The sequence below is a fragment of the Leptonychotes weddellii genome, chromosome 8 (assembly GCF_054177405.1).
Source record: "Leptonychotes weddellii isolate Sample4059 chromosome 8, ASM5417740v2, whole genome shotgun sequence".
Lineage (NCBI taxonomy): Eukaryota > Metazoa > Chordata > Mammalia > Carnivora > Phocidae > Leptonychotes > Leptonychotes weddellii.
Window position 1 is genome coordinate 46,184,928 of NC_138376.1, and position 72,089 is coordinate 46,257,016.

Genomic DNA, 72,089 nt, shown 5'->3' on the forward strand with positions numbered 1-72,089 from the left:
AAGCTTTTCCCTGACCGACCTATCACAGCAAATTTTGTTGTTCTTGGTTGGAAAGTTTCAGCATAAATAACACCTTCTCTAATATCCTACCTTTTATCATCTGAGAAAATGGAAGACCCTCTGAATTCTATTTTGTCTGGAAATGTTTCACAGCCTATAATTATAGTTACTCTTCCATTACCCTTATCCTATTTGTTCCACAGAGTTTCTATAAGATAGTTTCTCATTTTCTAATGACTTATGGATTATGGACATGGAGAGAATAAATGATAACTTAAGTACAGTACTTCAGGCCAAAGTCTCAGACATCCTCCAAAACATTTAGAACTTTTCCTGGAAACTTAGCAGAAGCGATACATTAAGACAGTGCTATGGAATGATTATGACCCTTCAAAATTCATATGTTGAAGCAATAACCTTTGGGGGGTCTTTGGGAGGTAATTAGGTTTAGAATAGGCCATGAGAATGGAACCCTCATGATGAGGTTAGTGCCTTTAAAAGGAAAGGAGGACAGCCCTCTCTCTCTAGACGGGAATGCACCAAAAAAGGCCATGTGTGTACACACACAATGAGATGGCGGCCATCTACAAGGCAGGAAGAGAGCCTAAGCCAAGAACCAAATCTTCTGGCACCTTGATTTTGGACTTCTCGGCCTGCAGAACTGTGCAAAACAAAAATGTCTGTTGTTTGAGTCACCAGGTCTGTAGTATTTGTTACAGCAGCCTGAACTAAGACAATAAGACATTAAAAAATAAAAGTAGCAGATGAAATAACTAAAGAGAAATACCAAAAGCTTCCTCCATCTGCATCCCCCTCTGACTCTGTTAATAATGGACCTTGTCAAAACAAGGATTTTCCTGCTTATGGGAAGGGAGGTGAACAAATAAGCCTTCTAGATAAGACACTGGACCGTTTACATGGGGATTGTTCATACTAAATGTGAGAAAATATTTACTCCTTTGAATCTAGATGTTACTCTGATTCCCCACAAGATTCTGATGGGGCTTGTAAGTTCTATAAAATCTCCTCCTAATGTGCAAGCTAGTCCAAGAGCTCAAAAAATGTATTTTTAATTTAGTGTGTGGCTTAAAGAAAATAAGAGATGGAGTAGAAAAAGAATACTGTAGCTAGCTTGTGAAGGATACAAGACCTGGGCAAATAAAGACGTGGATAAATGGAAGTTCAGATGAAATGAGTACCAAGAACAAAAGCAGGCACAATGGTGCAAAAACACAAAGTGAAAATAAAAATTGTGAAGAGTTCGGTTTAGCTGGGCAATGGGGTCTTTGAAGGGGAGTGCAGATGGTGGATAAAGGCTAAGGAATATAAATATTGTTCTATAAGCAGCTGTGAGTCACTAATGTTTTTTGTTTGGGGGTGTGAAAATATCTGAACTATATTTCAAAAAGACTCATCTGTGTGTAAGAAGGATTAAATATCCATATTATTAGTGGAAAAGTAAAGAGTAAGGAAAAGATATTCTGTGTATAATGTCAACACATAAACACACGAAACTTTTTATAAGATGACATACACTTATTTTGTCATTGAAGAACGAAAATAGGGGACATAAGGCTGGACTTGTGCATAGGTTACCTAAATTACTCCCCTCGTCAAGAATGACTAGGTGTATGCCACCCTGTGAGACCTCAAATGTTAATAGGATTTTCGATTATTCATTATTCTATCTGAAAAGTTCTCTGGAGAACCCACCCACTGAGAAGACCTGAATCCCCCAGCCTGGAAGAATCTGTCTTTTTGTTAATTATATGAATCCAATCCTCAGAGATATTACTCTTTTGCGTGAATAATGAAAAACACGTTAAGCTCCCATAACAATGCTATTCGGATATCAGAAGTGGGCCTCTTAGCATACCCTAATGCATAACTACTCTGATCCAGCCACTCTGGTGGTCTCTCAGAAATGGGGTGAGCCACTGGAGAATAAACCACACACTTAAGCTAATTATTCTATAGTTCTGATCAAATACAAATTACTCTTAATAAACTATTCCCCATCAACATTATGATGTTATACAATGTTATAATGTCCTTTGTTCGAGAAGTCTATTTGAAGTCTTCCTTTCTTTCCTTGTCTTTGAAATCATTAATTTCTTAAGTTTGCTTTGTGGTGTCTCTTGAAACTTGAAGCTCTCACTCCATAACTTTAAGCTATTATGTGAATTCTACCTCCTCCATTCGTTCTTCCACCGGAGTTATTCCCTCGAGAAGCTATGTCGATGGTTCTCACATCCCTATACCACTGGGCCTTGGAAGTCTCCTTTATCTGTTCATTTGTTCATGCATTCCTGGGTCTATGGTAGTTATCAGTGGTTCTATTAAAATAGGTTACAGTACTATATTTTTTATAAAGGGATAATGATATTATGACTCACTCGTAGGTCTTAGGGACATTTTGTGTGGGGTTCATACTAAGAAAAAAAGGAACTTCTGCAATGGTAAAAACATGCCTTCCTTGTTCTCTCACTCTCTGAAATGAAGCTATGAGGATAGTACATGTGATGATTTCCTATTGCCAGATCAGGAGATATTTTAAGTCTTCTTGCCATTTATAATCATTGGCTTTACCAATGAAGCCAAAGAAACGTAGCCAGCCTCCTGCTCATATTTGCATAGTCTATATTTCCTATAAATATAGACTATTGAGAGGCTTGAATATATTAGAACTGATACATCAGATCAAATGGACAGCCTATTTAATAAATATCAGACTCAAATTCACTTATTATGTTTTCCCGTAATTTAAGAAACTTACAGGTTTTTGAGAAGAAAAAAGAAAACTCAATGTGATGAAGCCAAAATTGATCTTTTAAGCTATTTTTGCATATCTAGGATAGAAAAATAATAATTCCATGGATGATGATTGTACTACTGGTGATAATTGCAAATGTCCTTGGATAGATACGTTCTTGATTAAATAGAAGTCACTAATGATCTTAAAATGAAATGTTTCAAAATACAATTGCATTTTTGAGACGGCCTACATTTTTAAAAGCAACATAATAAGTAAGACTCAAATAAAAAACAACCTTGAAATTTTTTTGTTTTTCTTAATAGACGGCAATTAAGTTTTATGATTGTTCCAGGCTTGATATGCTTCTGCTTAATTATCCTTCTCTCCTTGTCATCCTCTCTACATGTGTTACTGCTGAGAAAAAAAAATTTTGTAGATGTGATAAAAGTAATCTCTTTGTGATAAAAGTGCCTCTTACTTTCTTCCACAAAAAGATTGTACTAGACACATCACATATGTTATTTCACAATAATCCCACAAAAAAATATGTTCTTCTTATGTCCGTTTCATACCTGAAAACACAGATCTCTCGAGTTTACACAATGGTGTGGGAGCCCCAGGATGCAAACCCAGCCCTTTTGCATCACTGGAGACTCATTTGATTGATTTATACTTCACTCAAGAGAAGTTTATCAATAAATAGGATTAAAATGGCACAAAGATTTTCTCCTCCTTTTCTATATTCCCTCCTATTCTTCTTCCCACTTGGAAGGTGTTTCCAGCATAACTTTCACTTCTCTGGAAACTCTGGAAACTCTCCCCCTCCTCAGCTGTGCAGAGTACTGTCTGCGGAGGTTCCTATGGAACTTCAAGGACATAAGCCAGTAGAAATTATTCCGTAATTGTCAGAACAGATAGGCAATTCTCAAGTAGCTGCTGCATAAAATATCACTGAGGAGTATTATCTTTCTTTTTTTTTTAAGATTTTATTTATTTGAGAGAGAGAGAAAGAGAGAGAGAGATCACAGAGGGAGAGAGAGAAGCAGACCCCCAGCTGAGCGGAGAGCCCAAGGTGCAGGGCTCGATCCCAGGACCCCAGGATCATGACCTGAGCCAAAGGCAGATGCTTAACTGACTGAGCCATCCAGATGCCCCACCAAGGTATTTTCTTAAAAGCAGATTTTTGGGGACCCGCCCTCAAGTAATTCTGTTTAGTTGAGCAAGATGAGGCCAGGAATCTGTGTCTTTAACAGCTTCCCAAGGCAATTCTCATTCACAGGCAGGTTTGAGAATTATTGGTTAAATCGAAAGCAGAATTGATAGTCAATAAGTCCTTAAGGCCAAGATTAAGAACAACTCAGCTGCACATTAGAATCACCTTGGGAGGTTTTTTTTTTTAAATCCTGATGCTCAGGCCCGTCCCAGAACAATCGCAGCAGGATGTTTCGGGTGGGACCTAAAGCATCAGTGTTTTTCAAAGCTCCCCAGGTAACTGCAAGGTGCAGCCGAGGAGAGAACCACTGCTTTAAGGGGTGGAAATAATCAGTCAGAGTTGTTTGGTTTTGTTTCCCCCCAGTTCACATCTCTCTCTCTCTGTGCCTTCTTCCTCTCTCTGGGCTGCAGTCATAGAGTTGTCACCCTGAATGTGATGACACGTGAATATCTGTCGGCAGCTCGGGTCTAGCTCCAACAGGGAGCCGAGAACTGGGTCTACAGCTGCTAAGTAACCTGCCTTCCACTGGATCAGAATACTTAAGTATCCAAAACTGAAATGTCAAAGAGAAATGTATCTTAATTTCACTCATTTGCCCAACAGATAAAAGCTAAATGTAAACATTCCCTTTCACTCATTTGAAAAGAATATGGGTGATTTTCTAACTTGCTCACATGCATCCACGCACAAACTCTGAAACACACACTCACACGCTTACTCACGTAATCTCCACTGCAAACTCTTTTTTTTACATTTTTTTTATTTTATTATGTTATGTTAATCACCATACATTACATCATTAGTTTTTGATGTAGTGTTCCATGATTCATTGTTTGCATATAACACCCAGTGCTCCACGCAGAACGTGCCCTCTTTAATACCCATCACCAGGCTAACCCATCCCCCCATCCCCCTCCCCTCTAGAACCCTCAGTTTGTTTCTCAGAGTCCATAGTCTGTCATGGTTCGTCTCCCCCTCCGATTTCCCCCCCTTCATGTTTCCTTTCCTACTATCTTCTTTTTTTTTTAACATATAATGTATTATTTGTTTCAGAGGTAGAGGTCTGTGTTTCATCAGTCTTATACAAACTCTTGCTTAAAACTCTGCCCCCTTGTGTATTTCAGGACTTCGATGGGACAAAAGGAAGGTAAAAATATTAGGAGCTCTGGGCTGGACTGGACACAAAAAAGATGAAATTAAAATCTCAAAGGTCATTGAAGGTTAGAACCAGTATGTTTACATAGTATTTCTCTGCTACTCCAATTCCCAAAGGATATTGTCAGTAAAAGCTTTAAGTTGAGTGGGGGAGAGGGGGAATAATTCAGATTCCTGAGAGAAAATAGGAAGCCAGCAGCTGACAGTGACATAGCCATGAGCACCCAGGGTCAGGCAGTCAAAAGCTAATGAGATGATAAAAGACTGGAGGACTATGAGTCATCAACACCTGCTGGGATTTTTTTCTGGAACAGGTTTGAATATACTTTTTATCTAAAATCTACCACTACTCTTTTTTTTTCTTAATGTGTTTGAATCTAGTCCAAGAGTCTCTAAATCACCTGCAAGGTTGGGAAGCTTTCCTCAGTTTCTGTCAAAAGAACGTAAAACAGGATAGCAAAAGTCTGACTGGTGATTGGGAAGTAGAGAAAAATTGGAAATTACCTCCAGTTTATGTCTAAGTCAGTTTAAATCAGGGGATGGGCCCAAACTCAAGCAGGACAAGCTCACAGTTTTATGAGCCAATTCAAAATGAGTTTTAAAACAAATTTAGAACCCAAAAGGCAATTTAATTCAAAATTCCTCTAGGCAGAAAACCAATGGGGCTTTAAAACATGACAAAATGCAAATAAAAGGGCAGATTCAAGGGTAAAAATATTTTACAAGTTCCAGTGACAGCACAAAAATTCTATTTAAATATGGAATAATAGGAAGATGACATTGCACAGCATTAAAAAAAAAAGCACTAGACTGGAAATTAACAGATCCTGATATAATTTTGGTTCTGTCAGTAACTAACAGCCCTGGGCAAGTCATATAAAATTTTCTGGGCTTTAGGTTCTTCATCCTTAAAAGAAATGTGAGGAATAATTGGTATCTTTCACATTCCTAAAATGTTTGGTTCTGTATCTACTTGGAAGCCTCACACTTTGGATTGTCTGAAAGGTCTACCTCATTTGATTATCTCATAAGTGAAAATCACATTAAAATCAAATTTGATACTTAAAATTCTTTCCTCCTAAATAGACTAAAATCCAATCTGAACTCACCCTACTTAAATTTAGTCTATAGAAAATTAATAGTATTGTACTAAAAAGGCAAGAAGTTTTCAGAACTGAGAAAATATTTCCAGATTGGTAAAATATTTTCTCTAGAAATTCTTTTTCTTCAATCCCTAAAATGTTCTAATTAAAAGATACCACGGAATCAAGTAACTATTTCTCTCTGGCAAGAAGGCATAAAATTTTTAGTAATTACTGAATGGGACTTTTCAATCAATGTTTGACAAGTGTCCCATTATCTTCCATTTTACAACTGAACAACTTCCTCATTCTCTCTGAGTCCTTTTTCTCATCATTATCTTACCTGTCTCACCAACAGAAAGATTTTTTAGTCCTTGGTTTCTTCATGAGTTTGTGGTTCAGAAAATTGTCTTGCCACTTCCAGTAGGTTTTGCTCCTTTTGTCCAAGTGGCCTCATTATTTGACATCATAGAAGCTCCTATCTTTATTCTTGCGAAACTCATTAACTTGCCTCATTATCTTGAGGCAAGTCTTGGAAATAAGACTTTATTCTTATCAGAAATGTTATGCCTATGGCTAATGTAATGGCAACTATCCAGTTTTAAAATAAATAAAGATACTTGATTTACCATGCAATTCATAGAAGCTAAAAGGTGAATCCTATTGTGAATCTCCATTGATTTAGAGTAAAGCACAGGGAAGCTTACCATATAATTCTGTTGTAAAATGCTATTGATTTGCTCTATGATATATAGAAGCTCATGGTGTGGCTTTATTGAGAGACTCTTATTCACTGTGCAGTAGCATGAAACCAACTGAGTCACTTGATAGTGAAACCCTCTGATTTAATAGGGATCCCAGAGGATTTTATTGTGTCACTCTAGGGTAACAAAACTTGAAATTTCATTAATTCATTGTGAATGTCTCAGTAGAAGCCCTCTGTAGCCTGAGATATGGCTCTAACCAACCATGAACAGTAGCAAGCACAGAGTTCTGTATGGAATTCATGAAAAAACAACCTCAAGAGAACAGTTTCTGGCATAAGATATGTGTTGCTAATCTTCCTGTTAGTAAGAAAGGTGAAAGATTTTATCCTCACAAAAAAAAGTGTTAATACCAAAGTTCATAGTATCAATTTGAAAGGAGAAATAACAATGTGATCATTCATTTTAAGATTAGCTTTATCTTATAAATACTTTGAGATTGCTTGTGAATATCTTAATTTGTTCATGTTTTTTTCTATTTAGAAAAGTCTGTTAATCACTATTTGAACTACGTAGAAACTAAATGAGGTAGCACAAAACAAAATAGATTATTATTCTGCGGATGATTTTTTAAAGTCTTCAGGAAAAAAGTCTTACAAGATTTTCAAATTTGAAAATTATATAGAAAAAAGATAAAATGTATAAAATTATATGTTTCTTGGTCTCAATGCTGTCGTCAATTCATAGTATTTAATTTCTAAATTTAATTATAGGTATTCCTCATTGGATGGGAGAACAATTTTTTGTTTAAAAGATTATAAATCTATTACTCTTTAACATAAGCTTGTTTTCTTTGAAATCTAATAAAATGAGCTCTTTCAGAAGAAACCCCAGTGTCAAACATCATCTTTTTGTGTATGTTAAGTTTTTGTCCTTTATATAAATTATTCAAATCTGCCTTTCTCTTAACGCAGCATATTTCTTCTTTGACCTAACATGAAAATTATACTTGGTAGTAAGCAAATGAATGAATAACCTTGCATTTCAGTCCTTTGTATTGTTCAAGAAATACAGGGTGATTTAGTATGCTAGAAAGATTCCTTTCAACTTCACAGGCAGATGAAAATCCATGCTGCATGGGATTTCTTCCAGAAAGTTCCATTTGCAAAAGTCGTCTTCTTCTTACATGTGTGTAAAATATAACCATGAAGGATAATGTTTGAAGGAACGCTTGAATCTGACATACTATTATATTTTCTGTCAGTCAGACTACCTCTGAAGTGTGTTACAAGTAATAAAGTAAATTTTTAAAAACATACACTAAGAAAAGAAAGAAAAAGAAAGAAAGAAAGAAAGGAAAGGAAAAGAGTAAAGAAAGAAGAGAAGAGAAGAGAAAGCACTCCCTTATCCTGTCCAAGAATTATTTGCAATGGGAAAGAGGAAAACAAACACAGAGGCCAGAAGACATCAGGGTTAAAGCCTAAAAACTGGTCCCTATATTTGCTTCCTTTATACAACCCCACCATAAATGTCTCCAAGAGAACTCCTTTTTTTAAACCGTAGCCCCCAGCTGGGGAGGTCTCAAACCATAGGGACAGGGTAAAAGGAAATCCATATTTTCTCTTGTCACAAAAAATAAATAATACTATGATTTGTTTGCAAATATTTACTGAATGTTTAACAAACATCAGGCACTATTTCAGGGGCTTTCCATGCATTAACTAATTTAATCCTCACATTGACTTTTGAGGTTTTATTTTGAGCCTCCTCTAACAGATGCAGAAACTGAGCACAGAAAGTTTACAAAATCTTCACAAGGATACAGAGTTAATGAGAGATAGAGCTGGAACTCAAGCCCAGAGTCTAATTCCAGAGACTGCACCATGGAAGACTCTGCACTAGGCTGCCCCAGTAGGCATAATGACTGCACTTTCCAAATTGCACATTTGTGTGTTTTTATGTGGAGGCTTAGATCTATTGTGGATAAATACATTTCTTTCTCTCTCATTCCTGTGTGTGTGTGTGTGTGTGTGTGTGTGTGTGAATCTGATATGAATAATGCATTTCAGAAATTTCAGAATCTTTTACGGGAATGTGGACAAATGCAACATGTACAATGTGTTTCCTATTGTGAGTGTATATCCTGACCTAGCTGTTTCTGTCCTATGAAAAAAATGTGCTTATTATTACAGAGAATTAAGAGGCATTAAGAGAATTAAGAGGCATTGCATAACCCCAACTAGTACCAAACAAATACCATGTGACTTCTTGATCATGCAAGAATTTGGCTCCTGGGAATATCAGATAGCTTAATAAGGTTAAATGTCCTGCCAAACCCAGTAAGTTGGGAGCCATTCAATCAGAGACTATTCTTTATTTTGTAGAGTCTCTCTCCTTCCTTAAAGGAGGAAGTGATGAACTGAAGTGAGATCTTTCACATGTCAAGAAGCTTTTCACTGTCTTAGCTGCAAACATGATTAATAGTCCTCACATTGGCCCTAATAGCACAGCAGATAACGTACTTTTTTGAAGCGTGTAAAAGCCTTTTTTGAGTATTAAGAAGATATCCTAGGTGTGAGAACAGCTGTTTGGCTCTGTAGTGGTTTGGAATAGCAAATGTTAGCCCCAGGAGCACAAGGAACTAGAAGCAGGGAAGTCGCTTCTCAAAAGCAGCAGAGACTTTGTGTATTTTCCCCTTAGATTTGGGGCTTATGGAAATCTCTGTGAACTCCTGGACAGGTCTTGATCTTGAAGGTCAGTGCTTTTCAAATCTAAGCACGCAGAGGAATCCCCTAGAGTGCTTGTGAAAATACACGTTCCCGGGCCTGAGAGTTTGCATTTCTAAAAAGTTCGGAGGTGAGATGATGTTTCTGCCATTGCAAGGATCCCTTTGAGCAGCTCTGAGCAGCACTGTTTTAGGGCATCCTTATAACTAATGTGATTCTCAAAGCTGCCTCACTTTCTCACTATTTTTTCTCCCCTTCTCTCATACCAGTGAGGCAGAGAAACAGATCTGGGAACCACAGGACATGCAGAAAAAATTACTGTGCCCTGACCAAAATACCAAAACAAACTATAAGGCCACCATGCAGCATGGGGCTTCTTTGACTGGCACATGAGTATGAAAAACGAGTATCCCTGAAGTGAGAGAATCATTCTATTCCACTGTCTCCATGAGCTCCAACTGTGGCAAGCGACCTTGCCAATTGAATCCTTAGGGTGTTGTTTCGTACTAGAAAGAGAAGCCAAGACGATTTGAAGTAGACTGCATGTGGGGTCCAATTCAGATGCTCTCTGCAGATTTCAGTCAAGACATTTCTTTATTCTCTACTCAGCTTTCAGTTTCTGTTCATCTAACTTATAGCAAAGTTTTCAGTAACTGTTGGATGATTAAGTCATACAATCATTCAGTGTCACATTTTTAAAGGAATAGGCAAAGAAGCTTAGCACAATACATTTATGATGCTTCTTAGCAATGTGATCTGACTTTATAGTCTTTTTTTTTTTTTTCTTAAGTAGGCACCACACCCAGTGTGGAGCCCAATGCACATGGGCTTGAACTCACAACCCTGAGATCCAGACTTGAGTGGAAACCAAGTGTGAGACACTTAACCAACTGAGCCACCCAGGCACTCCTGTAGTCTTTTTAAGTTAAAAAGGGGGACAGGAGGAGGAATTATTGTAATACACCTGCTGCTATGGATAAGGAGGATATCCTTATTTTATCACTGGAGGAAACATGGTTCAAAGAAATTAGGTTACTTGCCCAAAATCACATGCCAAAAACAGAGAGCAATGGCGGACCAGCTGCAAACCAATGTGTGGGATAGGGTGAAGCCATAGCCAACGCTGCCCAGTGGACTGTGTAGGCCCTTCAGTGGATGGAGGACATGACAAACTCAGAGGACCCTTAGTGCCAGAAAAAGGTGAAGCAACACTAACATGGACAGATGAGAGGTATTGGGGTGAGGGGGGAGCCCTGACTATGTGAGAAGAGGCCACATGTCTCACCAGGCCTCCTGGGCTTAAACTATGGATGGCAACAGTTGACCAGTAACCTGGCATGACAAGGGACTCTTCTAGTAGGAGGCCAGTGAAGACTGAAAGAATAGTAGAGGACTGATGTGTAGATTTTTACGCCAAAGATCATGAGTTAAGCACTGGATACTGAGTTTGAGATGTCGGGGGGCAGGGGACATACAAATGGAAGGGCACTTTGGGAAATCAATTTGGCAGTCATCTGCTTGTAGATGGCAAGTGAAGGGATGGGACTTACCATGGACACTCACTGGCTTTTCATGTCATCCCGCAAGGATTCCCCCTTCTCTGTGCCCCACCCCCACATTGTAATAGAGAAAGCCATTATGACTGTACACTGTCACTTCTCCCTTGCAAGCCACAATTAACTGCATGAGTGGGTACACTGGCCGAATGGAACCAGACAATTTGGAATCGGACCTGAAAAGTCCAGCTTCAGGCAGGTGCTTATTGAACATAAGAGATAAGAATTTGGTCTGTGGTCCCAGCAGCCATTCTCCATTGTACAGATAAAGAAACAGAGAGAGCCAGGCTACTACAAGAGAGAAAGCATAATGCTGGCATATAGAGAAACACAGGGATGAGAACAGAGACGTCCTGGTTTATCTGCAGTGCTTTGGTCCTTGATTAGACCCATTTCTGGGACCTTGCTGCATCCAAGTTCTTATGGCCCATAAGGCAAGGCATACTTCTACCACTACCAGAAAAAAAACCCAAAACTTCTCTTTTATTTAATCAAGTTCAATATGGTTCCCATTACTTCAAATCAAGAGTATTAATCAATAAAAAGTAAAACCAAAAATAATAAGATTTACAGGGACACATTTTAGAGAGGAGGGGACTTTTAAGAGAGAGGAGAAGGATCCTGAATAATAACCAACAATAAATATCAGACAGAAGACAGAAGTTCACAGGAGATTGAGAAGTGGGGAGAGAGAGAAGAAAACATAGAGCCTCTTACAAGTCAAGAGAAAACCATTTCAACAAAAAGGCAGAGGTCAGCTGTGTCAAATTCTACCTGCCAAGCAGTCTTGAAACATAAAGACGGAGACATGGCCAGAGGCTTTAACAAGAGGGAGGGAGGTCACTGCTGACCTTGGTGAGAGCAGTTGGAGCAGATTGGTATGGACCTGTCAAGAATAAATGACAACAGGAGGTAGAAAGAGCAAGGGTGGGGCGCCTGGGTGGCTCAGTCGGTTTAAGCATCTGCCTTCACTTTGGGTCATGATCCCAGAGTCCCAGGATCGAGCCCAGCATAGGGCTCCCTGCTCAGTGGGGAGTCTGCTTCTCCTTCTGCCCTTCACCCCACCTGCGCATGCTCGCTCTCTCTCTCTAATAAATTAACAAAATCTAAAAAAATAGGGCGCCTGGGTGGCTCAGTTGGTTAAGCGACTGCCTTCGGCTCAGGTCATGATCCTGGAGTCCCAGGATCGAGTCCCACATCGGGCTCCCTGCTCAGCAGGGAGTCTGCTTCTCCCTCTGACCCTCCTCCCTCTCCTGCTCTCTGTCTCTCATTCTCTCTCTCTCAAATAAATAAATAAAATCTTTAAAAAAAAAAATCTAAAAAAATTAAAAATTTAAAAAAAAGAAAGAGCAAGGTGTGTAACCTAATCAAAAATTTGATTTAAAATTGGAGAGTAGGAAGGGTACTTGGGATTAATAACAATTTTTCCCCCTTTTGGGATGTGTGTGCATGTATTATACACATGGGAAATGGGTCAATGTGTTTAAATTCTGATGGGAAAGAAACATCAAGAATGGGCCATACAGGAGATACAGCAGAGAAGGGGCAATTGGTAGCAGGAGGGCCTGAGAAGGCCAGAAGAGCAGGATCCTGAGAACATCTAAGAGATGCCTCTTGCATTAGGTGGCAAAGCAGAGGTGAAAGGCCGGTTCCCTGTCAGGGAATGAAGGAAAGGGAAGAACCCAACACAGCTGCTGTTTCTTCTCTCCTTCCTAACCACACTGTTTTCCTTCTTCAAGTCCTGGAGGCATGGAGCTTGATAACCCTGCCATCCTGGGGGTTGGGGGTGGTGCACGGGGTTGACAGGGGGCACGAGGTTGGAGTCAAGGACATACAGACAAGATACAAACAGCCTGGAGACATGGAGCCTGATAATCCTGCCATCCTGGGTGTTGGGGGGGGGGGGACAAGGTTGGAGTCAAGGACATACAGACAAGACACAAACAGCCTTTTGTATTACTTGATCAATGGCATTCTCCTCTATGCTGTTTTGTTCTCTTCTGCAACATCTATCTGTCCTCAATCCATAGACATTTATAAATATGTCTTATTCTCTCAGTGAAGTTGAAAATTCTTTGTGAAAGAGAAACATATGTTGTCCAGTTTTACATCTTCGTCTTCACTAATTCACGTGCAAATAGCTCTCAAAAACTTATTTAATAAGTAGAAATGCTGTTTAGGATCTAAGTCAGTAACAATCTAAAAATCTAGCCATCTTTTCTCACTTCTGACACTAAAGTTTAATTGTAAAAAGGTGAGTTGGCGTATATGTTTTCTAGTGATCTCAGAAAGAAAACTAGCACTTTGTGGAATTTATTTAATTTATAGATGTTTTAGAGGCTTTTATAGGCTGATTCATTGAAATGAACCTCCAAATGAGTAACAAATTATAGCTAGGTTTTTATCATTCCTTTCATAGCTTATTAAATATTAAACATTTCTTTTTTAGTCCTTTTCAGAACTATTTATTCCAAATCCATTGCAGAGTCATCCAGAATTTTAAAAACCTGGATTAATTTCAGGCATCACATAATGAAGCTAATGTTTCCATGGCTTCCTATTTCTAATGGCTCTTGAATCTACCCTTCAGTGTCAGTAATATTATATCCTTCCAATGTTCTTTTCTTCTCTCCCCTGGCCCCAATATTGAGCCTGTACTTAATATCTGTTAACCTGAAGATATTCAAATGCAAGTCATGTGATTGGAAATGCATTTCTGCTGTTAGTATTTCTAATACATTTTTCTCAATTTCCATTCATTTAAGATCTGGTTACTTTCATGTTTAATATTAGGTGTCGTGATGAATTCTGAGCCAGCGATCCTGAGTGTTTGGTGATACGCTGTCGCCCTCTAGCTTACTTTTGCAAAGTTCTCCACAATGTAACAATTTATTCAGCAAATCCCTTTTATATGTCCAATTGACAGATAATCCATTCGTTTTCAACGAATCATATGTTGGAAGTTCTCTTTATACAGCTATTAATTAAAGTTATACATTTCTTTCCTTTCCAGATAAGATTAAATTATCAGTTAATCAACTGATCAAATTATAAAAGAAAAAAAAGTCTTAAGAAAGAAAAAACTTTCTCATTGGGTGCCAGATTCTCAGTCAATTCTCTTTTCACCTTAATTTACACCTTTTCTCTTCAGGTAAGCTGACTGTTTTAAAAATCAATGTGCTTTCTTATCTTTTATTCCTTAAACAGCCAGAGAGAAGTATCAAATCTTCTATGCTCTCAGTGAATGCTGAACACTTGTCAAAGGGTATTTCTGAAGATGGAACAAAATAATTTCAGTTCAAATTCCAAAGACTGTCAGAAACTTCAACTGTGTGTTTTTTATGTTCAAAAAATTATAAAACTATTTAAGGCTTGAATTACTATTCTTGTCTGAGAAAAGTTCTGAAACGGATGCTGTTGTGACCTGATACTCCTTTGTGATGAGATCTTCTGATCTGGATAGAGGTATCTGCTTTTTATTACCTGAACAATTCCACAATTGGTTTGCTGGGATTTATTTGTCATTGAACATATTGACTAAACCTCAGTGCAATGACATTAAATTGAACCACATATTAACAAAAAGGGAAGGTATGTTTATTTAAGTATCTACCTGCACTTTGGTGCCCAAAAGCCTTAAAATTGAAATGATGTGCAGCTTAATTTTCGGTGTTGTTCTTGGCTGGAACTGTGTAGAGAATGACATTTGGGTATAGCGTAGAGACCGTGATGCTCCAAGGATGGAAACCTGGATCAGATTCTCGCTTCTGTCAACACTTAACTTCTGAGTCTTACCTCTCTTACACTTAACTAGTAAACTAAGGAAAATATCCATTTGCGTTTAGTAAAATATTTATTTGCCTTTATTACAATAATTAAAAAGTCATGATATGATTCTCTACTTCCTACACTTAAAATAATGACCCTACCATGCTCATGAAATTGTAGAAACCGTCAAATGAGGCAGTGAATGAGAGAGCACCAGCATTATGCATGCTCGGTACAAGGAGCCTAATAAAACTTTATTTAATCTAAATCTAATATAAACATTAAATTGTTCCTACTCTTCGAATTAAGGAGCAGTCTCTGCTTTTTATCCCTTTTCCCCTTATCAAAGTTTTCCCCTCACGTACTGGTTTTTTTTTTCTGTCTTTTTGCAAATTCTAGCTATTTTAAGCAGAAAATGAATTTATTAAGAGATATTAGGTAAGTCACAGAATCTAGGAGGGTCAGAAAATCAGGTTTAGAAGCTACGCTGACTTTTGCACAGAGACCCCAAGCCACTGTCACCGAGCAACTGTCCCACCAATGCCACCCCAGGATGCTACCACAGGGACTCTTGTCACAGCTGCCTCCTCAGATTTACCCAGAGTCCATGAGGGTTGAATGATTGCATTATGATTGGCAGGGTCTGCACCACGGCTGCAAGATGACCTGGAAAGTTGAGGTTCTAACTTCTACCTTGGACGACGACTGGAGACAAAAGGTGAGGAATTCTACAAACATAAGAAAGTTACTGAAGGATTCAATGTGGCCAAAAAGCATGATCACTCCGCTCTGCTCTCTGTTTTTTATGATCCCCATCAAGCTGATTAAATTGTTTACTCAAGAGTTCCTAGAAATAGATAAGCTGAAGAAGTTCATCTAATAGCAGAAATTTCAGGGCTAATAACAAACACAAATCATTGATTCTCTCAGCTGTCCCCATTTCTCCTTTTCACTCTCTCTGGGCATGAGAATATGTGTGACAGTATTATACTATACAAGCATAGAACTGTATTATGCCTACACTATATACAAATTGATTGATTGATTGGCTGATTGATTGATTTAACATATATTGAATTCCAAAACATCTGCAAGAAATGAGAAATATAAACACAAATAATAATAAGATCTGTGCCCTTCATTCTTGGAACTCACATCCTACTTGGAAATCCATCCTATAAACTGCCAACTATAGGCAACCTGAGAAACACTTTAACAGAAGATGTAGGGCATTGTGCACGTATGTAACAAGTGGAGACACTTGGAGTAGGAAACCTAAGATTAAAGGTACTGTCCAATAATACCTATATTACAAACATATTGGCAAATCTATTTTGTTAAACAGGAGACTGGAGATACGTCAATAAACTGTTGTACATTGCCGATAAGTTCAGACCTTACTGTGCACTTTCAATTTTTATTCATATTAAAGTTTTCAGATCTTTCATTGCCTTCAAATCATCATTTCAAGCTTCATTATTATTCAGACTCTGTAAAATGAAATTTTAGATCATAAAGTGTCCTTGAAAATAGAAACTTCTTACTATGATACTAATGTTTTAGTTTCTAGTCTTAAAGCATTATAGTTTTTAATTTACATTTCTTATGTATACTCATTTAATAACCAACTTTAAATTCAGTAATCACATTTTCCCCTAAGCTTTGATTAGAACAATTATAGTAAATGAAAATAAGAAAGTAATTTCTGTAAAGATATTCATAAAGCATCCTTTTCAAGCCATAAAGCAGCCTTCCAAATAGTTTTTTTCAGCATTAGGTCTACCAAAAAAAAAAAAAAAAAAAGATTCTGTTCTGCTGAAGATAAACAGATCCAAAATGCTTTCACTGTCTGCTCATCTTCTTTTTCTGGGTCTAGCCTGGTACGAAGGCTTAGCACACAAAATGTGCCCAATAAATGCTGTTGAGTGAGTATCTGGCCCTCTTGCTAAGACTAAAAAGGTAGAAGCATCAGCAGAAAGTCTCCTTAGAGGGGCACCTGGGTGGCTCAGTTGGTTAAGTGTCTGCCTTTGGCTCAGGTCATGATCCTGGGGTCCTGGGATCAAGCCCTGTGTCAGGCTTCCTGCTCAGCAGGGAGTTTGCATCTCCCTCACCCCCTCTCCCCCCCTCCCCCGGCCACTAGCCACTCTTGCTCTCTCGTTCTCTCTCTCTCAAATGAATAAATAAAAAATCTTCAAAAGAAAAAAAAAGCCCCCTCTGAAATAGAAAACTTGGGACAGATAAAAGAAATAGAAAAGAAACAGATAATTGAATTTTTTACACCTACCCCATTTTTCTTTAGCCCTAAACTTTACTCTTGTTTAGCCATGTTTACTTTGGGTTTACCTTACAAAGCAAGAATATACATCAGCATACACCTAAGGGAAATCTCTATGAAGATGGCCACACCAACTTACTGATTGGTAACACATGGCTGAATATTTTCTGTCAACTCACTGTGGTACAATTAACACTGAAGATATTATTCTTAGTTACATAATTCCCTCACACCGCCATCCTGAATATTAGGTTTTTTTAAGTTATGCTAATATGATGTAAGGGGGGGAGGCTACAAACAACTTGATTAGCAGAATTTTTATAACATCTTTTATCTATTGTGGAAAAGTCAAGCCAAAGCACTAGCCATGTTTCCTGAAGGCCCATGGACGACCAAGGTGTCTCTACAGCTCTGTTAGGGTGGGAGACAGTACAGTTGTTTTACATGTGTGGATCCCTCTAATTCAGATTCTCCTCTCAAAAAGCAGAAAGACTGAGGGGCACCTGGGTGGCTCAGTCAGTTAAGTGACTGACTCTTGATTTCGGCTCAGGTCATGATCTCAAGGTCCTAAGATCGAGCCCCGCATCATCGGGCTCCATACTCAGTGGGAGCCTGCTTAAGATTCTCTCTCTCCCGCTCCCTCTGCCCCTCCCTCCTGCTCAAGAGTGCATATTTGCTCCATCTCTCTCAAAAAGGAAAAAAAAGTGGAAAGATTGAGGAAGTGGTCTTTCACTGTTTATTCTATCTTTATTCTTTCATCCCCAAACTCCTCAAATATTTCCCCACACACATACATACACATACAACCAGACACATGCACTCACACACACACACACACACACACAGTCACACTCACAAGTAGGAAGATAAGTTTTGTCACAGTAACAAAGACAAAAATTACTGTGCCTTAAAGGAGATAGTTTATTTTGTTCCCTGGTAAAAATCTGAATGTAGGCAAATCTGCTTTGTGAAGCAGAGCTTCCTCCTTGTTACTCCGTCTTGCCTGGGCTCCGTTCCCAAGGGCATTACTCTAGCCACAACACCTGCAGGTTAGCCAACTGGAAGGGCAAAGGCAGAAGGATAGAGAAAGGGCAGGAAACAGAGTATCTGTCCTTTAAAGAAGTTTCCCAGAGCTCCATACAACACTTCTACTCACAGCCCTTTGGCCTGAATCTAATAACACAGCCACACTCAGCCACAGTGGGAACTCAGAAATGTGATTTTTATTTTCCATAGTCTGTTCCCAACTGACACATTTAGGTGTTATTCCTGAGAACAGAGGGAAAATGGATATTGCCAAATAACTAGCAAGCCGCCATGGGTTTGGGTCTTCCCAACTATCCTTCTCATGACAGAATGAGTGGGATTTCATCCTCACATGGTTCAGGGCAAATTCCTTTCCTTCTCCACCCACCCTGCACTCTCTTTTCCTCTACCTTTTAATCCACCAAGAACATTATTCTTATGTATCCAGACACACTTCTCCTGCTCAGAGGAGCAAAGAGGGGATCAATTAGTGAAGGCCAGACGACTTTTACTATTTAAGCTACTGGGTACTACGAATTTGAATAGGAGGATCTGAGCCAAATCTAATCCCCTGCCTTTGTGTTTGCTATCTAAATTGAGACCACTGTCAGTTTTAATTGAACATAAAATCTCCTGTTTGATCCTAAGGAGGAGAATACGGTTTTCGTTTGCTCGTCAGTGGATTTTGGATTTCTTCCCCAAAGAAGCTAAACTTTAGTGATAGTTACAACATTATCTCATTCAAATGAAGGTCTGGAACATTTAATATTTTCCAGGACATATCGACCTCTGTGGGCAGCAGAACCAGTCATTTAAATACAAATTTAAGGTGCAAACATACCCCTGGTTATGTAGACAGTTGTTCTCACACTTCACAAAGTACTACAGGTGTCTTTGAAATCGTAGCTTTGAAGAACAGAACAGAGCATGAAGAGCCCTCCCATCCCCAAGCACACACCCATTCCACCTGTGTTTTATATCTGAGATATGATATATGAGATATTGTTTAAAGAAAAATTTTCATGACTTTCAAATATTTGACCTCATTGTTCCCAGCCAAATTTTATTTCTTATGGATTTGTTTCTTGTGGACATAATGTCCTTGAAATTCCTAGGAGTTTCAGGAACTAGTAAAGAAGGGTACAAAGAAGGGATATAATGTGAAAGCTTCTGCTAACTTGTCATCATGACATATTTTTGAAAACTTATTTAACTTATTTAGAAAGATCACAATGATGCTGGCAAAATTTGCTCCACAAAGCAGAGCTTCCACCTTGTTACTCCATCTTGCGTGAGCTCCATTCCCAAGAGTGTTCCCCTAGCCACATTCCCGGCAGGTTAGCCCATGGGAAGGGTAATGGCAGAAGGATGGGGAAAGGGCAGGAAACAGAGTGTCTGTCCTCTATATGTCTAGATTAGTGAGATTGTATTAGTAAGCATTTTTGTCTCCCTGGCAGTCACAACATATGTGCATAATTGAAATTCTTTTTTTTTTTTTTAGTCATTTACACTTTGCTTTGTAATTCTTAAGGCTTTTTTTTTAGTGTGTGAATGTATCTGTTGCCTGAAATAACTGAATATTTCTATCTAGGTCAACATACACAGAGGAAATGATGACTGACTGACAAGACCTGGGAAATTTGCATATTACAGCTGCACCACAACTTTATTGTTTGTTTCTACTATCAGAATCCTCTCGGCAGTCCCACTTCATCTGTCAAATATTCCATGGGGACAAAGAAGAGTGAAAGCCTATGTAGTCCTTTTGTTGTTAATTATAAAAATCCAATCTTTTCTTCCTGGGAGATCAGCTACTTAAAAAAAAAACCACATCTCCAAAAGAATAGTTAAGGGTTCTAGTCTAAATAAAATATTCTAAGAATTTATTTCTCTCAGCATCTGTTTCTTCATTTTCCAACTCATATTTTTTCATGGCAACAAAATAGCGAATAAAAGTTTCCCCCAGGGCCTGCCTCAGACACTGATCTTCCTCCAGGGCCACAAGAGCATCTTCCAGTTTCAAAGGGATCTCGGAAGATTTGGCCTGATAGAAGTCTGTGCTGCCATCCGGACCGGCCAGGACACCATCACTGCTTTGAAGTCCATCCAAGCCTGCAGCAACGGTCGCCGCCAGCACCAGGTATGGATTTGCAGTCGCTGAGCCCAGTTTATTTTCTATCCGGGTGCCTTTCTCACCATGACACTTGATATTAAAAGCACAGCTGTTATCATTGTATCCCCACGTTGTAGGCACACTATCCTTGAGGTCTTTACTCTCCTTGGAATAACGCTTTCGGCAGCTAACAGCGGGAGCCATCAGGCAGCTGAGGGCAGCAGAGTGCTTCAAGAGCCCTGCCAACCATTTTTTCCCAGTGATCGTGAGCTCTTCAACTCCGGAATTGATGCAGAACATATTTTTCTTCCCCCCGACATCCCAGAGACTGTGAGACAAAATTCCTGAATTGCAGAATCCAGTCTCGATGAAAAAGCTGGCGATGTAATTATATTTCCTCGCAACTTCTTTGACACCTGTTCTGAGGGTGAATGCATTATCAGCCGCATTGATGCCAAATTCGGGCAAAAAACAGATTTCCATCTGACCGGGCCTGGTAGAGGAGGAAAAACTCTCGACATTGGCTCCAGTGTGATACAAGCCATCAACGAGTTCCTGTATGAAAGGCTGGTCATGATTATTTAGCAATGTTGAAGCAGGAAAAGAGATGGTCTTTGAATTGATAATTTCGGGCACAGCAAAAATGCAAAAATCATAGATGAAGGCAGAGAGCAGGGAAAAGCCAGAGTCCTGTAGCTGGCTCAGCTGGCTCTTGGCGATGTACCGTGGGGAAGTCAAAAGAGGCTCCCCAGTCACAGTGAATGTGTCGCATATCACTCTGGCAGTTCTTTCAGCCCACGGCAAGACCCGGAAGGTTGAGAGCTCAGGCATCAGGACGATGTCACTATTAAAACATGTTGCCCTTATGTGATCCACTTCCTCATCCTTAGGATTCGGTATCAGTTCAAGATAACCTCTGGGCATGCAAACGCCATGGATCACTTTTTCCTAAAGAAATTGAAGGACAGAGCAATCAGGTTTTGACACTTGAAAGCAAACGAAAGGGTGGAGTGGAGGGGGGGACACATTGCTAATGAGGGAAAAAGAAGTCTTTAACATATGTTGATTAACACTAGCTTAATATCAAATAAATTTTAAATATTTTATTTTTTAAGATATATTTATTTATTTGAGAGAGAGAGAGAGGCAGAGAGACTCTGGAGGGCAGGGCAGAGGGAGAGGGAGAGAGAGAATCCTCGAGCAGACTCCCTGCTGAGCATGGAGCCCTCACGCAGGCTTGATCCCACAGCCCTGAGATCATGACCTGAGCCAAAATCAAGAGTTGGCGGCTTACCGGACTGAGCCACCCAGGGGCCCCCAAATTTAAAATATTTTAAAATAAACCCCTGAGTTACTGTTATAAACGACTCTTAATATGTTTAGTCTTCAAGGCTTTATATGCTTTGGGGTCTGAAAATAGCAGTCATAAATAAAAGGTACAATGATAAAGAAAATGTCTTTATAGCAAATGACAAAAGTAAAGCCTTGTGAAATTACTTGAAATGATCATAACCTAGTCCTTTTTAAAGTACTTTTTATTTTATGGCATAGTTGCTAGTATCTCAGATAAGGTTTTATTTTAGCTTATTCTATTGTAATCCCTATAGTTAACTGAGAATCCTCAGCCCTTCCCAGAGACCTGACGGTGGTCAGGCCTAGGACACACAGGACAGTCATCCTAACGAGGAGCCTGGTCTGCTGACAGCTGCAATCCTCTCTGCATCCACTTTTACAACCCACTCAGAATGAATACATCATAGCCTCCCAGTCCCAGAAACTTTGCCTGTGAGTGTGGACCTATCTCTCCAAAGCTATAGTTCCAAAACGTGATATCGCCTTCAGGTCAGCCACCCACTGGGTGTCACCAAATCTGACTTCTAGGCCTAAGTCTTTCATTCGCCACTTGTGCAAAGTTAAGCAAATCACTGGACTAAGTGCATCGGCCTCCCAGTTTGTGAAACAAAAGTGTTAGACTAGAAGGTTGCTAAGGCACTTTCTAGTCATAGACCTCTTGGTGTCAGTGGACTTGGTCATTTATTTAACTTTTGCTATATGCCAGACAACAGGGACATGATGAGGTTATCAAGTTGAGCAGATACGTAAAACAGTTTCTAGAAATTGTGTCATAGCAATATAACAAGGCTTTGTGGGTTGCAGTTTACATTAATAGTAGGGGAATTGCTAGCTATAAGGTTTGGTTCCCATGATGTCAGTGTGTATCATGAGGTTAATAAAACACACTAACATTCTGTAAGCCAAATTGTTTCTTCTATTACCTCCAATCCCAAAGAGCATAGCTCCCAAAGAGGGGCTGATGCTAACAGAGACCACACTGGTCCCTCTTCTCCTTTGACTGCAAGCCATTGCCTCCCTCACTTGCCACCATCTATCCATATACTTTCAAATGCCATTTGACTTGGCTGATCCAAATCTGCTTTTGCTGGTAGTAAAGTTCAGAAAGTCAAGCACTCTTCAGTACCCGCTTAATTTTTTTCAATTCCCTCAAGGACCTGTATACACACACACACACACACACACACACACACAGAGGCATTGTGGAATTTTTGAGGACTTTAGTATGAAATCCTTTCATGTGAATTTTTACTATAAGAAATAATGTTATTTCCCTACTTTTCAATTTTTTAGTTTGAAAATCTGTATGTTAGCTCTGTATATTCCTAAAATGAAGGGTAATGTATTTTATTCATGAGACTTCCAAGAGTTCCTGCAATTGAAATTTGTGTTTGTATTCACCTGGTTGTGAACAATAGGGAACAACTTGTTACCATTTCATTCCGCTAGGCCTTCACAAATTTAAAGAATAGGAAAAAGTCACACTTCATTCTTCAGACTATTTAATCTCTATTTTTCTGACCACTCTTTTTTAACACTGTCATTTTCTTTCTTATTTTTTGGACATTCTGAATTCAAATGACTCTTTATTAGTGGTGGGAAATACATAAATGTACATAAACATGTCTTACTCATGACAACAAATGATCTTAAAGTGTGTTTATAAATATAAAGCACTAGGACAACTTCATACTCTAATATAGATCACCAGGGATTCAATAAAAACTCTTGCAAAATAGCTCAAATCTCTATGATAACGGAAATTTGGACCACAGTAAAGGCCACCAAAGAATTAGTTATAAATTCTATTGCAATATATCATGTTTTGATTAGATCAAAGAGAGAAAGAATCCACATTATCTGCATATAATTTAAATGTAAAAAACTAGTCTTTTACTAGAACAGAGACAGTGTAAGTTAGTTGTAAGGTTTAATCAGCTTATGTTTGTAAAGCATTTAGCACAGTGCCAGGCATATGATAAGTTTTCTTTAAAAAGTAGATACCACCATCATCATCAGAGTTTCCCCATTTGGCCTTTTCCAATTGCATAACAGTCTTTTCCTCTATTCTTAGTAGGTGGCTTATTTTTAAAAAATCAATATTGTTTCTTTAGTAAGGAAGAATGCTTAGCTCAAATAAAGAATAAAAAGAAATATAAAAGCTGAACTGGGTGAGCCTAGATGTCTCAGTCGGTGGATCATGCAACTCTTGATCTTGGGGTTGTGGATTTGAGCCACACGTTGGCTGTAGAGATTACTTAAAAATAAAATCTTAAAAAAAAGAAAAAAAAGCTGAGCTGGAGGCTGTAGGTGCAGTAAAAAAGGGAAAAGAAGGAGGAGGAGCGGGGAAGGAGGAGACTGGAACTGGAAGTGAAGAATCACAGCTGGACATCCCAGATCTGCCTCTAATTGCCTGTATAATTTTAAGAAAGCTTTCCTTAACTTTTCCGGGCCTCATTTCACTCATCTATAAATGAATCATATGGATTATATTACCTCCTATATCCCCCTTCACGGTCTAACTATAATTTTTAAATTGACATTTTATTTTCCACAAATAGCAAAAGGTTTAAAAATTACTTTAGAAAGATTGAAATTACTTTTCACTAAGTTATCGGCAAATTTAAATCATGGATTCCATTCTTTGTTTAATGAGTTCCCCACACAGAATTGTATTTATATCAGACACATGTTGTTTATATTGTTTTGCACAGCTGAACTTATTTTTTATGTCCATTTGCAATAAATTTTCCAAAATGAATTAATTTTAAATTACAAATACTCATGATGTAAATACTCACTATTACTTACACCTTCACAAGTTCCAAAATGAATTTAAAGTGTTTTGTTAAAAAATAAATAGATACTATGTGATCATTAAATAAGAATAAAACAATGACTAGGTAATGAAATGAGAAAGTGAATTTGTATTAGCAAACTAAGGCTAAAAATAAATACAGCAATTGAGAGGAAGTATGATAAGTTATATTAAAATTCTTATAATAGACAAACTTTTTCCCGGTGTAAACTCCAGAAGAAAAAAATTGATTCTAATATATTGGACATTGAATGAGATAATGGAAAGTATTTTCAATAGTATTAAAAAAAAAACCAATGCAGACATTTTCTTTTTATGTCAATTATATCAATCCCCAGCAAGTGTAGGGAGCATATTAAATTATATTTTCATAAAAGAATTTCTTTAAGGAACTAAAATAATATTCTAAATATGTAGCTTTTGAGATGCCATTAGTGGAATAAATGATGAGGGTTTGACAAAAACTGAATAGCAAACAGTTTTATATTGAGGTCTCCGGCAAGTGCCTGAAGTGCCAGTTGTGTTTTCTTACTGATTGAAAGAAATTCAGATAAATTAGATTCTCGGCCTGTCCACAGTAAATTTCACATTTTCTTATCAAAATTAACCAACATGTATTCTTGCCTGGATGAAGAGAAAACAATGTCTGTAGGCAGGTCTAAAGGATTTCTTAAGACACAAATTTGGGGGGGGTTGTTTCTTTTTTTTTTTTTCATTATTATTATTAAGTATAGTTGACATACAATGTTATATCAGTTTCAGGTGTACAACATAGTGATTCAACAATTGTACACATTATGCTGTGCTCACCAAGATAAGTGTAGTCACCATCTATCACCATACAATGTTATTGCAATATTATTGACTGTATTCCCTTTGCTGTACTCTTCGTCCGCATGACTTAATTATAACTGGAAGTTTTGTACCTCTTAATTGCCTTCACCTATTTCACCCATCCCTACCCCTTACCCTCTGGAAACTATCAGTTTGTTCTCTGCATTCATGAGTCTGTTTCAGTTTGTTTGTTCATTTGTTTCGTTAGATTACACATGTAAGTGAAATCACATAGTATTTGTCTTTCTCTGTCTGACTTATTTCACTTAACCTAATACCCTCTAGCTCCATCCATGTTGTCACAAATGGCAAGATCTTATCCTTTTTATGTTTGAGACATATTCCATTGTATATGTATACCACATCTTCTTTAGCTATTCATTTATCAATGGACACTTGGTCTGCTTCCATATCTTAGCTTAATGCTGCCATAAACATAGGGGTGCATGTATCTTTCCAAATTGATGTTTTCATTTCTGAAGGGTAAATACCTAGTAATAGAATTACTGGGTGGTATGGTATTTCTACTTTTAATTTTTTGAGGAACCTCCATTCTGTGATTTTCCACAGTGCTTACACCAATTTACATTCCCATCAACAGTACACAAGGGTTCCCTTTTCTCCACATCCTTGCCAACACTTGTTATTTCTTGTCTTTTTGATACCAGCCATTCTGACTGGTGTGAGGTGAGATCTCATTGTCATTTTGATTTGCATTTCCCTGATGATGAGTGAAGTTGAGCATTTTTAAGAAACAAATTTGAACCTGTTGGAATTCTTTTAAAAAGTATTTTTGAAGATGCCCAGTTCTTCCCAACATAAAGCAAATGAGAAAATTACAATTGGATACTAAAGTGATAAAAGGAAGATATACCTTAAAAATAAACTTAGAGGTTGCTTAACTTTGGTACTTTCATATATAATACTAACAGATGTCCCTTCCTTCTAAGAAATGTTTCAATGACACAATAAATCCTTCATTAAAACAAATACATGACATAAACTGAAAAAAATCTCAGAAAGTCTCAAAACATATCCAAAAATACAATATTTCTTGATATCACTATTTTCAAGAACTTAATGATATTTATTAAGTCATCCAACAACAATAGAGTATTTTCTTATCAGAATTAGAACCTGAAATGGATATGCTTTTTATCTAGCAAATTCTTTCTATTTAATCTTTTTTTTTTCATTTTATATTTGCTCTTGGGTCTTCTGTTGCAATTTTCTCATGTCAAACAAAATATAATCTCCATAACTGCAGTAAGAAAGAAAAGATAATTCTATGGAGGGAAATTATTCAAGGCCGAAAGTCTAAAATTACCAGTCTTAATTAGTTTTGTATTTCTGTTGGGTAAAGGAATTGCTATTTGGGCCCTGAAAGTATATGTTCAGCTCCTTACAAAGCAATAATGTGTTTGGGGAGGGACAAGGGAAAAAACAAAATAAATTATTGGTTTTCAGCTTTAATTACTGTATAGATTACAAGAAAATAAGAAAGAGTAGTAAGGACCATTTGCTTGCTCATGGTCATGAAATTACATTCAATCATAACTCTACCTGTAAAACTCACTTGGAAAAACTGCGCAGGGATACTCTTAGATCTGGACACACCATGGAGGTCTGTTGCTTCAAATCGCACAAACTGAAGGTGATTTTTGGACATCTCTTGTTTAATGTGCTTCATTCTAGAGGAGAGATAAGGTGTGGTCGGAATTTGAGTGCCGTCCCTGGTGTTATCTGTAGAATAGAAGATGGCCCTAAGTCATTAGATCATGATGAACTGAAAAACAAACGGAGACTACAGAGTAGTGACTTAGGCATCATGATTGTTAACAAAATCATCATATACTCATGTCATTGACCTACAGTTGGAGATCTTACCTTTCTTACTCTGCTTTTACCATATTCCCAAGAACGTGGTCTCTAAACAGCCTAAGAGATTGTTTAGCGCTTGGGGCTGAGGGTAAGTTAACATTATTTGAATAAGCATAGAGCAATATCATATGTACGTACCTAACGGAAAATGCCTTCGCTTGTGGAAGTTAGGATACGTTTGCATGACTCGATAGCTTAGGCACCATACAAGTCTGTATCCAGAGGACTATCATCAAAAAGCCTGAGCTTCTTGAACTAACTGGTAATACCTAAAAGTTCCAGTATGATTAAAGGCAAAATTATTTGGTTTTTGTTTATCTTCTGCGGATTTGCACTTTTTGTTTTTTGTTTTGTTTGCCAAAAGGGCTTTATAATGGCATCTGAATCTCTGTCAAATTTAAACCCTAATATGGGTATAAATGAGCAAATAAAATTGTTTTTCAAGGATGAGAGTGTAAGAGATGAAAAGTCTAGACTGATGACTCAATTTTTAAAACCAGAAACCTAAATATATATATTTAAGATAGACTGCAAATTCTACAACTTCAGAGCTAGAAGAGAGTTTGGCAATAAATCACCTAATCCAACCGACTTGCTGGCTTGAGTCCTAGAGAGGTACAATGAGGTAGTCCAAATCACTCTCAGTTCATTGCCAAAACTGAAGCTACAAACCAGACCTCTTAACTCCCAGTGGGTGACTCATTACCATAAAATGAATGAATATATCCAAAGCATATAAAAAGGTCAGGCACGTAGTACGTATCACAAATGTTAGCTACCGTCCAAACTTTCAGAAGAGATAGCAGACCATAGAGATTCAACATAAACACTGACACCATCTGCCTCCCTTAGAATCCTGCCTGTGCCTTAGACACTTTCTTACTTCTCGAGCCTGGGCTTTCTCATTGATACAATATTATCCACTTCATAGGCTTGTTGTGATGATTAAGCAAGTTATTTAACAGTTCCTAGCAGACATTAAGCACCATATAAGTGCTTCTTAAACACATAAAGTGAACACAATTACTCTACCCCTGGTAATGGTACCATCATCATGTCTGAATCTGAATACCCATCAATCTGTCACATCACCGATGTTGAGCACCTATAATTTTAAAGTGATACCTGAATATCCTTTTTTGAGATATAATTGGCTTTAAAAATAAGCATGAAGATTGACAGTTTAAAAACACAGATTAAGTAGTTTTTAAGTACATGAAGCATGAGGAAAACAAATTACTGGTTCCACCTATACAGACATATTAGAGATAATGTCCTGTCACTGATACATTTGGCTACTCTGAGACTCCTGAGGCTTTATAACTACCTTCCATTTAACACAAACAATTAAGCTGTAGCAATTAAAATGTTTCATGCTAAATTAGCAGTTGCTGTCTTCTTAACCTATCCTGAAGAATTGGGTGTTCTGCCCAAGTTAAACAATTCTCCTTACAGAAAATAAAATTAATAGCATTTTAAAATATGGAAAATTTCAGACAAGCAGTATTCTAAAAATAATATGGAATTACATACAAGCTATAAATATTTTAAAAACATAAAAAACATAAAAAAAATCAGTAGGCATCTCCTACTAAAGGAGCAAGGTCATGGGCTCGCCAGTAATATGATCACAGACAATCTTATTAGTTCTTTGCCTTATCTGTATCTTCTAATGTTTCTACAACAAATATGCATTCTTTTAAAATAAAAAAAAAATATGCATCCACTCAAGATAGGTTGTTTAGTGACCATGTACTATTTATATGGGACATATCTCTAGGAAGAAGCCAGAAAAAGCCCTGCCCCCATAGAGCTTTTATTTTTGAATGGGAGAACTATAGACAATACATATGCCATCGAATGCAAAGGCAGAATACTTTGCCATGGTTAAAAGTGCTGAAAATAAATAAACATAATCACCTGGAGTATTAATTCTATGAGACTTGATCACAACGTAGACAGGTCTAACCCCTGATTCACTTGAAGATCGCCACGTTGCACTATGGCTGGACAGTAAGTATTAGTTCGCTAGAGCTGCCATAACAAATACCACAGACCAGGTGGCTTACACAGGAATTTATCTTCTTACAGTGCCAGAGGGTAGAAGTCTAAGGTCAAAGTGTCAACAGTGTTGGTCTCTTCTGAGAGCCTCTCTCGTTGGCTTGTAACATGATCTTCCCTCTGTTTGTGTGTTCTAATCTTTTCTTCATACAACAACACGAGTCATGTTGGACTAGGGCCTACCCTATAGACCTCATTTAACATTAATTACTTCTTTTAAAACCCTATCTCCACATACAGCCACCATGTGAGGGATGAGGGGAGAGGACTCCAGCCACCTGTGAATTTGGGGGAGACACAATTCAGCCCATGATAATATATCATCCCATTTCCATTTTCTTCAGAGTCCTCATCACCACCCACCGTATTGTAGAATCACGTGCTTACTTTCTTCCTTCCCCACTCGCATATCAGTTCCAGGAGAAAAGGGGCTCAGCTCTACTTGCAGCTATATCCCCAGGACCCGCAGCCATAGAACCATATCACACACGCTCAATGACTATTCCCTTAATAACGGGGTGTGTGAGTAAATTAATTAATTAATACACCTTGGGTGATTTGACCTTGTCTAATTAACAAGTAGAAATTGGCATCCCATATTGCAGTATCTTAAGCATCATTTTATTCATTTGAAAGTTTAATTCTTTCATCAAATAGGAGAACTCTATCCCATCTAATTTAATTTTCAAAGAATCAACTAATCTTACTGAATCATTGTCTGAATTTCTTTTCTTCAAATAAATCGTACTTGTTAGTTACAATTAAACCTTTTGGTCAGACTTTCCCAGATGCACATGATGAATAGCAGGCAGATAATTGCTAGTTCGGGGACTCATTTGTTTTTCTTACAGTATGGTTCCTCGGAGGTGTTCTCCTTTCCCACCCCCTCAGAGGACTAATAAATTAAATCAATCTGCTTTTACAGAGGAAGTTTTCCTGCTGTGAGTATTTAGGGGAAAAAATAAGAAAACACTAAAAAAAATGAAAAATTAAAATAAAACCTCAAAGCTCTATAGCAACTAGAAGGCCTTGGAGAAATGTTGTCTGTCTGTGACAAGCCATGGTCACTTATAAAAGGCAGATTGAATAGACATTGAGCTTTCAGAAATACCAACTCAAAAAGGGAAAAGTACATTCAAGAGTATATAAAACAAGGGCCACAAACTACAGAAGAGCCAATGTGGCTCTTGTCCCAGTGTTTGGAAACTTTTAAAATAGTCAACACCTACATATCTGAAAATTTTGTACAAAAATCTTGAGTTCAAGCTTCTCTTGAAGACACTAAATTTGGTAACACTGGGTGGTTATTTCTCCATAGCAACCACTGGCTAGAGCTCTGAGGTGGCCTGAAATGGGGCATATATCCTCTAATCCAGGATTGGCAAATGTTTTCTATAAAGGGCCAGATAGTAAATATTTGCAGCTTTGTAAGCCATATGGTATCTGCTGCAACTTCTCAACTGTGCCATTGTAACACAAAAGCAGTCATAGACAATACGTAAACTTTATTTACCAAAAACGGCCAGTGGGCCACAGTTTGTCAAAATCCGTGCTAGTTTCTCTCTCTTTTTTTTTTAAGATTTTATTTATTTATTTGAGAGAGAGCGAGCACATGAGAGGGGGGAGGGTCAGAGGGAGAAGCAGACTCCCCACTGAGCAGGGAGCCCAATGCGGGACTTGATCCAGGGACTCCAGGATCATGACCTGAGCCGAAGGCAGTCGCTTAACCAACTGAGCCACCCAGGCGCCCCTCTGTGCTAGTTTCTCACAAGCCAGCCTCACTGACCGTTTCCTTACACCAGCCCATCTCAGTCATTTGTATTATTTACTTGGCCCCTGTGGCATTTGGACTGATAGTGCCTGACGCTAGGCTGTCGGTGCTCATCTTCATTTCACGGAGAAATTCACGAAGCCAACGCACAGAGAAATTGCAGAGATGAGAGATGCCATGATAGGTAGAACTGCCCACAAAGAAGTTCACATCCTAAATCCTGAAACCTGCAGAATATGTTAAACTGCAGGCCCAAAAGGACTTTGCAAATGCAAGTAAAGCTATAACCTTAAAATAAGGATATTGTCTTGGTTTATCCAGAGTTCTTAAAAGCAGTGAACTTCCTCCAGCTGTAAGCAGAAAAGAGGTGTGGAAGAAGGAGAATTTCGAGAGGTTCCAAACATAAGTATTTGAGGGATTGTCTTGGTCCTGAGACACCAGACCAGAGAGAGGCTTCCAGGAGCTATGGGCCACCCCAGTGGACAGTCAGCAAGGAAACAGACACCTCAATCCTATAACCCCAAGGGACTGGATTTTCCCAACAATCTGAACGCACTCCCTAGAATCTCTGGATAAGAATCCAGATGGCCAAGACCTTAACTTCAACCTTGCAAAATCTGAATCAGAGAAACCGGAGGACACAGCCCAGACTTCTGGCATATAGAACTAAAAGATAACGAACTGTGTTCTTTTAAGTTACTAAGTTTGTAGTAATTCATTATGCTGGCAATAGAAAATGAATATGTATGGAATCCTGACAGCATTCACTTCCAGGCTCTAGTTCTTCCTTAAGCCCTGTGTGTCATAAAGAATTTAACCTTGCCAAAGGAGACCTCTTTACCCTTGGCTCCTGGAGGATAATCTGGAATGTCCTGCATGACAAGAGTGTCTTTGTGGCTTCTGGGGCTTCTGGGCCACATTAGAAAATCTAATAATGTCACTTATCCTGGGAGCTTTGAGTCATGTGGTATCAGCTTGACTCCCAGAGAAGTTGGAGACTAAGGTCAGCCACATGAAGCCCCACTTTGGAGCCCCCCCAAAAATTCTGGACACCAAGTCTCAGGTGAGCTTCCCATGGTTGTCAAAATTCCATGCATATTTTCACATATCATTGCCAAAAGAGTGGTCCTGTCCATGACTCCGCTGGGAGAAGAAAAATGGAAGCTCCATGCTTAGAACTTTCCTGCACTCTCCCCACTGGGTCTCTTCCCTTGGCTGCTTTTCATCTGTATTCTTTCACAGTAATAAACCATAACCTTGAATATAATAGCTCTCAGTGAGTTCTGTGAATCCTTATAGCAAATTATCAAAACTAGGGTTAGTCTTGGGGAATTCCCTAACTTGCAATTGGTGTCAGTAGTGAGGGTAGCCTGGTGGACAGTGGCCTTCTAACTTCACACCCTGCTCTATTTCTACCTTTCCAAACCTTGTTTGTTCAACCCTGTCTTCACAGATTCCCTTATGGAATAAATACCTCATTTTAACTAGTTTGCACTTAACTTGGATCCCAAAGATTTTTAACCAATACTCTGATAGGCCAAAATAGTTATATCACTATTGATAAGCCAGAAACTTAGAATAAGAAAATTCACTTTTAGAAAAGACCAGAAAGATCATATATTGCAACCACTCCATTTTCTAGACGGGCAGCCTAGTGGTTAAAGAAAACTATAAAGTCTTTTATAAATGATAGGTGTATAAATTCTCCTGACTCCCAGACTAACATTCCTCAGTCAATGCCACATTATCTTTAATTCAAATACAAATTTGGGATTGGTGGCTAGAATCATATGTCAGTTTGTTTCAGAGTCCTTACCAGTATGGTTGGAGTTTGTGTTAAATTCACGACAAGGAGCACTGGCTGATGTTTGGAGGGGTGATGGTTTTATCACTGTTGTCTGATTCTCGGAGTCCTTGTCATCTTGTTGCAGATGAGAGTCTGCCGAGCCAGGTCCCACAACTGGTTTGTTCACATCCCCCAACTTGTGGCACACCATTTGGTTTCTGATCCTTTCTTTAATAAATAAAGAAAAAAATGTTAAAACACACTGCCTTTCTTTTCAACTGTCTTTTAACATGATATGGAGAGGAATCTTTGAGAAAATAATTTATTCCCAGGCAATGACATACCAAATGAAGGGCAATGAGAATGGTCTGCCCTGGTTGTGGGCCATAAAGGGGTATGTTGTCTGTAGAAAACTTAAACTCTGATTGCTTTTTACTGTTATCATGCACTGGCCATTCCTACTGCCCCTGCCTTGGAACACCACTGTTCCTGGACTGAGTCTCTTGTTTGATTAACTCCTAGTTCCAGCACTGTTTCAGATCTACTGAGTCTAGTTGGAATTCCAGCAAGTGATATGAAAACTTGTTCCACATCTTTACTGTTGTCTCCCAAATCCTTAGTAATGATCTTTACACTTGATCTCAGAGAAGAAATAGGATTCCCTTCTTACATATATGTTCCTTCTGTTGTGTTCTTTCTTTTTTCCCTCACTACCATCCTAGTTCTGCTCCTTTTCAATTCTGAATATTTTGAATGGTTAATTTTATATATTTACGTTAAACCCTTACATTTGCTATCTTTTGTGTTGCCTATGTAGAAATAAATTTTAGTTCTTTGTTTTTGCTTCTCCCTTAGATGAAAAGAAAAATTTTATAAAAAGGAGAACCAAATAGAGATTGTCACTGACATCATATTCCTGAGGGATCAAAGTAGCTAAGATACCTTTTGAGTTGGACATATCCGTTTCTCCTACTTCAGTTGAGAAAACATGCTGTTTTGTGACTTTCTTTCTTGTTCTTCTTAATTTACTCATCCTGCTGGCTTCAGTCTCATTACCTTCATCTCTCGTATCCTGTAATAATTCATAGACAAAAAGCCAAATAACAGATCTTGCATGCAACTAAATTTGGATGTCAAGAAAGTATGACAACTAGAGAGCTAAGTTTTCAAGGGAATATAAGAGACTTTGATAATGAGGTAAATTTTGTCACTTCCACATGCTCTTGAATAATTCAAAATTAAGAAGCCCAATATTCTGCTTACAGTCAGGATATTCTGTGCTCCTTTTATATGTAGTATGGGAGTGTCATTAAATAAATTAAGATCTTGTCCAACTAGTGAAGATTTCTATCTTTATTTTTTACTCTGGGATATTTTATATTATCCATTCCTAAAAATATTTTACCAAACCCAATTTGGCTTCAACGTCCTCTTTTTATGATTTCCATCTTTTTTAGAATCTCTAACCTTCTGACCAAATCTACAAGTAGCTGAAGAATTCGATTTTATTCTTTTTTCTCACCCTCATCCTTATTGCATCAATATTTACTTTACTTCAAAAATCAGTTGCATTCACAAAATACTGTTTTTTTGTATGTGTAAAACAAGTGTTATACTCAAACAGTTTTATAGCTTGGGAAAATCTAAAAAATATTTTCAAACAAAATAACCTAACTTGTACAATCTAGTTCTAATCCTTGACAGAATTCCTTGATAGACCTGCCGAGGACTATTCCCAGCAAGGAGGTGGGCAGTGAAGCAGGGGCCGAGGGGTGAAGAGCTCAGGCATCTCTGTACCAAGAGTGGGTGGACTCACCCCTGCCATCCCAGGACACAAAAGCTAACACTGAAGAAAAATAAAAATAAAAAAAGCTGACATCGATATTTTTAGGTTTTTTACAAACCCTCATTATAGTTTGAAGGGAGAAGAAAGGGGCAGGGGCAGGGTGAAAAACTATAGTCTAACATTTTGAGCTATTGTCTTTTTGAAGAGCAGATTCTGAAAGGCTCCATATCTTGGAGCAATTCTAAATATGTGTCCAGAGTTGTTGCTGGGAACAGCTGTACCCATTTGTCAATATCAATTCGGTCTCCAAAAGCTAAAAGAAGAAAAAATAATTTAACTTGTATTTATATGTAATTATGACACATTGTTATTATTGTTACTATGTTTAAAAAGATATATTTTGTAAGATAAAATCTTTTTTTTCATTTTAAAATTTCACATCTTAGAAAATTTTGTTCCCTTTTACTCCAGATAATTTTGTATTTGGATGATGTGATACTTATTGTGAGATATAGTAGTTTATTTTTTTCTAGCAGTTTATTATTTTATTTAAATATTTTTCCAATACACTTCCGATAGAATTCTGACAGTGATATACTAGCCTATTGTACATATTCACCATTTCTAAAATTACATTGCCAGAAATACACATTATGTAATTGCATTTTTGATAAGTGTTTTTATAAATACATGACCCTAGCTTTATTAAGAAGTCTTGTTTAGGGGTACCTGGCTGGCGCAGTCAGTTAAGATTCTGAGTCTTGGTTTCGGCTTGGGTCTCATGGGTCCTGAGACCAAGCTCAGCATTGGGCTCAGCGGGGAGTCTGCTTGAAGATTCTCTCCCTCCACCCCTCCCCCTGCTTGCACGCACTCGTGCACTCTCTCTCTCTCTCACATAAATAAATAAATCTTAAAAAAAAAAAAGGATATGTTAAAAAAAAAAAGAAGATAGCAGGAGGGGAAGAATGAAGGGGGGAATCGGAGGGGGAGACTAACCATGAGAGACTATGGACTCTGAAAAAACAAACTGAGGGTTCTAGAGGGGAAGGGGCTGGGGGGATGGGTTAGCCTGGTGGTGGGTATTAAAGAGGATACGTTTTGCATGGAGCACTGGGTATTATACGCAAACAATGAATCATGGAACACTACATCAAAAACTAATGATGTAATGTATGGTGATTAACATAATATAATAATAAAAAAACAAAAAAAAGGAGAAGTCTTGTTTAGAAATGAAATACTTGGTCAGGTATATAAATACAAAAGGAAATTGAACAGACTAACATTTGTGTTCGTTTTACCCATTGGGGATCCCCTCACATACAGATTAAAGGAATCAAATGAGATAGACTTTAAGATTTCTTTCAGCTTTAAACTCTAACCTGCAATTGAATAACAATGTGCTAAAAGTGAGCATTTTGTCAGGCACATTTCTCAGCATAAACCTCAAGGTAATAGAATCTCCATTTTACAAATGAAAAAAGTGAGACCCAGAATAACTTGCCCAAGACCACAATAGTGAATGAGAGATGCAGGTTACAAACAGGTCTTCCAATTTCCAAAATGCCATTCTACTTTTTAAATGCCAGAGATTTGAGTTTAGAGAAAGTTCATTTTAATAACATTCACCTGCTTTCATATAGACCAGATCAAAAGGGAAAGTTTAAGAAAAAACCAAGACAATTCACCTAGTTACTAACCTGAGATTTTCATCAATAAAGGTCCAAGAACTAAGTCATAATATATGCCTCTGACTCCATAATAGATGCTCCAAAGAATTTTTTTTCAAATGAAGAATACATTTAGCTCAGTCCTTTGAATTTTTTTTTTATATACAAGGATGATCAAAGTATAGACATAGCTCTAACAGCTGAACCTAATTTATTGGATCCCTGGCTTACCCTGCCCCCAGTAGAATGTTTTTATTCTCCTAAATCTTTCAATTGTATTTGGTTACAATATGATAATGTTTCAGTAAAAAAGCCAACTAGCTAAGATTCATGAAGCTTGGGTTCTGATTTTGACTTTTCCACTAAGTAGCAAGTTCTTCTGAAGACTTGTTATTTTCATCTGTAAACTCTGCTATAAATATAAATATACCCAGCAAGTATATTCACATTTTACAAGTATTTTCATAACCAGGCAATATTTTATATTTCATTTAATACAACAACATCAAGGGAACATTTATTATTACCTACATTTTGCCAAAGCAGATATAGGTCCACAGGGGTTAAATGATTTGTTCAAGGTCATATGACTGCCAAGGAAGAATGGGAATTATTTGAGGAGCTTCCCACATCATTATAGCCAGACAGTTGAACTGGAGTAAATTTCACTTCTGTTATATAATATTATCTGTATGACTCGTAAAAATGTGTTGACTCAACTTCCTCAATTGTATATTCTTTTTCATTTGCATATTTTTTATAACTCTTCTCTGTATAAGGCTTAAAACCATCTTAAGTCACTACCAGCTTAAACTTCATCCATCCAGACAGTGAGGACTATGGGCAACCTCCTATGGTAAGGCAAAGTCAAAGAAATAAACCAAATAAAACATGGTATCTTTCATAAACAGTCTTATAATTTAGTACAGGCAATCAAATGTTGTTATAGAAGTTTAAGGCTTCCGTGTTGTAAAGAAAGGGACATAGTTTAGGGTCACCCTAGTTCAGAGATAGCAAACTCAAATACCAGACAGATAACAAAGAGACGCAGAGGGCTGGAGAGTAACCACCAGAGCTGAAACCTCTTTCTGGGAAGAAGCCCTCCCCGGCTCCAGCCTATCACTGCCATGACAAAACATGGACCCTGTATTGCCAGTTTTCCAAATTTCCAACGAATGCCAGAAGTCTGGATTTTTGTGTGAAATTTAATGATTTTTTTAATGTTGGCAATTAATTTAAGGTATAAGGTAGGGAATAAAGAAGAAAAGAAAGTTTCTCAACTTCCACACAGCCAGGTCTCAAAAAGACTTGAATGCAGTTCAGAATATGCAGCCTTTTGGGGCACCTGGGTGGCTCAGTCATTAAGTGTCTGCCTTGGGCTCAGGTTATGATCCCGAGGTCCTGGGATCGAGCCCCAAGTCGTCGGGCTCCCTGCTCTGCGGGAAGCCTGCTTCTCACTCTCCCAACTCCCCCTGCTTGTGTTCCCTCTCTCGCTGTGTCTCTGTCAAATAAATAAATAAAAAATCTTTAAAAAAAAAAAAAAAAGAATATGCAGCCTTTCTACAGGCCCCCGCACAAGAACAGCAGCAGTGGCCACGAATCTTTTCCCGAGCACTGGTATCTAATGTGGTACTGAGAGATGATGCTCAAAACATTTAACTCTTATGATAGCTGATAAAAATTAAAAAATGCTTTTGTTTTATCTACTATATGTCACCTCTCTTCTAAATACTTTGCATGTATGAATTCATTTAGTCTCAAAAACAACCCCTTGAGATAAATATATTATCTCTTCATCTGAGATATGAGGACAACTGAGTCAAAAAAGACTAATTAGCTCAAAAATCACATTTCTCATCATTGGTGGAGCTAAGATTTGAACCCAGGCAATTGGCTCAAGAGTTCAAGTACTTAATGCATCTTGAATGAATACCATCAGAATACTCGTGTGTCATTGTTGGGGTGCTGGGAAGCCAGGGCAGGGTTCTAGAGAACCCCTACAGGGCCAGATGTTAACTCTTTAGCTGATGGATCATGGAAAGGTCCAAATGCCCAAGAGGATTAGTAGGATAACTATGGAAGTTAAGAGGGTTGGGACGCGTGGGTGACTCAGTCGTTAATTGTCTGCCATCAGCTCAGGTCATGATTCTAGGGTCCTGGGATCGAGCCCTGCATTGGGCTCCCTGCTCAGCAGGAGGCCTGCTTCACCCTCTCCCACTCCCACTGCTTGTGTTCCCTCTCTCACTGTGTCTCTCTCTGTCAAATAAATAAATAAATAAAAATCTTTAAAAAAAAAAAAAAGGGTTGAGAGGAGCCTTAAGGGACTCTTGTCAGCACATGCTTACCAACTAGTTTAGAAACTTTTCACCATTTATCACGCATTCAATAATATATTTCCAATTTACAAATCTCCTGGTTGCACCATTATGTTGGACAAGCAGTGCCTGATGTATAGTAAGTACTAGAGAACAGATGTTAATCCTGATTATTATTACCTATGCACCATGCATTACTGGGGATCTCTGTTGGGAAGATACCTCATTCTAGGTTACCACATGGGCCCCTCCCTGACTCAAGGGAGATGGCTCTTACTAAGTCAGGCACTAATCCCTTATCTGAACAGCTCTAGATTCTGAACAATAAACTAGGAGAACCTCTCAGAGAGGTTAGGGTATATCAAGCAGTCTGAGGGTTCTCAGAGAGGGTACTGTGACCGATATACTCATGCTCAGACTCTGTGGTACTGCTATTATTAAACAGGCAGAGTATTTTATAAACTGTCTTTAGACAGCCAGGGAAACTAGACCAAGCTTAAAAAGAAGAAGGGACACTTAAGCTGAAGATAGAGGTGAAGTAAACCAGGTTGGAAGAACCACAAGCATAAGTACAGATATGCAATTTCATTTTGATCGCATGGCATAAATATGCAAATCTAATTCATGCTTAATTTAGACAACCCCAAATTCTACTACAACAGGTTGATCCTGACTTGATTTGACATTTCCAACAGAGAAGCTTTTCCTGCTTCAGAAATGTTTCTGCTATCATTCCATTAGATGACTCATTTGCTCATACATGGGACTGGCCTTAAAGAATGTTTCATATCACAAGAATTTTCATTATTCATGTTTTTCTCATCACATTGTTTCTTTTGAAAGTTGTTTTATGGTTTAATATAAGTTTGTCATTTTGCATTTCAACTCAGTGCCTTGATCAAATTAACTAAAAGAGGTTTCACCTAAAGGGATCCTGCCAACCATTAAATTTAGACCCTAATTTGACCTAATAAGTTTCCCTTCAATGCATTAACTGGTGTTATTTAGATTCTAAATATCACTGATTTTATTCATTTGATTTTAATTTTCACTAACAGCTACCTTTTTACTATCGATACTTTAAAAACCTTTGTTTTGACCTCTGTATACTGGCTGTAGTCTGAGGTATAATCATTAATGCATTTCCCAAACACTCTGATTTCATTAATGATAGGGGTGCATGACAAAGAAAGCAAGCCAAAAAAATCTCATCAAGTTTTAACCTCTGTTAGAAATAATGGTAAAAAAGATCAATGATTACCAAATGTAAAAGAATATGAATATGCCTTCAGTTTCCTTAATGTGTGCTCTTCAAAGAAAAAGGGAGGAAAATGTATTCAAAATATTTACAGAAGAGATACGTCAAAGAACACATCACAAACTTACATCGACTAATCTAAAAATATCCATACCTGTTAACTACTAGTTCTACTTCTGGCAATTTGTTCTAAGACTATAATACAAAATATATAAAGTTGTATGCATGTCCAATGCCACCTTTGTTATAACAAAAACTTGAAAGCAGCACACATTGAAGTGGGAAGAGTTAAATACGTTGTGGTAATTCTGTTCAATGAATTCACCATTTAAAAATGAGTGCTTCCATTTCCTATCTGTGTCACCTGGATTACCAGAATGGTTACATGAAACTGTCTTCCCTCCGTTCTCTACTTCTCCCCATCCTCCAGACTACTGCCCATGGTGCTTCTTTAAATCACAATTTTGGTCTTATAATTTCTCTGCTTGGGATACTTCCACAATTTTGCATCACCTTCAGGAAAAATTCATATTAGTATTCTCTGAGACCCTGCAAAGACCGGTCTCACCAATCCCTGCAGACTCCACAGCTAGCCACTTTTATGCACAAACTTTATCTCCATCCATGCAAAACTAGTTTTATCATTCCTCTGACCCACACTGTTTTCTTCTTTCCTGGGCTCTTACCGATTATCTAGTTTGTCCCAGGGAAACAGTTATCTGCTGTTCTGGTCACAGCTCAAAATTAACCCCCTGGACAATTTGCTCTAGCCACTTCATTCAAAGATGGCTAATTTTCTCAAATTCCCAGTGAAAGTAGATCCCTTACTAAATTTTAAATCTGTTTAAAATAACTCATAATTATTGTCTTCTTCATCACAACTGGTAAATGTTTAGCCTCCTCTTAGAGATCTTACTTAGTGCTTTGTAAAATAATTCTCAGTATCATTAACTCTTCATTTGTATACTTTTTTCTCCACACCAAAAGGCAATGATTAGTTTAACCTAAGTATTGTGGTTCCTTAGGTGCCAAGACTATATTTAGATGTCCTTCTAGAATTCAGGATCATTGCAGCTATAAAACAAGGAACTACTTATAGCCCCAATATCCACTTGGGCAATCTGGGGTAGAGATGATGTTGATCTGACTACAGTAACCGCTGTGGGGGAGAAAATGAGCATACTACAGATATATTTGGGAGGTAGATTTGGCAGTTCAGTGACGGACTTGATATAGGAGGTGCAAGAGACAGAGGGTCAAAGGTGCCAGGCAGGTTTCTGACTAGGGAACCCAGAATGAGGAGGAGACCTGAGAGTGGAGTTGCTGGGTTCTGTTCTGAATACATGGAATCTACGATAACTGTATCATCTGAAGGCATCCAGCAAGCATTGGCCCTATGGGTCAGAATCCAAAAGATAAAATGGAAGGAAAAAAGCACAGCCCTGAAAGTGGTGGGAATCATTAAGAGAAAGAGCAGAGACTGAGAAAATAAGAGGACTGAGATAGAACTGAGAAACAACAGTATTGACTAAGTAGACATAGGAATGGAATCCCCAAAAAAGCAGTCAGAGTAAAAATGACCAGAAGGTGAAAGAAAAAGTTGGACAGAGTGGTTTCACTGATAACGAGAAATAAAAGCTGTATTAAAAGAAGGGAGCACCAATAGGCCAACTACTGAAACTATAAACAAGGTTGCTATTAAGACCAGACCATTGTATTTGCGACCCAGGTCCCTCCAGGCATCGGTAAAGCAGGTTCGGTGGGAGGATGTCAGCAGCAGCCAGATTGCTGTGAGTTGAGGAGGAATGAGAGGTGCTTAGTCCAGGGTCTACATAAAATAAGCATGCCAGAAATGTTCTCTACCATTAAAGGGAGACAGTCAGGAGATACAATTCAAAAGTAAGAAGAAGAAGGACATAAACGCAATGACCACTGGGAAAGTGCATAGGGGTCTGACTAAGAAAAGTTTATGTTGCTTTTAGGAAGAACAGACTTACACATATTTAAATGCTTTGTGAAAGGAGTTAATAGAGGTGTTGAAGAGAGAAGAAAAGGGACAAAGCAAGGTCCCTGAAAGGGTAGAAAAGACGGAAACTAGAGTTGAAATGAAGGGATTAACTTTAATATATCCTCCTCCATAAGAGGAAGAGAAGAAGCTAGAATGTTAGAAGGAGGAGAGAAGAGAAAAAGTAAGGAGGAAAGGAAAATTCGGGGGAGGAAAGGACAGAGGGATTTCAGATGACAGAACTGAGCCTCAGGACAATTAAGTTGACCCAGTAGGTGGCAGAATCTGAAAATGAAACTAATTTTAAATCCTTGATCTTTCTTATCTCTTCTGGATAAGAAAGGCAGCCAGTTACGGAGCTTCCAATTTTCTCTGCTAGGTGGGAGATGCTCAGACAGTATACATCTGGAAGACTAAAGCTTTAAGGAGAATGGAAATGGTTTGCCGTCATTCTAGCAGAGAAGGTGAAAAAAAACAACTCAAGGAACAAAAGTGTTCAGTGCCCCACAGAAACTGGAGATTTTTAAGTTATAGTGGCATCAAATCTGCACAGGTAAACTATTTTTCAAGCAGCAAAGCTCTTTCAGAGAAGTGAAAAACACAGGATTGAGGTTTGGTGAGGATACAAACTTAGGAAGACAACAACAAAAATAAGTTGAGGATATTTGCAAGAAAGACTAAAATAATGAGATATGGAATCCAAGACAGATGGAATAGGAAACGAACTCAGGAAAGACTGACAAGGGGAACCTAGTTAAGGGATTGGAGACCCCTAGAAGGTAGCATATTAGATGTATCATTGAGCTGAACATATTGACTAGAATAAAATAGGAATTGAGTAAATATTTTCTAATAAATGAATGACAACCAAAGCCTACCATGTTGAAATATAAGGCCAGAAGGAAATTTTGACTCAGATCTCTCCTTCATGAATGATTCAAAATGAAATATCATTGAATGTCCAATAGGATCTGATGATAACTCAGTAGGTTGATGTAATTAAAACACTTTTCCTAGATAAAATATTACATGGACTCCCTCAGTTTTCTGAAGAAGAGGTAAGAGAAAAAGAAGCACTGCTGGTGACAAGTTGCTCCACAGTGACTCTGTCCCTTTACCCCACTAATTCCACCTTTCTTTCAAGATTTTTTCACTGTATTTATCCTCAAAGCCACACATTATCTTCAAGGTTATAATTACTCCCTTTAAGACATAAACAAAATCTTATTTCCTATGCTTCCTCATAGCATAACTAAAACATGTGATATTTCAAATGAATTTTCTAAACATTAAGGAACAATATAAACTAAAATTAAAAAGAACCAAAACTACAAAATATTTCCTTTCTATTGTCTTAGTAATTAAATATGTTTTCTTCTATTCTGACCTGTTCCCTGTCTTACTCAAGACCAGTCCAAAGTATTCTCCTTTTTAGTTCTCTAGTTCACCAGCCAGATAAATAAGAATCACTTGGAAGCTTATTTGAAAACTTAGAACACTTCTTTATGGCCTAGTAAGTGATTCACTCCTTCAATCAAGCTGTTTCTGCAAAGTCACCTTAGTCTTACACTAAATTAGAGTCCCTGAGATCATTAAGGACACGGACCCAAATGACCACCATTTCCCAACTTAAAGAAAATAAGACACTCTTAGGGAGACATTAACCACAGATCTACTTATCCCTAATACTAGACCTTCATCTGCATATTTATAAAGAATTTTAATCCTTAAACTGTATTGCATTTTAGGAGATTCCATCTGAATACATGGAATTTCCAGAGATTTTTGTTATAATTTACTCTTTATTACAAATGTAATACTCTTCATTGCAAAAATTCGAAGGTCAGAAGCTCATAAAGTAAAATCAAAAACTTAAAAAACAGTAAGAGTCCTCTGTTTCCCTCTAACCTTTAGATTTTTGACAAGCAAATATTTTCAGAAAGAGTTGTTTCTACTGCTCCAAGTAACTCTTATAATGGTTCTTTTTCTAATATAAGTTCTTTAATAATTGTTCCTAGTAATGATTTAACGTGTCAATATTGATTGGGACTAGACATATTTTGAAATATACCAAAAAGAGAAATTGAAGAGAATAGATACAGTACATTCATACCCCTTGTTGACAGGTGACCTACTGGGGCCACCCTCTGTATGAAATTCATTCATTTACTCAACAAGTACTTAGTGAATATCTAAAAGAGGCCAGGCATATAGGTCTGGATGCTCTGTGAGAGATAAAGATGAGCTACTTGTTTTTCCATTGAACATAAATATAGTCCATGATAAAAAGTGGTATGGGTATATCATATGAATGAGGAAAGTACTATGGAACCATCTTCCTGAGGAAACAGCTAAGTCTCTGAAAGTTGCAGTAACTCCTCTGACTTCACACCTAGCAAGTAGCAGAATCCAAATGTGTAGTTGCAAACTCTTCTTTCATTTTTTCATCCTATTTACAAAATTTACAGGCAATAAAACATTGAAAACTAAAAATGTTGCTTAAAAACTAAATATTGAGCAGTTTTATATAAAAGGCAGCAGGAAATTCAAGTGTTTGTTTTTTTTTAACTTCACAATTCAACATAGAGTTCAGTAGCATCCCTATCTTTTGAGGTAAAACTAAGCACAGAAGGTAAACACAGATAAATTTCTTGGAAGTTACAGAGAAGCAGAGTTTTACTTAATATCATGGCTAAAAATGGGATGGGCTATTTGTATATGGGTCAAGCTTCTCATCCTCGAGCACATCTGTGGAAGGGGTAGAAGGATTAGATAGTCAAATGTCAGGAATGACCTAGAGAGTTTCCATTTCTTCCACCACATATGCTCACCACTTTTGCAATAAAATAACCTAGATCCAAGTTAGTAGGTTAGATGGAACCTTGCCCCACCTATTTACCCACCTCTACCCAAGAATTATAGAGGAGCCATCATTATAAAGAGCTTCTATGTGAAAGAAATGTCACAATGTAAATAATGCAAAGATCTCTGGATCTCACTTCCATTCCCAACAAGATGGCAAAATATGCAACAGCAGCAACAAGCCTGAAACAAATCTCACCTCTGGGGGTAAGGCAATGCAAAATCTGCAACAGAACATTGTATATGAGAAAAGTGTGCATAGCCAATAGTTTCAGAGAGGGAAAAAATGCTTTATAAACGTCTAACACCATGTTATTTTCACAATATGAAGCTAAATAACAAACGAAGCTAAAATAATAAAGGATTAAGAATTTGGCCAATTAGGGCGCCTGGGTGGCTCAGTTGGTTAGGCGACTGCCTTCGGCTCAGGTCATGATCCTGGAGTCCCGGGATCAAGTCCCGCATCGGGCTCTCTGCTCGGCGGGGAGTCTGCTTCTCCCTCTGACCCTCCCCCTCTCATGCTCTCTCTCTCTCTCAAATAAATAAAATCTTTAAAAAAAAAAAAAAGAATTTGGCCAATTACCTGAACTTGGTGCTAGCACCGGCTTTCTTTTTTACTAAAAAAGAAATCTCCATATTTTCCCAAGAAATGGAGATTTTGTCTCAAAAATATCAGTGTAAATAGGATCCAAGTAATTTTTGAAGGTTTTGTGATGGGCAGAAATGCAACAGATATGTTTCGAAGGTGAGAGAAGAGTTATGGAAAAATTTAAATATACATATAGTATGTAATACATATTTATGGCAACGATTTCTATAATACAGTGTGAAATAAGATCCAAGAACATTATAAAACTGTCAGTGAAGATATCAGCTAATAGGCTGCTGCAGATAAAAATATTGGGGCTCATCAAAAAGAATATTTTAAATGTGACAGCAGAAGATGTTCCATCTTCAAAAAAAATATGATGTGCTTATGGCTAGAATACTAAATATAGTTCTAGTCACTGTCCGTAGGAAAACATTAATGGGCTAGAAGTGAATCAATATGTGTTTATTTATATAAATGTATACCACATAGAATTGTTATTATTATCATACAGAAAGGCAAATAAAATTCTACTGTGTGAAAGAAGAAGTGCAAAACTCTACAAGGCTATAAAAATGAAAACTTAGGGGAGAGATTACTGGTCATCTACAACATAATAAAGTATATATGATGAATAACTCCTGTTATTCACTATGTTCTGAGCCCTATTCTAAGCACTGAACACATATTAATTCATTTAATCTCTCCACAAAATCTCTTGCAGTCGGTACTATTAACGTCCAAATGAAGCACAAAGAAATCCAATAATTTGTCACATCTCACTCAGATAGTAAGTAGTCGAGCCAAGATTAAAACACGGGCATTCCGGTTTCGAGGAGTATACTCTTAACCACTGCATGTGAAACACAGTCCTAATTTTTAACATTTAGAGAGGCACTTCAAGGGATATAGATTCGAGGTAAATAAAAACAAATATAAAATGAACTAAAAACCTTGAAATCTGAAAACAAAACTGAATTTTAAGAGACCAAACATGTATAAAATATAAAAATAGAATCAGGAAGTCTTTATAGAGTTGCACAGACAAGCATAAAGCAGGGGAAATTTGGGTAAGTTGCAGTAGGGAAATCTCTAGCCTTGAGTCCTACTTCTAGAAAGTCAATCATAACCTCCCACAGAGCTGCACTTAATGACCCAACACACACACAAACACACACGAACACACACACACACAGAGATGATACAGACTACAGAGCAGAATGAACCTCTGGTCTCACCCACATGGGATGCATTCTTCCTGCAATATGGAAGCATCACCCCTTTGTGTCTACCTGTGTAGGTGTTTTCCTTTGTGTCTACCTCACCGATATTGAGGCATAAGCATCATCTACAGGGCAGAGAACAGATCTTCCCCAACTCGCTTGGCAGTATCACCCAGCTCAGGACCACACACAAGGCTTTTGATAAATAGATTTTAATTATTATGATGCTGCCATTTCCCTCAATTTGCAACTTCATACACACATAGGGTCTACTTTTGGGAATAAGAATGTGTTTTTGATCTATTTTCTGTTCACTACTGCTAAGAGTTTGGCTGAATACAGGACTTTATGACATTGTTTTCAATAGAGAATCTCATTAAAATATTCTTTAGGGAAATACCAAATCTAAGATTAGTAACTGTTCATTTTCGCTGAAGATTCTACCGAGGAATTTGTTCCTGTTGGGGAAGTAATCATCCTGGGAGATTTTCTTCACACATACAATCTGCCCTTTTGATTCATCGAGCCTTTGTTCAGCTGCTGTGTTTTTTGCAGTTAACCTCATGCTGCGGCTGCTCACGGCACCAGAGCATCTGGTATGGAACAAAATCATTGTCCTGTTCCAGATATTAGTTAACTGGAAATGGAATGTCACACACCATCTTCCTCCCTCCTCCTATATTCTTTCTCTTCCTGAGAATATGACCCTACACAGGGCAGCACAGGGGCTATTCAATGGAGAGTTGGGTCAAGTGGACACCAAGGCTCACTTTTATTATATCTATTAAATATAATGTTCTATCCCAGTTATCAAGGAATTTTTCCCCAAGAGACAGGGTTTGTCTCTTGCTGTGAAAATTGTGTACTTTAAAATCACACTGCTGGTTTTTCTACTCTCCAATCAACATCGGTCTAGACTGGTCTTGGGAGACTGTGACTCTTAAGGATTTTCACAAAAGCTGGGTCACCTGGAATCCTTGGCTAAAACTACAGGAGGTGGGGATAAGAAACACAGTTTTGCCATTGGCTCACGAGTAGTAAAACCTAGACCAAGAAGAAGTTGAATAATTAGACACCAATATCTCAAAACGGTAATAATGTGCATACTAATTACTTTCTCTAAGCCATCATTTGCAGCTACAAATTCACTTTCAGATAAATTCATTCGATTAAACAAACAAGTCCGTCATTTGATGCCTTTGACAACGACAAGACACTGCTTGACGAGCCACAGCTACTCCCCAGTGAGTCCCTTCTTCACATACTGTTACCCAGTTTCTTGTGGAAAGTACATTTGTTTTCTCCATCCCAAAGTGCACTGCCCATGCTAATTATATGTAGCAGTGACCCCATTCTTCCTTAATCGTCTAGATGTCTTCTCCACTAGATGGAGGAGTGGAGATCAGGTCTCTTCTCTCTCTGCCACTATTTCAAACATAGGGCGTTGTCTGCCACTGTGCTTTGCACATAGTAGTTTTGCTTCTTGTATTTTATTTTCTTAATTTCATCTAAAGAAAACCCACATCCTCCCAGACTCGACCACAGCATGCCTCCCAGTCTACATTTCAGTCTTGCAGAATGGTCTGTCAGAAATACAAGAGTAGAAGTTGGGTACATACACATTAAAAACTAGGAAGAAATGCTACGTGTTGCCAACTGAGTATTTTAATATATTCAAGAGCAGTTGAGAGGCTATCACTATTTAAAATGCCAGGCATTTCAATTATAATTTGAAAATGGGTTCTCACTTTTAGCCACTTAACCTCAAACCATTTTTATTACAATGAGACAAAAGCTTTGAGAAAAACAAAGATTGTGCTCTTAATAACAACCAAAATAGGCATTAAAGAATTTTATAGCATCCTTATGCTTCTGAAACCCAGTGCCTAATGAAGTTATTTTCAATGATCTTTCAAACTAAGTGAGCTGTTCTAATGCAAATTCTGAATTTCACTTTTATTATATTTATAAACTCAATGCTTAGTAGAGGAGACAGTTTCTTCACAAACTTCTCCAAAGCAGACATAAAACAAGTATAATCATGTTGCCCTTATTCATACTGGCACACAAATAGTTGACAGAGAATAATAAAAAGCTTTGCTGTCAGTATTTTGGTAAATAACATTTTAACTATTAACTTCATACCTCCTGCAGAAGGTCCCCTTCATCATTCATCTCACACTTTTTTATTTAAGTTGACTTTGGAAACCACAGTATCCCCCAACAAATGCATTCAACATGTATTTATATGTATACCTGAAACAAACACTGCAGATGATGAATTCCATGGAGGCTCTTTCCAGAGGGACCTGGCAGGTAATAAAAGATAAACATCAGACTCTGATGTGTCATGCCCAAAGCACAGGATGCTGGAAATGCACTAGAAGAGTCAAATGACAAATGCTCATTTATGCCTGAATCCCTACAAACAAAGGAAACTACAATGCTTAAAACTGTGTTGATTGACTTTTTATCCAACATACTGAATTTTGTTATATAACAATTGTATTCTAGAATAAAATCTATTGTTAGACTCAGATGATGACACATGGATTAGACAACTAAGCAATCACAGTCCACAGCAAAACACAAATGGAAAAGGACAGCTGTACGTGACCCAGATTTGTACCAATGGCAAAAACCCACTCATTTGTAATTCCCATTTTTCTTTTTTCCTTCTTTTCTAGGGTCCCTTCTAAATTAATTCCCTTCATTACATAACCACAACCATCTCTCTTTAACCTTTCTAATTCTACAAACGTCGGTCTCCAACAAACCCCAGCCTTTCCCAGCTGGCCACAAGGAACATAGAACCATCTACATGTTGCCCCACGTGGTCCCAGGAACAACCCCAACTCAGTCGGAGGAAACAGGGAATGCTTTCTCAAAAAGAGTTTGAAATTACGCTTCTGCTGCCTTCAGCTGTCACTTCAAGTTGGTGGGGGAGGGTAGAGGATTTTTCTAAATCAAATCAAATCAAATCCTCTCTAAGTATTTTCCATGTATGAGTGTACAATCTCCATAGCTGATCACTTCCATCCTGGACTTTGGCCTGAGGAAGCCCAGGTCAGCACCCCAGCCCATCAGCCAGAAAGAACCCATCTTGTTCTATTTCCACAATTGCATAGTTATTATTTTATGTTTGTTGTAATCAACTCTACTATTCCCTTTGTTTCTTTGCTCATCTTTCCACCTGTCTCCATCTTTGTGTCTCTTTTCTACCTTATACATTTCAGTATCTTCTCAGTTTAGCCTCTGTGTCTACTAATCAAACCATAATATAGAACTCAAACACACTGTTTATAATAGTTGCTATATTGCTGACAAATTTTGTTCTCTGTTCTTAATTACAAAACTTAGTATCTAAAAAGCTTTTTGTTTCTCTCTTAAAACTTAAAAAATCAGGGGTGCCTGGGTGGTTCAGTCGTTAAGCGTCTGCCTTCGGCTCAGGTCATGATCCCAGGGTCCTGGGATCAAGCCCCACTTCGGGCTCCCTGCTCCACACGAAGCCTGCTTCTCCCTCTCCCACTCCTCCTGCTGTGTTCCCTCTCTCGCTGTGTCTCTGTCAAATAAATAAATAAAAATCTTTAAAAAAAAAAAAACTTAAAAAATCAAATTGGACCTGTTTACCTCATTACTTTTGGTTAATTTTTCATAATTTCATCCAAATCCAAATGCTTGATTTTCTTTATAAACTTTAATAAATCAAGACAAAGTAAAAAAATTATAGCTGAAGTTTTCAGATAATCAATATTATCTATATAAAATACAACAACCTGCATACTGTTTATATACATAACTACTCCCACTTTCTTTAACCTTCCGAATTCATAATTACTTCTAATTCTAATAAGTAAGATAAAATGAAAATCTTGTCATATCATAAAACAGGGAGTAGGTATATTTCTGAAAAATAAGTCAGATCAATAGTTAAGTCTTACTAAGTTGTTAGAACTCCTTTATTATTCTTTTACCAGAGTTTTCATGTCACATGCAGAGTAGTTTTATCTGCACAATAGTGGCCTGAACTGCACACCATAAGTCAGAGAGATCTCAATTCAGATATTCTAATTTCCAGTGACAACTTATTCATTGAGCATCTTTCCAATTCTGTTGTACTCACTAGACTTGTACATCATCTCCAACCCCCCAATCAAATTGTCTTTAGACTCTCCTCACTCTAAACCTCAAGATTAGCTACTTTAACAAGTCCCTTCCATGACTTCTTCCACCAGTCTAAATTAAGATAATTTATTAAAGTATAGAATTGTCTTTTGGTTTGTCTTAAGGTCTTACATCACAAAATAAATAAATAAATAATCTTACATTATTCTTATTTGATGCATGATGATAACGGTTTATGCAAGAGAGACAATATGAGATTCAATCAATGAATGTGTACTCAAAACAAAGTATTGATCCAAAATCAATAGATTGGCTGATAAGTGTATAATTACATGACTTACTAAAAGAATATCTTTAAATGAGTACTTCTTTTTAGAGTACTTTATTTCAGCTGACTTTCATGATTAACAAACCAATTTTTTTACTTAATTGTTTAAGATAAAAGATCTCTTTTGTCTTTATAAACTTTTCTTTAAAAGTGGATGAGGCCTTTTGGAGACAGATGTCAGATATAATACATGAATTTACTTTTGCTTGTTCAAAAAAGAAAAAAGAAAAAGAAAATCTAACTAAAGGGCATAAGCGAAAAAGAAAGGAAATGGGGACAACAGAAAAAAGATTTGAGTAGTAGAAAGCACATGGACAAATTGTAGCAAACCTTTAACAAACCACCGAAAGCTAATCCAAAATAATCAGTGAGAAAAGTCAAGAAACAATGCAGTGTCATTGTAGAATGTCCCAGAAATAAGAGAAAAAAGCAAAGAAATGAAAGAATAAAATCAAAGGGACTAAAAAAGAAAAAGACGACAAATCTAGAAGGTTTGACAAATGAATAATAAGAGTTTCAGAAAAAGAAAAGAGAGAAAAATAGAGGGGAAGGTATCTTCAAAAATAGTCATTTCCCAGAATTAAAGGACATGAGTTTCCAGAATGAAAGGGTACACTGAATAATTAGCTAAATGGATTAAAATTCATACACATCAAGACTCATTATCATAAAATTTCAGAACTCTAACACATACTATGTATGAGGAATCCAAAAGAACCCAGACTTCTTAATAGCAACACTGGAAGCTGGAAAACAATGGAGAAAAGATTTCAAAATTCTGTGGAAAAATACCTAACTCATAATTCTATACTGAGTCAAAACTATAGATCAAATGAACAAAATAAAGACATATTTCACATACCACTCATATACCCTTTCTTGGAAAACTAATGATGGATATGATTTTCCAAAATAGGAAACCAATACAGAAGAAAACCAGAGATCCAAGTAACAGCAGATCCAACATGGGGGAGAGTATAGGGAATCCCCGGGAAATTGGTAAGGTAAAATCTCAGAACGACATCTGAATATCAAGAGTAAATTCCTGTCAGATATTTTCACAGCGAAGGCTCAAAAAATAATTTTCAAAAATAATAAATTAATAAAATACCTCTGTGTCTGAATGTTTGGGGAAAAATTGAAACTGAATTTCTAATGTATACATAAAATACTTACACATAAGGAACTGGAAAAAAAAAAAAAAGACAATTATTAACCTCACAGAAAAGAAAAAAATGATATGGGCCAGGAAAATAATCATGTAATAATACCACATGGCTCAACTGTGGATGGCTTTACATAATCATGGTAATGTAAATACTAAATTTTTTTTTAAAGATTTTATTTATTTATTCAACAGAGAGAGAGAGAGCTTAAGCAAGGGAGTGGCAGGCAGAGGGAGAGGGAGAAGCAGGCTCCCTGTTGAGCAGGAAGCCCAAGGCGGGGCTAGATCCCAGGACCCCGGGATCATGACCTGAGCTGAAGGCAGCCGCTTAACTGACTGAGCCACCCAGGAGCCCCTGCAAATACCAAATATTGATCCTAGTAACATTGCGATGTTTTATTAGGACAACTGTGGGAATTGAAAGTGTGCATGTGTATTTAGGGAGGAGCAGGGAAAGAGAGCTAAATCCTTGTTTATCCAATGTGAGAAGTCCATAGTTAATGCCAAAAACTTAAAGATGAGTAAATAGTAATATAAGCACAATTTTTAGAGATACTGAGTTAAAACAGAAAGATCCAGCTAAAGAAATTGAGACTAGATGTCTTGGGAAGGGAACAGAAGTGGGATGAGGAACTGCTTGACTCTTTAAACCATGGGCATACATATCCTTAATAAACTGAAAATTAGTGTGTGTGGGGGGGATGAATTGCTAGGATTTTCTCTTCAAAAAGCAGTTCTTTCAATTGCGTTTACTTAATTTTTCTTTCTCTTCTTCTTTTTTTTTTTTTTTTTTGGTTAAGAGGTCCTATGTAATTTCTTTATGTACAGTTAGTCACTTTATCTTTTCACATAACTTTATATAGTGTTTTCCATATCATGGAGTATTTTACCTGTCTTTATATCTCCCACCTAAGCTGTGAATTCCTAGAGGTTTCGATCCTAAAGTTAGATTTGTAACTCAAGTACCTGAAACACTGCCTATTTCATAATAAGAGATCAATACATTTTTGTTGAATGAATGATGAGGATGAGAAACACTGAATTTATTATTTAGGGAAAAAATATCACACTTCTATTATGAGAATTAAATATATATTGTCAAAAAAAAACCCAAATTGTCTCTTATGCCATTCTAAATCAAATTTTTATGATGACTTAGTCTCAAGTGATAACCTCTATGCTCCAGGCATTCACTGGAGCCACTGAAGTTATCATGAGTGCTTTCTTTCTATTAGATAAAAGGACTGAAAACATCTATTGTCAGACATCTTCACCCAGAAGTGACAATTTGTATTCATGATTATGGTTATGTTTTAGGTAAAGTCAAAGCCCTTCATACAATTTATATGCCAAACACTTGAGTGTTCTCTGACCAGGTTGCTACTTTAGAAAATAATGTATATTATTTCAGGTTTGTTGAGACTCATTTTAGGGGCGCTCAATGAAGAACAATTCACCTACTGAACACAACATTCCCACCAGATTGCCTCCTCAATAGTAGACAGAGTTAAGGATAAGTTGTACCTTCTCTTTGAATCTAGATGACTTATGAATAATTTTTTCTATAAAATAGAATTATAATCTAGATACAAAATATTTTAAACAATAAAGATATTAGACTCTAATAGGGCCCACACTCATTTGAAAAATTTGATTTCTGTTGTGTGCTGGCTGTTACAAAGGATGGCAGGTGATAATCTAAATGGTATATATCTCATGTCCATGGCTATATTTTATGTTCTATCACAAACAAATTTCCGATGGCATCATAAACTTTAAAGTAATATGTCTTTAATTAAGCAAACATACTTTAGAAAAAGAAGCAAATGGAAAAAAAAAAAACTTCCAAAAATACTTTTTTCTTTGGCCCACTCATTGAGCTTCTTCAGTGAAAGCCCTTTTGCCTAGATAGTGTGTTTCAATCTCTTTTTTTTTTATTATGTTATGTTAGTCCCCATACATGCCATCATTAGTTTTTGATGTGGTGTTCCATGATTCATTGTTTGCGTATAACACCAAGTGCTCCATTCAATACGTGCCCTCTTTAATACCCTCACCAGGCTAACCCATCCCTCCACCCCATTCCCCTCTAGAACCCTCAGTTATTTCTCAGAGTCCATCGTCTCTCATGGTTCATCTCCCCCTCTGACACTGGGGAGGGTATGTGCTATGGTGAGCACTGTGAATTGTGTAAGACTGTTGAATCAATCTTTTTACTTTGGAACTTTGACCCAGATGAAGCTGGGTTGTACACATCCTTCCTCTACTCCAGTTGTAAAAGCTTGTAATTATGACAAAACCTTTAGGAATTTTACAAATTTTTATTTTTATTTTTATTTTTTTTTAAGATTTTATTTATTTATTTGACAGAGAGGCACAGCGAGAGAGGGAACACAATCAAGGGGAGTGGGAGAGGGAGAAGCAGGCTTCCCGCCGAGCAGGGAGCCTGATGTGGGCCTCGATCCCAGGACCCTGAGATCATGACCTGAGCCGAAGGCAGACGCTTAACGACTGAGCCACCCAGGCGCCCTGGAATTTTACAAATTTTTAACACTGCTACAATATTATAATAGACAAAATAAGATACACTTATATAGTTCTCTGTGTGTACAGGTGAACATCTAAGTGCTTTACAGATACGAACTCATTTGATCTCCCCAAAATTAATGAGGTACTCTTATTACCCCCATTCTACAGATGGAGTAACTGAGGCACAGAAATCTCAGGTATCTTGCTGAAGCCCCATAGCTTAAGTGGCACGGCCAGGATCTGAACTCTAATAGCCTGACCCCAAAAATCCACACTCTCAACCACACCGGCAAGATGGGAAGGTACTCAAGCTTAAAAGAACACAGCACCCAAGAAAGCATAAATAGATGCATATATATAAAATGAGGAAAGTTCAATAACCCTTGTCCCTTTGCATTTATGCAAGCCTATCAGGAGCCATAGAGGTTAAAGGAAACTCCGCTGGTATCCCCTATTTCACTTATACATATTCGTGTGTATATATTTCATGTTATGTTGGAAAATTCTCAGGATTTTACCAGTACACATATTCATCCCCTTATTTGATGCAGGCCAGCACCTACGTGGTGAATAGCTGCATCACAGTTAACTCTGTAGGCAGCTACCATAATCACTTGTTGTGCCTGGATAAATGGTATCTAACCAAATCTCTGATATGAGCATGAGATACATTAAAAGTCTTACTGTTATAAAATCAGTGTTCAAGAAACCAAATGTTAGTAAAGGGTTTGAAGAGATAGATGGGAAGAAACAATGAATCAACCTAAGTCCATATTCAACATTTCTCATTCACAAGCACTTGTTCAATACCTACTATATTCAGGGACTATATCAGGCAAATGACTATGGCCATTGAGCCATGAATGTACGATTCAAGTCTTTCCCTGACCCCTCTTCTGAGACAACATATGGGAAGACTGTTCAACTCGAGTACTTCTCTTGCCGAAAAGAGGTAATCTAATTGAGTGGATCCAGAGAAGAGTGGCTAAATGATTAAAGGAATGATGGGATTCATTTTATGAGAACAGATTGCAGCAGCTAAAGTTTACTAAGCACCACCAAGAGGAAACAGTGGGCTGTTTACCACTAAGTTACTGCCTTCTGATGAATTATTTAACAGGACTGGAGGAGCAAAGGATGCAAATTAAGTACAAGATTAAACCTATTCTTTCATTGTAGAAGAAACAGTGGGAGAAAATGAAACCACAATAATTCTGGTTTTATTTCATGTTTATGTGTATTATATGTTGCAAAACAATGTATGAGACCCAAAGTTCTTGCCTTCCCAGCACTGACTGCTAAAGAAATAGGATAAAACATGCCCAGTGTGACTAAGGGCCTAACTGATTTGTGAGAATAATAAATGTGTACAGAGAAGAGAATAGTCTTTCGAACCACCTCCCTCAATCACAAAATCATAGTTTAGGGTCAGCAGGAGGCCTTGACAACAGTGACAGAAAGGTACTCCCACTTTATCTTTCTCCAGATTTGTGGTTGTTCCAGAAGGTGCATGGGCTTGCTCCTCTTTCCTATGTACCCAGTTGTGACAGACAAGCAGAGAACTTGCCGTCGACACCCTTAGTTGAAGAGAATGTGGCCAAACATTGTGAAGAGTAATATTTGGGCTCTCTCAATAGTTCTGGAACTCCTGATCACAACATCTTCTGGTAATCCCTTCCACATACCCAGCCCCCTCCTCTCCCCAATTCTGTTCATTTTCTAAGGAAACAGTCACTGTTTACAGGATTGAGATTTAAATCTCAATTAAAAAATTAGTTTGGGTAGAGCTGACTAGAGGATCACTGATTTCATGAATGAACAGAAACACACATTGTAGGGGGGTGCCTGGGTGGCTCAGTCGGTTAGGCAGCCAACTCTTGATTTCGGCTCAGGTCACGATCTTAGAGTCCTGGGATTGAGCCCCATGTTGCATCCACTTCTGCGCTCAGCAGGGAATCTGCTAGAGGATTTTCTCCCTCCCTCTCCCTCTGCCCCTTCCCTGGTTCACACTCCCTCTCTCTCCTTCTTCCTCTATCTCTCTCTCTCTCCCTCTCAAATAAGTAAATCAATCTTTAAACACACACACACACACACATAGGCAGGGAATGGGAGAATTTTTGTTGTTGCTGTCCTTTTCATTTGCTCTGGTGAATTGGGGGAATTTCTCCTATCACCTGACCCTTCTATAAATTCAATTAAGCAATAAGTACAAAACAATGCCACGCCCTGAAAAAAGTACATGACAATTATGTAGAGCTGATAAAATAAAAAAGTAGTTCAAAATCATTTTAATACAGCATTCTCCATTATTGTTCATATATTTAGCCAAACTCTATAAAGTTAAATGGAGTCAATCATGAATATAGGAGCATGAAATCTGAGTTCCAAGGCCCATACAGAGCTTGCAATCACATATAATGAGTTAAAAATTACTCCAAAACAGCCAGAGTTCTATTTAGAAAAAGAAGGGGAGTGTCACAGAATACATTTTTATAACACCATTGATTTAATAAATTTGATAGTTGGTATTATCCATGTTTTCTTCTCTTACTAATGACATCCTTCCAAGGGCTGGAACAGTGCTTAAAATGATTGGGAATTCCATAACCTTTCATTTATGTAAATATGTCAATCAGTATTTACCATATTTCAAAATAGAGTAGTAATGAACCTAGTACACATTAACATAAACAATTTATTCTCCAAAGCATAAAAAAGTAATAGAAGCTTGACACCATTTTACATTTTTGCAGATCTTTTTAATATCTAGACATCAAAAATCACTAGAATCTCATCTCTGCTGTTGCATTCATTCTGTTGCGGTACGGCACTCCATGCAGCCTCTGGGCAACTCCACTGTACATCATGAGAGAATGAGAGTGAAAAAGACAAATAACATCTGATGATGGAAATAATTTTGACTTCCTAGTCTCCTCAAAGGGTCTGGGTGTTCCTGGGGGCCCCTGGACCACACTGAGAACTGCTGCTATAGTGGAAAAGCCAGCAGATTAAAGACCCGAGTTCCGGATGAAGCCTTGTTCCTTAAAGGCACATCACCTAATTTTCTTGATCTTGGTCCCTTTGCAAAATGAGGATTGGGGTAAGATGACCTCTCAGATTCTTTCCAATTCTAATATTCTGTGATTATGTAATATACTAAAGAAAAGGAGACCCACCCATGGTCCCTTACACTTATGTGTATGCTCCCTGTGGTATATCCCAAGTTTTATGTAACCCCTTCACTTCCGTGCTGTAATTGTTATAACAGAAAACTGACCTAATATATCAATTCCAACTAAGCACCTAGCCTGACTAACCCAGGTAAGAATTGTAAAGTTTCTCTGTGTAGAGTTATCGGGAACAATAAAATAAAATCGAAATAAAAATGATGGCATTCCTAAAAGCAAGATGGGATCTGAAACAAATAAAGGACATTATTGGAAAAATTGGTGAAATACAAATAAATTCTCTAGTTAATAGTATTGTGCCAAGATTAATTTCTTAGTTTTGGTAAATGTTCTGTGGTTATGTAAGATACAAACCTAAGAGGAAGCTTGGAGAAGAGCATACTGGAACTCTGTACTATTTTTGAAGTTTTTTGTACGTTTAAAATTATCTCAAAAAAATAAACAAGATGGCATTGAGGGCCCGGTGATCTCACTGTGAGTGAGCTGAGGGGGGAGGGGTGGTGATGCCCTTCAGATCCCTCCAGAGCGGCTGTCAGCAATCCAGGCCCTCACTGTCTCCTAATCATTTTTTAAGAACCCAAAAGAGAAAGGAAGTAGCTCAGATGTCTCAGAACATGATGCGAGACCCCATATAGGAATTTAATTTTTTAAAAAAATGATGAAAACTGAGACATTTTAAATGTTATTATCAGTGAATGCTAAAAGTACAAATATTCGATTTCTTACTTGCTTGATCAATTCAATTAGATTCATAATGAGCATTGTTCACTCATAGCCCCTTATGGATATTGGTGCTGTTTTGTTTCATTTTGTTTACTGCCCAGAATCTAAAACCCTTCCTGTGTTTGGGGGGCAAAAAAGACCTATGTTGAGAGTCTTGGTGGAAGCAATAGAATAATTCTCACTACAGAGGCTGAAATTATCAGATTCTCACATTTCTAACCCTACAGTTAACCTGCATGCACCTCATCTAGGGACAGGGATTTGTCCTCCGCTCAGCCAATCAGGCAGAGCTACTAGGATTCTCAGTCCAAAGCTATTGGACAAAGGAGCAGGGACAGGGAAGACTTGTTTTTGGACATGGTAACAGTGGCTGAAAGATCCAGTTTCCAGAGGCAGAAGTGGAAGGGTTTGGTGTCCCGTGAGTGATTCAGGGACAAGCTACGTCACCTAGTGCTCAGTGGTGCAAGTATGTTTGCAGGGTCAGTTCGGTGCCATTCTTTTAGCCATAGTCTGTTTCTCTCCATTTCCTTGGGCCAGTATCAGCTCCCTTGATGACTCTGAAAGCTGTCTGATGTCTTTACAAGTTCGTTTTCTGTTTCAATCTATCAGAGTTGATTTCTGTTACTAAGTTCCCTAACTGATACGTACTCATTTATGTAACTATAGAATTAGTTCACTCCAAAGTACAGAGTTACTGTGGTAGGCAGAATTCTAAAGATGGGCTCCCAAGATTTCCATCATCTTGTTATTCAATTGAATACTAATCTAGGGGCTGCTGTGAAGGGATTTTGTTAATGCAATTAAAATCCCAAATCACAGATTTTTAAGATAATGGAGATTATCTAAGTGGGTAATCTAATCCCATCAACCCTTTAAAAGCAGGGCATTTTCTCTGGCTGGCAGCAGAAGGGGAAATCAGAATGGAAAGCACCAGAAAAATTCAGGGCACCATTCATCGCTCACTTGAAGATAGAAGAGACCACTTGACAAGCAATGCGAGCAGCCCCCAGCTGAGCTCTAGCAAGAAAATGGGAGCTTGAATCCTACAAATGAAAGCCAAATTTGGCCAAAAAAGTCTAAAAGAGCTTGGAAATAGATTCTTCTCCAAAGTCTCCTTTTGAGGGCCCAGCCTGGCTGACATGTTGGTGTTGGCCTGTGTCTCCCTAAAAGCAGAGAGTCCAGCCAAACCCATTTTGACCTCTGACTTACAGAACCATGAGATAATTATAACATTGTTTTAGTCTCTAAATCTGTGGTAATTTAGAGTACAGCAGTAGAAAACAAACAGAGTTACAAAAAACGACTAATGTAGAAGAAAATGGAATGGTGCTTTTGAAATTCTGAGGGAAAGCAATCTAAAAATCACCTACCCAAACTAGGGAGAACGTGTGCTGAGATACTAAGACATTCAAAAACATGGCATTCTTCATTATCATCCTTCTTTCTCAAGAGACCAGAAGAGAATGTGCTCCACCACAGCGAAAGTAAACCAAAAAGTAAGAAACTATGTAGTTCAGAAACAGAGGATCCCAACCATGGGCAGGGGAACAGAGTTGTACCCAAGACCCAAAGGGAAACCGTTCCAGGTGGAAGCACATCTGAAGATCCGGGAGACATTCTTCAAAAGGATGAGCCTTGTAAGAATATCTGGTGGGTCTGAATGTATTAAGAAGAGATTCAGACTATTGATTGAGTGTAGGGTTAAGTTAATAATTAGTTCATAGAGAGATACACAAATGAACAAAAATAAACTGTAATTCACCCCAATGAAAAGAAAGAGTTGTAGTAAAAGAGAAATAATCATAGTATAATATTTGACTAAGCAATCAATAACACTTATATCCATGATAATACAAAAACACATAATACTGTAAACTTAACAATGTGATTATATTAGAAAGATAGAGGACTGGAAGTACGCACTACTATCAATATTCTGATTCGAAGTCCTGTGTGTTCATCAAAACCCACTATTGTCCTCTGAAGCACTGGCTCATAGGGAACCCAATTGTCATTCGTAACTTTGCTTCTATGAGAAACTATATTCCAGATCCTAATCAAGAAACTTGCAAACGAACTTTTGGAACAGATACCATTATCCCACAAAAATAAAGACATCCCTTTAAAGAATTATTACATCAGCAGTCGAGAGATGAAACCTAGGCTCATCTCTCTTTCCTCTTTCTTTCCTCTTTAACATGTTTTAATAAGGTGGGGTTTTTTTTAGTTAAGTTGTAAAGTTTTGATTATTGTTCAAATATGCAATTTTAGAGTCTATTTTTTCTGCTTCAGTTTATCTTATAAATCATTTTCCATAAGTTCATTCACTTTTTTCATTCATAAACTAATTCTTTTTTTCCAAAATGACTTATTCCAGTATGTTCTACAAGGGATCTCTAAAATAAAGTACCATTTTTCACAGCTGATGAGATACATGCTTTATGAAATAAAATTAGATAATTACGCCAAAGTCCTTTGAAAATTCAGAAAGTTACCAAGTAAATATCTGTTCTGTTCTTATTTTTAATTAATCATAACTGGAAATGTGCAAGCTGCATCTCAGAATGACTAATAACGTTTCTGAAACGCACTTAAATAAATGGTAAGTCATTTAAAAATCCAGAATAATCGCTGAGTCACACATGACTCATACAACAGAGCCCACTAGTCAAGGAATGACTTTTAGAGAAATATTACTAATATTAGATAACGGTTAACTCTCTGTGTAAATGAGAAAATAAGATCTGTCTCTATCTCTTGGAAGTTTTCTTAAGTTTAAGCGGAAAAACATTTTTCTCTAGTAAATCAAAAACATTTATTTATAATAGAAGGAAACATAAATGAGTTGATCATTCAATATTAGGTAAGCATTTGAAGGATATAGTTTAACTTAAAGACCACAGCTCTGGAGTCAATGACGTTGAAATATAGTAACCACAAAAGAAAGAACAGGCCATCAGCCCAAACTGCCAAAGATGTGGAAATATAATTAAGCTTTTACGATGAAGATCTATGAATTCTTGACCCATTCTGGTTTCTATTTTGATTTTTAGTTAATGGCTCAACAAACATATTGCAACATAAAACCTCTACAAGGTACTATCCGGTGATGTGGAGAGACAAAGATGAACCAAATCCGGATCTGGCCTAGAAGAATTCGCCATTCAGTGGACGCAACAAGGCATTTATTACTTACCTTAACCCAAAGTGGACCACTAACTACGTAGAAAATAAAATATAATAATAAAACAAAAGCATGCAAAGGAGAAGAGGTTAAGGCAAAGCTTTTTGGAACAGTAGATGTTGGAATGCAGCCTTGAAACAACATCTGAGATTTGTAAAGATGAGGGTAAGGAAAAGAGGGAGAAGCCAAAGCACTGAGCTTGCCATACACAGGACAAACAAGGTGAATTCTCGAGTTAATGGTGCGTGAAGGAAGGTAGACTGAATGGTGGCACAGATCTTGATTTTCAATGACCTTACTTACATGCCATGAAAGACCTTCAAAGTGTTGGTTGTTTTATTACCAATTTAAGCAAGATATTAAATTTAATCAGAACTGTGCTTTAGAAAGATTCATTGAGGGTCCTATCTTGTAATGTGAATTTATGGGAGTATTAAGGCAGAGAGTAGAGATTAGAGGCCAAATTAGAAAATGCTGGTAGCTGAACAGATGACAAGCATGGTCAGCAAAATTCTGAAAAGGCCCCCCAAATTCCCAGCCCATGGTGTGCCAACACCTTCTCCCAGTTATTCAGTCAAACATTAATCGACGTGTTGCTGTGAAGGGACTTGGGGATGTAATTAAGTTCCCAAATCAGCTGACCTTCAGGTAAAGTCATCCAGGAATGCCTCGCCGAATCACATGAGTCCTTTCAATCTATCTGTGTCCAGAAATCAGAGACAGGGAAGTTAGAGAAAGTCAAAGCATGAGAGGGGTTCAACAAGGCAAAGTTTTTTCATTACTGGCTTTGAAGATGGAGGGGACTCTATGGCAAGGAAGGTCAGTGCCCTCTGGGAGCTAAGATTGCCCCCCCACCCCCAGCCCAGTCAACAGCCAGAAAAGAAATGGGGACTTCAGTTTTAACAATGAAAAGGGACTGAATTCTGTCCACAAACTGAATAAATTTGGAAGTGGATTGTTCCCTAGAGTCCCCACACAAAAACTCAGTCTGGCTAATGTCTTGATTGATACCTCGAGCCCAAAATTCACTCACATCTTGCCAAGATGTCTGACCTACAGAAGAGGTGATATCATACATTTGTGTTATTTTAAGCCTCTAAGTTTTTTGTAAGTTGTTAACAGTAATAGAAATAGTATAAGTAGGGGCGCCTGGGTGACTCAGTCAGTTAAGCGTCTGCCTTCACCTCAGGTCATGGTCCCAGAGTGCTGGGATCCTCCCCCCCCCACTATGCTCTCTCTCTCTCTCTCAAATAAATAAATGAAATCCTAAAAAAAAAAAGAAATAGTACAAGTAATGAAATGTAGTATTTTATACCATTTTAAAGGATCTGCTCTTTACTAAACCAAGTATTAAGCACATACTTAGGGAAAGCAGCATTTTGGGACCCACTTGTCCAGGTCAGCTTCATAGGATAAGAATACATTTCAGTAAATTTCAGTTATTAGAGACCTGTCCAAAGATTTGGAGGTGAATGGCATGATTTTTTAAAACACTTTAAAATTAATCACTCAACAGGCAGAAGTTGACAAAGACTTTGAGTACCTACCATGTAAATTAACTAAACTAATTCATAAGGAATAACAAATGAATAAGCTTAGGAGTTAAGAGAATTTGATTTAGAGTTATTTTGGCCATGTAGTATTCAACAAGTACCTTGATTTCTTTCGGTCTTACTTTCTTTATCTGTAATATGGAAACAATTACTGTACTAATTACTTCACAGTATTGTTACTAGAACCAAATTTACTAAAACATACCAAAAAATTATATACTGTAAAACAGTTCACAGATTTTAATTATGATTATTATTGGGTCTAGAACAGTTATTTGTCTGCAAGCCATAGATGATCTCAGTGCATCCAAATTAGCCCAAAATAGTGTGGTAAAGATTTAAAAATTTTTACTTTATTTCTGGTTTGACTCAACACCGTACTTAAAATAGTGCTACACTCACCTCATGGAACTATGAAGTAAACATTGGTTAGTAGAATAATTGGTATTTTATCCTAATAAAAAGAACTCGACAATCAGTGACATCTAAATATATTTAAAGGGAAAAAAGTAGATGTTTGCCTTACAAATATCCTAAATTTGAATCTTAAAACTAAGAGCAATCCAGTAATCTTCTTTGAATTAGATTGAAGACTAATGTATTTTTATTTTTTTAAAGATTTTTTATTTATTTATTTGACAGAGAGAGACACAGCGAGAGAGGGAACACAAGCAGGGGGAGCGGGAGAGGGAGAAGCAGACTCCCCACTGAGCAGGGAGCCCGATGTGGGACTCGATCCCAGGACCCTGGGACCACGACCTGAGCCAAAGGCAGACGCTTAACGACTGAGCCACCCAGGCGCCCCAAGACTAATGTATTTTTAATATGGGGTTTCGATTGCACATACTGTATATCTTTTCAAACCTAAAAATTATTTCAATATACTGGGGAAGATTTAAGGAAAATCAGGTCACTTCCTCAGGATTTCCCAATGTGTCAGTGGGAGAATTTCTTGTGATAATTTTATAGAGTACTTAAGAGTAAGTCATTAAATAAAGCATTTTAAAAGAAGAAGGAATAGAGATAAAAATGGCCTTTGGAGAAAAAGAAATGCAGTTAGAAGGAAGAGTATGGTTATATAAAGTGAATTATACTAGTACGTTTCCAGGCAAACGGTAGGTGGCAACATCTACACAGTCTTGTTTTTGAAATGATTGTATAACACCAAGATAAAATAGGCTAATGATTCATGAGATACAGGACTTTCCAAAACTCGTGTATTAAAAGGGATTTTATGCACGAACATATTCTTTGTTTTTATTCTTTCTATTTTAGAATATCATGCTGCTGCCTTATCAGAAGGACTTCACTGAAATCATTAATCTTAATGTGTTATTCGTGAGGCATATAAGATTGTTCATCTAAACGAAGGGATAGCTTTTTTTTTCCTTCACATGAGTTGGTCAGATGCGGTGGTTGAATTGGATAAGAGTGGGGATTAATGGAAGCACGGATACTTTATTTTACATTAAAAAAAAAAAAGGCCACGGTGTGAGCTCAGTAACTAGAGCTCGCTGCAAGTTACTACAGGAGGCCCATCTAGTGGCCAAGGGAAGGCGGAAGCTGTGTCAAGTTTCCTTTTCTCTTTTGAGCACATCTGACCCTCTCGGTAACGCTGAAGGCTGAAGACATGTGACCCTGTGTGAGGTTCTCACAGACCGAGTTTCCAAACCTAAGAAGCCATTTTGGGAGATAAATGGTGGAAGTCACTGTGGCCTTCGAGGCCTAGGGGGTGTTTTTATTTTCCAGAACGATGAGATTTGTTAACGAACATTTTCCTGGTGGGAAATCAGAGAGCAGCCCTAAGAGGTGAGCAGAGGGGCTGCTTTGTAACAGCAGAGGTCAGTAACAGCAAAGGGGAAGGAAATGGAGCAATCCTGCCAGAAATTGTCACTTTCTTGGAGTTGCACAATCAACAGGCAAGAGGCTGACAACACACAGGATATCCTAATCCTAAGTACCCAACAGAGTCTCCTGGACAGGCAATGTCTCCATCCTGGCCACAGGGCCTTCCTGGACATGTTCAGAAATATTTAAGACTCTCCCTACCGGAGAATTAGTTTCTACCACAGAGTGTTTTTTTTTTAGGGAACCATAATAGAATATGAAGTAAAATTTTCCTCTATACTTTTTTACAGTTATTGAAATTTTTTCCTACCTCTCCAATCCTGGACTTGGATTTATCTTTAGGTAAGAAAGAACAAATAGCAGCAAAGAAAAGAATAGGGAAAAAAATAAAATATTTTATCTTTACACTTGGCAAATATTTATTGAGTGCCAGGGATTATCCTAAGTACTTGGGGTACAAAGTAAACAAAATACATCATGTCTCTTTCCTCATGGAACTTGGAATCTGGCAGGGCCAGACGGAGGTTAAACAAATAAATGGCGGGGCGCCTGGGTGGCTCAGTTGGTTGGGCGACTGCCTTCGGCTCAGGTCATGATCCTGGAGTCCCGGGATCGGGTCCCGCATCGGGCTCCCTGCTCGGCAGGGAGTCTGCTTCTCCCTCTCCTGCTCCCCCTCTTGTGCTCTTTCTCTCTCTCACTCAAGTGAATGGATGGAATCTTTAAAAAGAAAAAAACAAAAAAATAAATAAATAAATAAATAAACAAATAAATGGTATATGTCGAGTGGTATATTCATTTCCTAGACCTGCTACAACAAAGTGCCACAAACTAGGTGAGTTAAAACAACCGACATTCATTGTCTCGCAGTTCTGGAGGCTAGAAATCCAAAATCAAGTTCTCTGCAAGGCCATGTTCTCTCTGAAACCTGTAGGGACACTTCCTTGCCTTTCCTAGCTTCCGGTGGTGTTCCAGTAATCCTCGGCTTTTCTTGGATTGTAGATACATCACCTCCATCCTCTTTCTTCACATGGTGATCTCCTGTTTCTTCACATACACCTCTTTCTATACATGTCTATGTCTATGTCCAAATTGCCCCTTTTTAAAAGGACACCAGTCATATCAGACTAAGACCCACACTAATAATCTCATTTTAGTTTGGCTACATCTACAAAGACCCTATTTACAAATAAGCTCACAATCTGAGGTGCTAGGAGTTAGTGCTTCAATGTACATTTTGGTGAGGACACAATTCAACTCATAACCTATATGATGAAGAAAATTAAAAAGTAAAAGAAATAGAAAGTAGTAAAGGGAGGGGAGGCATGTTTAGATAAGGTGGTCATGGAAAATGACATTTGAATAAAGTGAGATTTGAATGAAGAAGTGAGAAATTGGAGCACGCAAAGAGCTGAAAGAAGAGATATCTGCTTCTGAAAGCACAGGATTTTAAGTGCCAAAATTGTAATGTGACAGATTGTCTTCATTCTTTAAAATATTTTCATGATTATAAAAGAAAAGTCTATGCATATTACAACCACAAATCATTCTTTTTAGCTCTGAACAAGTTGATGATTTTCAGGTAACTTATCTTTAGCAAGAATAGAGGGGACACGGACTGATTATAAGCTGATGTGATTATTCCTTAAACAAATATTTATTTTGCTGCAAATATTCATTTTGCACACTTTTAGCTCCTGGGCACAAAGCAGTGAACAAAATTGTAACACTCTTTGCCTTCAATGAGTTTATATTTCAATAAAAGTGAAACCAAGTTTGACTTTTTTTATCCTTTCTCCCCCACTGGTTTGGAATTTGAAGAAACCTACCCCGTAAGAATAAAGTGCATCTTTGTGGCAACCAAGAATCATAGGATCTCATTAGGACCCATAAAAGTTATCTGGTCCAAGTATTCATCAGATAGGGAGTCTTTGATAAGACTCTCCTTAAAACGGCATGAACTTGTGTGTCAACACCTTTAGCAACAGAAGTTCACCATCTCTCCAACTTCACCATTTACTAGAATTTCTCTCGCCCTTGCTCCCTCTGCTCCGACAATACAGTATTGTTCCTTTTCCTGGGAAACACCAGACTCTTCACTTGCTGTTCTTCAGGTACATTCTTGGCTAGCTGCTTTAGCTCCTTCAAATATTTATTAAAATGTCACCTTCTCAGTAAGCCTTTCTTGGTTACCCCATTTAAAAATAACACCCCCCCCACCGCCATGTTGCCACCTTACAGTCTTTATTCCCTTTCTTTTCATTATTTTTCTCCAAAACTAGTATCATTATCTGATTTTTTAAACTCTTTTATTTTATTGTCTGTCTCCCCCTATTGGAATGTAAACTTCACAAAGGCAAAAATTTATATCTGTTTTAATTTACTGCGATGTCCTCTGGAATGAGAAGCAAGCCTTGCACAGAGCAATGCAGAATGAATGCTTGTTTAAGGAACGGTCACTTGAACTTACGATTAGCAGCCCTCTATTTGTGTTAAGGGAGAGTCAAGTGACAGCTATCAGCCTGTCCCAGGTGGGCCACATCTGAAGTAACACTGAGCACTATCTTCAACTACAGTTGTAGGAAATTCAGAGGCGTTCCTTCAAATTGGTGTTGCTCATATTTGTCTTTATAAAGGGCAAAGGTGCCTCTTTACATCTTACTGAGGAAGGGAAGCTCAGCTCAAGTACGCTATTTCATGATGAACTAACTCATACCCAGATAAAACTTGGAGAGATTGGCCCGGGGAGTTCCTACAGTGATTTCACCAAACATTCAGCATGATCTGTAGATGGAATAAGTCATGTGACTTGCACACATACGTGCTGCTTCTTAAAATGTCAGTAGAGGTCCATTATGATGAGTAAGTGCATATGGGAGAAATTATCTGGTGTTAGCTTGGCCACATTCATGTGTAGATATAATTGTAAATATTACATATCAAGTGGGAATGATGCTAGGTGACTTGAACTTTATTCTGACAATGAAAAGACTCCTATTATGGAGGCATTTAGTCCGCAGCAGGCTGGGCTGTAAGTAGAGCAATGGTTCTTGACCCTATTCGCAAACTAGAATCACCTGGGAAGATTTGCAAGCACTGGTGCCTAGTCCTCACTCCCAGAGGTTCTGCTTTAAGTAGTGAAGGATAGGTCCAAGTATTTTCTTAAGCTGCCAAGATGATTCTAATGTGCAGGTAGGTAGAGAGCCAATGCAGTAAAGAGCTATTCTCTGGGAAATGACCAAGGAAACTGTTAGACTTGTGTATCAAGTTCACAGAATTGTTCCAAGGAGCACACTGTATTAATAGGAATAGGGTATTCAAAAAGGTTCAAGAAAAAGAAGCAAAAGTCACATTTCTCTTCCAGGTATTTACAACACAGAGATTTATAGGCATTATCATTTATGATAGAGGAAATGCAATTATTTCAGTCTATGATAAAGATATTTGAACTGTGCATGAAAATCCCCTCAAGTAAGAAATCACAGAGCAGGGTCGCCTGGGTGGCTCAGTCAGTGAAGTGAACCAACTCTTGATTTCAGCTCAGGTCATGATCTCAGGGTTGTGAGATCAAGCCCCATGTGGGATTCATACTGGGCATGGCGCCTGTTTAAGATTCTCTCTCTCCTTCTCCCTCTGCCCCAACACCCCTCTCCCTAAAAAAAAAAGAGAAAGAAAGAAATCACGTTGCAAAGTTGGTGCATACTGCTGTGGGTTCCCTAAAGTAGACTCCAGAAGAGAGTAACCAACAAGATGTGCTGGCATGGAATCCCAGGCATGGGCAGAGGAGTCAAACCAACCTGGATTTAATGTCCAATTCTGTCATTTAGCAGGTGTGAACATTCAGAGTTTAACTTCATCTATCAAATAAAGTTAACAAAACCTACCTCAGAAGGACTTGTGAGCAAAGCCATGTGACCAGTAGGATCTCACAGGGTCCCACACTCAGATGGGCCTTTTGTTTGCAGTTTTATTGCTTTGTGGTCACTGTCTTGAAATTCTTGATAATTTATCTTTGGTTTTCACTCTGGTAAGTGAAGTCTTATAGGACAATGGAGTAAGCACTAGACACTCAGAGCCTGGGCTCACTTGGGGTCCTGCCTACCCATCTCCCCTGGAAGACTTTTCAAGGACGCTCTCCTCACCCACCAGGAACCACTGTGGCCCCCAACCCCTCACTTGGGCCTGGACATGGTTTGGGGCCAGATGAAAATCCCCTGCTTGCCAAGTCACAGGGCAGAGCCCTGGGCTCCTGTAAGGGTCTATACTTGCCCTGCAAGTAACTTCATGCCGGGCGAGCATGTTACTAAATAGCTAATACAAAAGACTATCACAGGTAGTGAAAGAAACCTTGGAAAAGAAGAAAAAGCATTCTTCCTGCTTTTTGAACAAGGAGCCCGGATTTTCATTTTGCACTGGGCCCTGCAAATTACATAGCTGCTTGTGAGCCATAGATTTTTATCACACATAATTTTTGTGCATACATCAGAAAGAAAACATGAAACAAATAGATTGGCTCTGTCAGAGTGGAAAGCCTAGCAAATTTCTCAAAAAAGTTCATTGTCCTCATCTCGGTCAACGTGTTGTTCCCTTTCAACAATGTGAGTTGTTAACTATTAATGGGCATGTCTCTATCCACTTTTATCTAAGAACTTCGAGGATAATCTAGAACATGTTTTGGATGCTTTTCTTCTGATAATTTCTATTTTCTAGGTGCTTTGGAGCAGGCCTAAGGTGGGTCCATGCCACAGCAACTAAATTCACTCATCATGCAAGAACCAAACAACATCTCTAAACCACTGAACCATGAAATTTGCTTTGTAAAGCAGAGGAATTGATATTTTCCTCTAGGGAGACTTCCATCCAGAATACTAAGAAGTTTCTACTCTGCAAATTATTTGAGACTTTGAGCTACCTTAAATTCTTTTTAGAAATAGGACATAAATAAAAAATCAATGTCAACTCCTTTAGAGCCATCTGGTGTTGATTTTTCTGCTGTACCTCCTTGAGAACTCAAAAGAGCCAAAAAGAGAAAGAAGTAATTGTTCCCTGTTCACTGCAGCTGCCAAAATAGTCACTAATTTTTTTCTACATTCACCTGTAAACGAGAACCGGCACGCAAAACAATACATGTTTTATTAATCTAAAGACGTATTAGCCAAATATGGAATGATTTGGATTGCTATGAGCCAATGCTATTGATACTTGGTCCTTTTAAGTTCCCAGAGTTGGGCAATGTAATTTCTCATGTCCAGCGTAGTGATAGTAGAAGGAAAAGAGAGGCCCAAGAGTAGTTCTGTTAAAGTACTGCTTATTCTTTGTTCCTATATTTTATCGTGAAAGGAAAGATTAAGGGGAAAATGTGTTCGGTGCTATAAATACTTGAAAAGTATTCCAAGTCTTCTCATTTTTCAGGATAAAGCTCTTTAATCTATGCTTATGGTCATTGATGCCTGCAGAATCCTCCCCAACCTGCATCTTCCTTGGGTTGTTGACGTCAGGAATGATGTGTACATAACTCATACAGATGAATAGACAATTTTGTGACTGAAAGTCTCTGGTTAAGCTACTACTCTTGTCACAGTTATCATGCAGAAGAGACACTGTGAATAAAACAGGGTCCTCTATTAAAGTCTCATTTCATCTTGAGAACCAAATGAGGTGAATATTTCGTCCCTATTTTGTCTAAAGGTTAAGTGACTTCCCTAAAGTACACATTAAATATAAACAGCAATGATGAGATTTGAGCCCAAGCAGTCCAGATCCCATGTTCTAAAACAAGGTGCAGCGCTCTCCCCACAATGGCTGACTCCTTATTCCATAGACCCTATGTTATACCAGATTGTCTTGTCCATGCTCCCTTGCTGCTTTCTAACTGTGCTTGAATTTTCTGTGTATTGTCTCTCTAACCATGTGTATACTCCTCAAAGGCAGGGAAAAAGCTTTCTCTTTCCATTTTACTTACCCATAGGGCTTATTACCACAGAGCATTTCTGGAGAAACTCCCTTGGGGCTCTCAGCAGAGAGTAATGCAAATAACAAACACCCAAGAGTACTATTTGAAACCTAAGAAACATCAAAAATATTCCCCATCCTCACTTCTCTTAATCAATACTTTCTATTTATTCAGGCCCAAGCTTATGAAGGGTGAAGATTGTCCTGATGAAGAGCAAGCCCTCTGGCTGCAAATGCTGACGTCTAGAAAAATCACAATGCTTGGATTCAATATTCTGCACTTTAACTCCCTAATAGACTCAAGCAAATGGCAATGGATACACTCAGGCTTTTCTGAGCTTCTAAAAAACATTCAACCATTGCATTTCTCTTTAATTTCTTTTCTAATTATCTGACGGCCTTTTACTTGAGCCCAGTAGAATTTTAAATATGAGAAAAGAACACTCGCGAATAGGCTTAAAATGAAGAGGAAAATGGCAGATTGGTATTTTATTTGATTTTTTTTCCTCAAGTCATCTACTTTCAGTGATTGAATCAGTTTGCTAGCTGGAACAAGATCTCTGGGTGAATAACTTTCATTAAAACATACGGGGTGCATTTTAACAATGGAATACGTTCACAAATGGCCACTATTTTTATCCCAACATCACCCAGCAGAGAGAAGTGGTGTTCCTGGATTGCCTAGTCCAGAAGAAAACAGAAACAAAAGAAAAATATGCTATGTGGGGTGCCTTCTTTCAGCTTTTCTAATCTGGAACATACCGCTCCCATTTTGAGAAAATTACTTGGAGTGCAAAGGATACTTCAAAAAGAAGCAGACAGATATGCACTGATCCTCCTTGACATTATAGCAATCAAATTTTAGATTAATTTTCTTCTTGCGCAGGAGCAAAATATAGCAAGGGAACAGCC

The 72,089-nt window shown here is 37.9% G+C and overlaps 1 protein-coding gene across 1 annotated transcript; it reads right to left on the reverse strand.

Annotated features, from left to right (window-relative positions):
* Positions 1–20,036: 20,036 nt before the first annotated feature.
* LGSN (lengsin, lens protein with glutamine synthetase domain) lies at positions 20,037–47,150 on the reverse strand. Its single transcript, XM_081827580.1, has 6 exons — positions 47,030–47,150; positions 34,945–34,976; positions 33,820–33,997; positions 32,908–33,105; positions 26,955–27,121; positions 20,037–21,321 (listed from the first exon to the last, which is right to left on the reverse strand). The coding sequence occupies exons 1-6, from the start codon at positions 47,148–47,150 to the stop codon at positions 20,122–20,124; spliced, it is 1,896 nt and encodes a 631-aa protein (XP_081683706.1). The 3' UTR covers positions 20,037–20,121.
* Positions 47,151–72,089: the final 24,939 nt, after the last annotated feature.

Coding starts and splice junctions, on each gene's coding strand:
- LGSN (XM_081827580.1), bottom strand. CDS start 47,150: ATGAGGTTAACTGCAAAAAACACAGCAGCTGAACAAAGGCTCGATGAA. Junction 34,977..47,029: donor CAACAGGAACAAATTCCTCG/GTAGAATCTTCA, acceptor TTCTTCTTTTAG/CTTTTGGAGACCGAATTGAT. Junction 33,998..34,944: donor GAATTGATATTGACAAATGG/GTACAGCTGTTC, acceptor ATCCAAATTTAG/TTGCATGCAAGATCTGTTAT.